The 71849-nt window shown below is 46.7% G+C and overlaps 2 protein-coding genes across 2 annotated transcripts in view; one reads left to right on the top strand and one right to left on the bottom strand.

Annotated features, from left to right (window-relative positions):
- The window catches only part of LOC121167759 (origin recognition complex subunit 6-like), a 14250-nt gene extending 7502 nt beyond the window's left edge, over positions 1 to 6748 (top strand). Inside the window, exon 7 of the mRNA XM_040997340.1 lies at positions 6523 to 6748. Within this exon, the coding sequence (XP_040853274.1) occupies positions 6523 to 6650 (128 nt within the window). The 3' untranslated portion in view covers positions 6651 to 6748. The remainder of the gene's footprint in view (positions 1 to 6522) is intronic.
- A 14923-nt stretch (positions 6749 to 21671) lies between these two features.
- LOC121167758 (myosin light chain kinase 3-like) lies at positions 21672 to 55769 on the bottom strand. The gene is made up of 13 exons (XM_040997339.1): positions 55293 to 55769; positions 48547 to 48637; positions 46885 to 47314; positions 42601 to 43058; positions 40820 to 40925; positions 40197 to 40290; positions 39625 to 39734; positions 38118 to 38259; positions 30267 to 30337; positions 26921 to 27049; positions 25273 to 25425; positions 23338 to 23470; positions 21672 to 22077 (listed from the first exon to the last, which is right to left on the bottom strand). Exons 1-13 carry the CDS (start codon positions 55767 to 55769, stop codon positions 22018 to 22020), a joined length of 2454 nt encoding a protein of 817 aa, XP_040853273.1. The 3' UTR covers positions 21672 to 22017.
- Between the last annotated feature and the right edge of the window lie 16080 nt (positions 55770 to 71849).

Genomic DNA, 71849 nt, shown 5'->3' with positions numbered 1-71849 from the left:
TGAGGCAATAGTTAGCACACAATAAGGTGTCCAAAAATGACATGGGCTTAATTGTGCTCCTGTGTGTAAATTGTCAAAGGCCCACTCACCAAGACATTATCAGTGACATTAACTCTCAAGCTCACATCAGTTGCAAAAACTATCTCACAGGGGCAAACAACAATGCCTCAATAGATTACAGAATTCTTAGTGGGGTGCTTGAGTGTCCATGCAAACAGGGGGTGAAACAGCGTCAGGGTGGTCAGAGAGAAATACGCCGGGCCCTGCCAAACAGCTGGAAGCTCCCTTGGGCCCTGCCAAGCAGGGGAGCTGTTCTCTTCACACCTTCGTGCCATCCACACCTACCGCACGGACCCCAGCAGGGGCTGGCACATTGACTCAACTAACTAATCCTCCATCTCCAAGCACCAGTATCCCGTACGGGTGCCAGTTCACATCCCAGCTACTGTACTTCCCACCCTGTCTCGCTTATGGCCTGGGAAAGCGGGAGAGGATGGCCCAAGTCCTTGAGCCCCAGCACCCACGGGAAGACCCAGAAGGATCTCCTAGCTGCTGGTTTTGGATTAGTTCAGCACTACCCGTTGGCCATTTGGGGCCACATTTACATTTACGTTTCTCTGTAAAACTGCCTTTCAAATAAAAACAAATGATTTTTTTCTATTTTACAATTTTGCAGGTATTGGCTTCCTCTGCCCTTACCCTTACTCTTTCTCCCCTCCCCGTTGTCCGCCATGTTTTATAGTAGATGTCCTTCAGCTGGAGTCTGGACTCCAGCATTCTGCTCTTTATGTGGGTAATGGCACTCTTGGTATAAGCAGTAGCAGAGGGGCTAGTGTTTTGTTGTCTAGATACATTTAGAAGTTTCATCGGGTCCTACTTTTATTCGGAAGTAAGGAAGAATTCTGTCGATCTTTGATACTTAGTACTCTAGTCTCCATTACATCCTTCATTTGTGAGATTACAAGTGTATGTTCATTTACCTTTATATCTTTTTTGTTTTGTATCTTGGATGGAAGTTGTCTTATATCGCTAAACATAATAGTCTCCAATTGGGACCATTTGGTTGCAATTGGTAAGATTTCATAATATTCCATAGAGTAGATACACCAGTTTCTTTATCCAATCCTCCTTCAGTGGGCATCTAGGTTGTTTCCATGTTTTTGCAATTACTGGTTGTGCTGCAGTGAATACAGTGATCCAGGTTGCTTTCTCATTGTGGATGTTTCAGTTCTTTTGGACAGATTCCCAGTAGTGGGATTGCTGGGTCAAATCCTAAGTGGATTTTCAGTTGCCTGAGTATTCTCCATACTGACTTCCATAGTGACTGCACAAGTCTACAGTCCCTCAAGCAATGGATTAGGGTACCTTTTTCCCCACATCCTCACCAGCAGGTATTGTTGGTAGTTCTCTGCCTGGGGTCATTCTCGCTGGGGTTAAATGGACCCATTGTGTTATCCATTTGAATTTGTTCCTTTGAAAAATGTGCTCATGTGCTTTGCTCATTTCTTAACAGGGTGTTTTGGTTTTGTTATTGTGTTTTTGGAGTTCTTTATATATCCCAAATATTAGCCCGCATCTGTTGTATAATGTACAAAGGTTTTCTCCCATTCTGTTGGTTGCTTTTTCACTTTTTTTATTGTTTTCTTTGCTGTGCAGAAGCTGCTTAGTTTGATGTGGTCCCATTTATTTATTTTGCTCCTGACTGCCTGTGCTTCTGATGACGTTTCTTTTTTTTTAATTTTAATAATCTTAGTTGATTAGGGTACAAAGGGTCAAGGGCTACAGGGTGAAAGTGGGTAATACCATTGTTTCCACACTAATATTATCATTTTTCCCTGTATCTGGGGTTAGGGGAGTAACAAAGGGAAAAGCCCCACCCAACCTCCCACCCATCCCAGATCCCCAAAGGGAGGTGCACTCCGAGGGTCCTGCTCAAACAGTTTTGATAGTTCATCAGTTCTGAATTGCTGCCAATCTCACCGTCCCAACCGCAATGAAACCTATTCAGAGTCCACTGGCTGACAGTCTCTTGATGGTTGGGGTTCTAAGATCAGCAGTTCAGTTGGAGGGATCTCCAAAGAAACTTCATCTGAGATGATCCCAGATCTGATTCTTGAGTGAGTTTGCTAGTACAGACTCCAACACTGTCCATCACACCAATCAGCTTATGCACATGCTGGTCATTGCTATTGCTGGGTCAGTTCTGTTTCCAGCCCTGTCTTCCTTGTGAACCAACGGGTGTTGTAGTCCAGCTCGATCCTACCCACTTCATACTTGGTCCTCACACAAACCAGTTAGAGCTGCAGCCTAGTTGGGGTGACTCCCCATAACCCCCACCAGTTCTGCCCCCTACCCTGGTTCCCATGCTTGCCAGTATGTACCGCAGGCTTGTCCAGTCTGTCCCACATCCCATTCAGCTCTCATACATGTCAATGGGCATTGAAGCCTAGTTCAACCCAACCAGCCCTACTATCCAGCCCACACACATACTGGTGGATGCTATTCTGTCTAGCCACCCCTGTCCCTGTCCTGGTTTTCATGCTGTCCAGTGAGAGGGTAACCCTGAGGGAGGTGCCCACTATTTCCCTTCTAGTTCACACCTACTCCCAGATTATGCACTCTCCTGCAGTGGTGGTGGTTCTGGCATTTGACTTGACAGAATTAGCTCCCAGTGCCAGCCTCTGCCAGCTAATGCTGTGGCTAAGCCCAACCAACCCTCACCCACTCTAATTTTTGCTTGCACCAGTCGGAACAGTCAGCCCACCGTGACCCTTCCCTTATCTAGCTCACATGAGGCCCACAGGTGTTATAGCCCTGCCTAGTCTGAACTGCCCCCATCCCAACTCACGCTTTCCAATGGAAGTAGTTGTCCAGCAGGGGAGCCCACATTCCCCTGCTAGCTTTGCCTCCTACCCCGATTTTCACATGTGCTGTTTGGGCAACCACATCTGGTACGGCTCATCTCACCTTGGCATTCCTTAATGTGTACTGGTATGTGTTGCAACTGAACCTGGCCCGACACACACTCTGTTCTGGTGCTCGGATTCTCCAGCGGGTGATGTGAACGGGTTCAGCCTGGTCTGCCCCCAACCCATGCCATGTGTATGCCAGTGGGATAATTTCCATTGTCTGTTCTGGACTGTTTCCTATTGTGCTTCTTGCGCTTACCTGCAGCGACTGTGTCCTGCCAGAGTTGTCCAGGCTGCTCCATCAGAAACTCTCCCAATGCCAGTTTTTGCGCATACCAGTGGGTCCATGAGCCAGCCCTACTCAGTTCACCTCCTGTCCTAGCAGGAACAGTGGCTTTTCCTGACCAGCCTTTAACCAGCCTTCACTGTTGGATGTTTCAACCCAGCCATGGCTCTTCCATACCCACATACAGCTCACACATGGTTCAGTAAGGGCTGAGACCTAGCCTAGTCTGTCACACATCTACCCTGGTCCTCCAGAGCACCAGATGGTGTTGGAGTCTGGCCTGGCTTGGTGCTTCCAGTCCCAGTCCACACTTGTGCCAAGTGAGATTACAACCATATCCTGATCAGAACACAGCCCCAATTCCAGCCCATGCGCTCCTTGGTGGGAAACTCAACCCAGCTAGGGTGTCCCCTTAGCTCCCCAACCGGGCCTATTCCCAGCCTTAGATCACATGCAGGCCGGTGGTTGTTCTGCCTCAGCTTGGCAGAGCCCCTCACTTGTCCTGGCCCTTTGGATGCTGTGGCTTAGCATCCCTAGCTCACGCAGATCAGTAGGTGCAAGGGCCTACTTGGCATGACCTGTGCTCCAACCTGATTTCTGTTGTTTCTTGTGAAAGTTAAGGTTTGTTCAGCCCTGCCCATTCTGCCCCCTTCAGGTGGCAACCCGGCCCACCCCACATCCTGTTTAAGGATGCACATTCAGGTGCTGCTGCCTTGACCTACCCTGACTGTTGTGGGTTCCTTTACCCGTGAGAGATGGCAGGTGGCATGGTCACACCTAGCTTAGAAAATTGCAACCCCAGCTTGCGAGCTAACCAGGGGAACTTGCATTTCTGCCTGGTTGGGCCCACACAACCCCACAGAGTCTACCCCCAGACCAAGTTCTCTTGCGTGCTGGATAGTGTCTTGATCCTGCCAAATGTGACCATTCCACAACTCCACCACCCAGTTGGGTAATGGTACCTAAAACTGCCAAAGAGGCCCCCATCCGTAGCTTTAGTGTGGGCTAGTGTGTGGTGATCAGTAGTGTTCTATGCTAATAGCCCATCTCTGTATTCCTAGTTGGACTGTTGAATATGTCTAACCCAAATTATCTTCTGGATACTTCCCTCCAAATCACCAGGTCTTGGTCACCACGTATGCCTGAATCTTTCATGACCCTGTCACTGAGAATCACCCAAAATTCACTTCTCACCTACACTCAAACTGGCCTTAGTCATGGGTGTCCCCAGGCAGCAACTACATATCTTAAAAACCCCAGAGTTCGCCGCCGGGTGGCCAGCAGGCAAAGCCTGGCACCACTTGGTGCACTGGCTGCCCTGGGGGAGGCCAAGGACTCGTTCACTGCCTTCCAGCAGTGTCTTTGGCATGAGTCCCCAGCATTGGGTCTGACCCAGCAGGGGCACCCCCCACAGTCGCCACACTGCAGGGAGCGGCAAATGCCCCCAACCCCAAGGCCCGAACCCCTCCCAAACTCACCCAGCCTCAAGATCTTCTGATGTCGTTTCTAAGGAGTCTTTACACACTCCTATGTCTTACAGAGTGTTTCCTGTGTTTTCTTCTAATAGCCTGATGGTTTCTGGGTGTAGGTTTACCTCTGTATCCATTTAGATTTGATCTTTTTTATGGTGAAAGCTGAGGGTCTTGTTTCTTACTTCTGCAGGCTGTTGTCCAATTGTCCCAACATCATCTGTTGAAGAGACCCAACTTTTTTCCTTGGGATGTTTTTTGTTCTCTGTTGAAGATTAGTTGTATGTGTGGGGCGGGGGGGCTCTCTGGTATTTCTATTCTGCTCCGTTGATCTTCTCTGCTTTGGTTCAGTACCAGGCTGTTTTGATTACTGCCGCCCTATAATATGTCCTAAGGTCTGGAATTGTGATCCCTCCAGCTAGATTCTTATTCTTCAAGATAGTTTTGGCTATTCATGGTCTCTTGTGTTTCCAGATGAATTTTTGTATCATTTTTTCTAGCTCTGTGAAGAATGTTCTTGGGATATTAATTGGTATCACATTGAATCTGTCTACTACTTTTTGCAATATGGACATTTTGATGATGTTGATTCTGCTGGTCCAGGAGCATGGTATATTTCTCCACTTTTTAAAGTCTATTTCTTTTTCAATGTTTTGTAATTTTCCTAATAGAGATCTTCCACATCTTTAATTAGGTTTGTTCTAAACTATTTCAATATCTACTTTGTTATTTTGAGAGATACCATGCTGATTAGTTCTTTTTCGGCCCAGGAATTGTTTGTATATACTAGTGCCATTGATTTGCATTTCTTTATTTTATACCTTGCTACCTTACCAAACCTTTAGAGTTCTAGCAGTTTCTTTATTGAGTCTTTTAGTTCTCCTGTGTATAGAATCGTGTCATCTGCAAACAGAGACAGTTTGACTTCCTCTTTTCCAGTTTGAATTCCTTTAATTTCTTTTTTCTTCCTGATAGCTCTAGCAAGGATATAGCAATGGCAATAGCAGACATCCTTCATCTAGTTCCAGATCTTAGTGGGAAAGCTACCAGTTTTTCCACATTCAGTATGATGCTGGCATTGGGTTTTTTGGTAAATTGCTTCGGTTGTGTTGTAAAATGTTCCTTCTGTGCCTGTCTTGCTCAGGGTTTTTAGAATGAAGTGGTGTTGGGTTTTATCAATGCTTCCTCTGTGTCTAGTGAGTATGGTCTTTGTTGTTCAGTTTATTGATGTGATGTATATCACATTTATAGATCTGTAATTCTTTGTTTGTTTTGTTTTTAATGGTACAGTTCCATAGGCTCTGGGATTTCCCCTTCTCATTCCCTTAATCCTCTCCCCACCAATGATTTCCCCTATATTATTATAATAGAACAGTCCTTCACAAACAGTCATATGTCCATCATTCTGCTATTTAAGTGTATCCTGACACTGTAGATACGGACAATGGCAGAGATTTCAGCATGCTAAGATATGCATCTGTTAAACCATCCCTGCATTCCAGGGATAAATCCCACCTGTTCTGGGTGAATGACCTGTCTTATGTATTATTTCATTGTATTATTTCATTGTGTTGGCTAGTATTTTATTGAAGACTTTTGCATCTATGTTCATCAAGGATACTGGTGATCTCTTACTAGCTGTAAAACTGCCTTTCAAATAAAAAATAATTAAATCTTATTTTAGGAAAATGAAGCACTGTTTAAAGTGTTTATTTCCATGCCTATCAAGCTCAAAATAGGTGCTTGATAAATGTTAGCTGCTATCAATCAGATGCCTTGGAATTCTTATTCCCAGTTATGTTAATTAGCTAAAGCAAACACTTCAGACTAGTTTACTTTTTTGATGATTTTTCCTCAGCAACAGAGAAGATGGTAGAGGCCTCACACAGACCACAGCCATGTGACGATCTGACACAGGATTATGAAGAATGGAGAAGGAAGATTTTGGAAAATGCTGCCATTGCTCAAAAGGCTGTGACAGAGTGAGTTGTGTCCAGACTGACCTGTGCTGCCTCCAGGAAGATGTAAGGACTTGGGAGTTTGTTTGACCCTAAGATGATTGCCTTGAAGCAGAGAAGCAAACCCGAGGGCTTAGTTCCGCGCGGTGGGTGGACTGTTAGCGTGATGAGGACCAGATAAGGCGTGAGTCCTTGCATGGCCCTTTCTCCCCCAGCTCTGTGAAAAAATTGGAGCCATTTTGCTTTGTTCTTTTGGATTTTATTTTGTTTTGTTTTCAAAGCAAAAGGCAGTGTCCTGTCCTGTCTGCGGCAAAAAATGCATTCAGTTAGGTCTACACTAGGCTTTCCGATTTCACTAAATTGATGTGTGTACAGACTAAGTTAATAAATATTACTTTTATATACAAGTTGTACTTGTTATCAGTTTGGAGCAGTCCTTACCAGGCCAGAGTTTGTTTCTACTCTGGTAGGGAATATTTTTTTTTCCCTACATTGTTGTGCACTGACCACAAATTGTGTCATTTGTGGACTTAAAACCCTGCTCCAGCATTTAGACCAGTGGAACCTTGAGCAGATGAGTTAACCTTATTCCTCCCCTGTAAAAATAAATAGTAACAAAAGTAACACTACCCTACATAATTTGGAAAAGTACCTGAGTGCAAAGTGTTTAGCACAGTAACTGCTATGACTGTTCTGTAGTATTACAATAGAGAGGTTCACACGTGGACACAGAATGCTTACCCAGTGTAACTTTGCATTCCAATAGTATTTCTTTTGATATCTAAATATTGAAAAATATGATGTTAGTAAGTAGTAGTTATTTTTCAATGGAAATAGCATTAAATTGTAAAGGCCATCATGCCAGATATGATTTTTTTTTTTTTAGATTTATTTATTGGAAAGTCAGGGATCGGGGACGTGACCCCCGGCAGTATGGCTGCTGCAGGGGTCCCCAGGTTCAACCAAGTTCGTCTCCTGGGAAGCAACCAGCAGCCTTCACGCCCACTCAGAAGGCTGCTTCGGGGAGGCTGGACCCCCACGTGTGGCCCTTTTCGGGCCTAGCGTGGTCGAGCAGGTACAGCCAATCCAAACCCTGGGCTGGAGATGCTAGGGGGTGTGGCTAGACCCAAGTCAGGGCCGGGAAGAGGGGCAGGGCTGACGCTTGGGGATGTGACCCCTGGCAGTTGGCTGCAGGGGTCCCCAGGCGCAACCAAGTTCGTCTCCTGGGAAGCAACCAGCAGTCTTCACGCCCACTCAGAAGGCTGCTTTGGGAAGGCTGGACCCCCACGTGTGGCCCTTTTCGGGCCTAGCGTGGTCGAGCAGGTACAGCTAATCCGACACCTGGGCTGGTGGTGCTAGGGGTGTGGCTAGACCCAAGCCCGGGCCGGGAAGAGGGGCGGGGCCGGCGCAAGGGGACGTGACCCCTGGCAGAATGGCTGCCGGGGTCCCCAAGCTCAACCAAGTTCGTCTCCTGGGAAGCAACCAGCAGTCTTCACGCCCACTCGGAAGGCTGCTTCGGGGAGGCTGGACCCCCACGTGTGGCCCTTTTCGGGCCTAGCGTGGTCGAGCAGGTACAGCCAATCCGACCCCTGGGCTGGTGACGCTAGGGGCGTGGCTAGACCCAAGCCCGGGCCAGGAAGAGGGGCAGGGCTGACGCTTGGGGACGTGACCCCCGGCATTCTGGCTGCCTGGGTCCCCAAGCTCAGCCAAGCTCATGGCCTGGGAAGCAACCAGCTGTCTTCACGCCCACTCAGAAGGCTGCTTCGGGGAGGCTGGACCCCCACGTGTGGCCCTTTTCGGGCCTAGCGTGGTCCAGGTACAGCAACCTGACCCCCGGGCTGGTGGCGCTAGGGGCGTGGCCAGACCCAAGCCCGGGCCGGGAAGAGGGGCGGGGCTGATGCTCGGGGACATGACCCCCGGCAGTATGGCTGCAGGGGTCCCCAGGCGCAACCAAGTTCGTCTCCTGGGAAGCAACCAGCAGCCTTCACGCCCACTTGGAAGGCTGCTTTGGGGAGGCTGGACCCCCACGTGTGGCCCTTTTTGGGCCTAGCGTGGTCGAGCAGGTACAGCCAATCCGACCCCCGGGCTGGGGCCGCTAGGGGCGTGGCTAGACCCAAGCCCGGGCCGGGAAGAGGGGCGGGGCTGACGCTTGGGGACGTGACCCCTGGCAGTATGGCTGCCTGGGTCCCCAGGCGCAACCAAGTTCGTCTCCTGGGAAGCAACCAGCAGCCTTCACGCCCACTTGGAAGACTGCTTCGGGGAGGCTGGACCCCCACGTGTGGCCCTTTTCGGGCCTAGCGTGGTCGAGCAGGTACGGCTGATCCGAGACCCCGGGCAGGTGGCGCTAGGGGCGTGGCTAGACCCAAGCCTGGGCCGGGAGGAGGGGCGGGGCTGATGCTTGGGGACGTGACCCCCGGCAGTATGGCTGCCTGGGTCCCCAGGCGCAACCAAGTTTATCTCCTGGGAAGCAACCAGCAGTCTTCACGCCCACTCGGAAGACTGCTTCGGGGTGGCCAGTGCGCCAGTTGTTGCCAGGCTTCGCCTGCAGGCCGCCCAGCCCGAGAGTTCTGAGAAATTGGTTCTCTGTATGGTGCTCAAGACGGCTTCATGCTGAAGCTGCGGCGTTTTGGGGACACCAAGCAACCCTAAAGATTTCCAACGGCTGTAAATCTCCCTCAGACGAATCTGCTGCTATCATTGTTTCACTCCATAAGTTCCGAATGATTGTAACTCCCAATATAATGCCAATTCCTTACGATACACAGTAACTGGGTGGGAACACAGAGAAATCTCTCTTTTCCCTTGAAAAAGCTAGGAATCCACGTCCTGTAACCTGCAGGAACTGCATTAGTATATTAAAGTTGATAGATCCAGATCAGCAGTAGACAATAGCAAAAGCTATAATGACACACAGGGGTAATTAGGAACGACCCAAACAGTCTATTAACAGGTGGTCATATGCACAGAATAGGGGAGAACCCCAGAGTGGACCAGAGGGACTGGAGGAGGCTTATCCGCCACCCATAAAGACTCCCGGACTCCCACCAAGGTCTATCAGAACGGGCACAAGAACGTCAACACAACAGCCAAAGAGAACACGGGGATCTGGAATGCCTCCGAATGCTGTGAACCCAGAGGACAGACACCCCCTCTCTTTGGACAAACTACACGAGATGGAAGAAGCCTGAGTCCTTCCACATAGGAACTAACGACATCAGAACAACAACTAGGAACCACGATCGGTCATCAGAACCAGAAGATCAATAAACTTCCGGCGGGACAATGGGGGAGGAATCCTCTCCAGTCCTTACCTAGTTCCAGCTCTGGGCCTCCACCCCCTATAATGACCAACAAGGTTCCTCCTAACCCCCCTGCCCCCCTTCACACACACACACACACACACACACACACACACACACACACTGATATACACACACTAATAGGATGAGATAACCAAAGAACAATAAAGATAGGTCATCAAGGACTCACTCATGTACTATTAGATGGAACATAAAGAACAAGTACTCATTAGCAAGGTATGAGAGATTTCTCTGCAACACCCCCCAAAATCGTTACACACCTCAATTGAGGAGGTGACATTGAAATAGTTGTAGAAGGTAATCAAGAACTTACATGTAATTTTAACATATTGTCTACTCAATACTATGTCAGACATCTAATGTTTGCCTTGATTTAACCTGTAATTTATGCTTGGTTGATTGTTACTTTTTGAACCTGTCATTGATACTGTCTAAACCCAGAGGTTTTGAAGAATTGAACTTTTTTTTTTTAACATATTGTTCACTCAATACTATACCAATTAATCCCATAACATTGTATATTGACGCTGATGTTTTGTTGGGGGTTTTAACTGACTGGAACTTTACTCTGTTAGCTCTACCTTCAGACCAGAGAAGGTCTCCCCAAGAGGCCACTGAACTTATCTGGACAATAAGACGTTGGACTTTATGCTAGGTATATGCTTACAATGAAGGAATTTCAACTGAACTTGAAACGCGGTTATGCAGCAAGATGGAGCAATCCACTATGGGAGGAGGGGTGTGGGAGGGGTGGGGGGACTCCCCAGTGCTTATAAAACTGTATCACATAATACAATGTTAATAAAAAAAAAAATTAAAGTCAAAAAAAAAAAAAAAAAAAGAACTGGTCCAAGTACTTGGGCCTTTTCCACTCACATTGAAACCCTCATAGGATAGTTCCTGATTCCTGCTTTGGCCTAATGTAGACCTGAATGTTGCAGCCATTTGAGGAGTGAATCACCAGATGAAAAATTTCCTCTTTTCCTTTTCTCTTTTGTTCTCTGTTCTCTCTCTCTCTCTCTCTGTCTCCCACCTTCTCTCATGCTGCATTAAAAATAAACAGATTTTAAAAAATAAAAAAAATTTAAAAAAATTTTAAAAAAAGAAAGTCAGATACACAGAGAGGAGGAGAGACAGAGAAGAAGATCTACCGTCCGATGATTCACTCCCCAAGTGAGCACAGCGGCTGATGCTAGGCTGATGCTAGGCTCAGCCGAAGCCAGGATCCAGGAACTTCTTCCGGGTATCTCACATGGGTGCAGGGTCCCAAGGCTTTGGGCCGTCCTCGATTGCTTTCCTAGGCCACAGGCAGGGAGCTGGATGGGAAGTGGAGCTGCCGGGATTAGAACCGGCACCCATATGGGATCCCGGCACGTTCAAGGCGAAGACTTTAGCCACTAGGCCACGCCACCGGGTCCACCAGATATGATTTTAACTAAAATTAAGAACATAAGGGCCTGTCTGCCAGCTGGTGGCAGCAACAGCAGCAGGAGTGGCTCCAGGCTGGGCCTGCTTGATGTCATGTTGAACTACCTGCTCCTCAGGAGCCACAGGTGACTCCAGAGGCCTGCCGGAGCCTTTTTGCCCCTGCCCAGCTGGAGGCAGCATCAGCAGGGTTGCCTCCAAGGGTGTAACTCTCGGGCCACCCAGCGGTGCACTCCAGGAACTTGGGGCTGAGGATTTGCAGGGAGATTGAGGGAACTGCACAGGGAGGGAGAGCAATGACCTGCGGATTCACGCCCAGGGTGAGGATTTACTGCTGAGAGACATCCCTGGAAAAAGCCACCATAAATGTAGGTGTGGAATGACTCCAGAATGAGCCCCGATGATAAGTTTGCTATACGTGCAGTTTTGAGAGGGCTGAGACCTGGTGGTTTGAAGGGGAGAGACTGGAAGACCTTTATGGGTCAGACTGATGCTCCAGCCCACATGGGAGTTCTGAGCTGGGCTTGTTAGCATGGAACATTGCTGACTACCACAATCCAGGCCTCATGAAGACTAGGGCTGAGGACCCATCTGGCAGGGCTAGATCCTAGTACCTGGCTGTGAATGTTGGAACAAGAAATGGGTCACATTATCCTGGCCCATGACACTAACCAGCACACAAGAGAACCAAGTCCAGGAGTAGATTCTGTAGGGAATATGTGGGCCTAACCCTGTGGAAATACAAGTCCTATTGGTTAGCTTAAGAGTTGGGATGGTGAGGGGCTGAACTAGGCGTGACCATGGAATCTGCCAATACTCAGGGGCACTGGGGTGGGGAACAGGCTGGGCAGGTCTAGGTTGCAGCACCCACATGCACACCCTAAAATGGTATAGGGCAGGCCAGGTTGCATCAATTACCAGCTCATACAAAGGCTGGGATGGAAGAAGGCAGGTTATACTGGGTAGGGGTCTGGTAGCTGCTGGCATGTGTGAGATCTGGATATAGGAGTGAGCCAAATGTGGGAACCTGGGCAATTCCCCCATTGGGTAATAGCTTGCACTGGCAAACACATGGTCCAGGCCTGGGTGTCAAGCAATCTGTCAGCAAGTGTGTGGGCTCATTTTGGAAGGGGACAGATCAGGCAGGGCTGAGCAGACTTTAGCCCACTGGCAAGTGCAGAAACTAGACTGGAGTGCAGGTCATTCCTGCCTTTTTACATGAGTCAGGGATGGGAGCAGACTGAGTAGGGCCAGGTTGCAGCACCTGCCAATGAGAATTGAGATTGGGAGCTAGCTGGATCAGGCCAGGCTGTAGCATCCAATGGCAAAGGCCAAGACACATGAGGGGCTATGCCAAACTGGGTCAGAGCAACAATTGGCATGTGCAAGATCCATGGCTGGGAACAGGCCCTGTTGGGGAACTAGGGGTATCCCCTGGGTTGGTTGTGGTTCCCATGAAGGTCAGAGGGCTACAATATGGTATGGACATGGTTCCCTCACCTAGACATGGGTGTGTAATGGGTCTGGGGTGTGTTAGACTGGGCTAGACTCCCAGTGTCCACTGAGGCTCGTGAGAACCAGGGTTGGTATAGGATGAGCTGGGCTAGGTCTCTGTCCCTGCTGAGCCATGTATGAGCTGTGTCTGGGTGTGGACCGGCTTGACAGAGCTGTAGTACCCAACAGTAAGAACCGGAAAGGGTAAGGGCCAGTCAGGAAACACCACTGTTGCAGCTAGGACAGGAGGTAGACTAAAGAAGGCTGGTCTATTGACCCACCAGTACGCACAAGATCTGGCATCGGGAGAGGTTATGATGGAGGGACTTGGCAACTCCTCTATTGTGACAGTCCTGTGGGTGAGTGCAAGAACCAAGACAGGAGCAGCTCGGACCAGGCCAGGTAACAGTACCAACCAGCATACATTTGGTGCAGATTGGGGGTGACCCAGGCTAAGCCAGTTCATATCACCTGCTGTCAAATCCCAGCACCAGAATGGTGTGTTGGTTGGGCTGTGTTAAGCCAAAATACCAGTCAGTTTACATTAGGGCCAGGACTGGGGGTTGTCTGGGCTGAGCTGGGCTGGGCTGCACTAGGCTATAGCCCCCACCGATGTGAGCTAGAACTGGGAGTAACACGAGCCTGGCCAGGCTACAGTCCCCCTGGCAAATGCTGAGGTGAGGCAGGCCATGCCAAACTGAGCTGCAGTGCCCAGCTAACACACATGAGACTCAGGACAGGGAGTGGGCAAACCCAATAGGGGGTGCTGCATGGGGCTCCCCTACTGGGCCACTACTTCACTGGAGAGCATAAGAGTTGGGATGGGGCAGACTAGACTGGACAGGGCTATACCACCTGTTGGCCTCATGTGAGCTGTTTAAGGGAGAGTCAGGCTGGGTTGACTGCTCCTACTGGTGCAAGCATAAACCAGAGTGGGTGTGGTTGACACCTGAGTGTGACACCTGCCGGCAGATTTGTGGGCTGGATAGTGGGGGCAGGTTGGGTTGAACTAGGTTTCAATGCTCATTGACATGTATGAGAGCTGAATGGGATATGGGGCAGACTGGACCAGTCTGCTGTACGTGCTTGTAAGCATGGGAACCAGGGCGGGGGTGGGCATGGTAGGGGTTATTGCAGGTCACTGTAAGCTGCAGCTCCCACTGGTTTACCTGAGGGTCAACTGTGTGATAGGCAGGATCAGGCTGGGCTGCAAAAACTATTGGTTTGTATAAAAAAACAGGGCTGCAGACAGAACTGACTTAGCAATTGCAGTCACCAACACATGCAAAAGCTGACTGGGGGGACGGAATGTACCAGACCCTGTATTGACAAGCACACACAAGAATCATGTCTGGGATCACCTCAAACAAAGTTTCTTTGGAGATCCCTTCAACTGAACCACTGGACTCAGAACTCCAACCATGGAGGAAATTGCAGGTTCCATGATCTGACTGTGGAGTGCATGTGTCAAAGCTGAGCCTCCTTAGTGGCTCAGACAGAGCAGTGGACAGCATATCCAGGTGCACATGGAGAATATGGCAGTACATTGGAGTCCGTAGAGGACAACTGGTATTGTAACAGAGGACAGAGGACAGAACAAATTGATCAGTTACCCCAGCCAAATGTTGGCAGTGATTATCTGGGCAAATAGAGAGTCTAAGATGAACTATGTCAGCCAGTGGAATTTGGAGAGATTTCATTGTGCTTAGAGTGGTGAGATCAATTGTAATTCAGAACTATTGCACTACCAAAACCTCTTGAGCAGGACCCCCAGAGCAGGCTCCACATCGGGGACCATGTGGTGGTGTTGGGTGACTGTCCTCCATCCCAGGGTTCAGAGGCGTTTGGCGGGGCTGGGTGTGGCTTTTCCCCTTATCTCCCCTCTTCTCCCAGATACAGGAAGAAAAAAAGAGAGAGAATGTGGAAATAATGGTCTCACCCACCTTCCTGTAGCCCTTGACCCTTATCACCCTAATTAACTATGTAAAAATCATCAAAATAAATAAATAAATCTTAAAAAAAAAAAAAAGAACATAAGGGTCTGGCACAATGGTTCAATTGGTTAATCCTCCAGCTTCAAGTGCTGACATCCCATAAGGAACACCGGTTCACATCCCAGCACTGCCCTACTTCCCATCCAGTTTCCTGCTTGTAGCCTGAGAAAGCAATAGAATATGACTCAGAGCCTTGAGACCCTGCACCCACGTGGGAGACCCGGAGGAAGCTCCTCATGTCAGATAGGCTCAGCTCTAGCTACTGTGACCTCTCCTCTGTAAATCTGCCTTTCCAATAAATATATATATTATTATAAATATGTTTATATTTATACATAATATAATAATTTAATATATATTATGTATATTAAATATATAATATATTTGTATAAATATATAAAACGATATATATTATTTATATATTTTTATATATTTGTATTTATATAAATATAAATTATATATTTATATATATAAAGATACAATCTAATAATTCCGTGATAAGATGAATGTATCCAGATTTTTTTCATGTATCTGAAAACAGTAATATTAGTGGCAGCCTTCTATCTTCTGCAAGTAAGGCATAATACAATACCTGCTGCTTGGCCCTGGTGTGGCTGAAAGTGATTCTCCCCTGCCCTTCCATTCTAGAAACACTAACGTGGGGCTGGTGTGGTGGTGCTTCACACTAATCCTCCACCTGCAGTGCCAGCATCCCATCTCTTAAGACACCAGTTTATGTCCCAGCAGCTCCAGTTCCCTGCTTATGGCCTGGGAAAGCAGCAGAGACGGCCCCAAGCCCTTGGGACTCTGCACGCACGTGGAAAACCTGGAAGAAGCTCCTGGCTCCCAGCTTCAGTCAGAGCTGGACTGAGCTATAACTAGGTACCGAGAAATCAATCCGGGAGTCACATAGAGGGCAGGGACCCAACTACTTGAACCATCCCCTGCTGCCTCCCAGGGTGCTCCTGCATCAACTAGGAAGCAGAGCCGGGCCTCAAAGCCAGGCACTTACATGAGGTGTGCATGTCCCAAGTGCCATCCTAAGCCCCTCCACTTTTTGTTCTAGTTTTAATAAAATACATATAAAGTCTATCCTCTTAGTTTTTGTGGGTTTTTTTTATTTTGTTTTGTACTTTAATTTTTTGAAAGGAAGACAGCTTCCACCTGCTGGCTTAATCCCCAAATGTCTATAATAACGGGCTGAGCCCTGCTGAAGCCAGGAGCCCAGAACTCAATCTGCATCTCCCATATGGGTGGCAGAGACCTAAGTACCTAAAATATCATCTGCTGCCTGCCAAGTACACATAACAGGAAGTCAAACTGTAAATAGAACCCAAACTTGAACTCCAAATCAGGCCTCTATGCCAAAGCTCTTTCCCCCTTAAGATTTTTAAGTGTGCAGCTCATTATTGCTTTGCAGCCAATCTCTAAAATGCTTCTGTCCTCCAAGGCTAACTACCCATTAAAAAAATTCCACATTCCTCTCTCCTCGACACTGGCAAACAGCATTTTTTTTTTATCTCTTTTCTTGCTAGCTATTCCATGTAATGGGATTATAAAGTGTTTGCTTGAAACTGGCGTACTTACTGTCTTTAACGTTCTCCCATGCTGTACCTCTTTTCATGACTAATACTTGGTTATACACGTAGTCCCACATTCTGCTTCTCCATCCAGCAGCTGATTCCTCAATTTGAGTGTTGCTGCTATGAACATGGATGTGCAAATTTCTCTTGTGTCACCGCCTTCAATTTGGGGAGTAGGTGTTTACCCAGAATTGGAATGATAGCTCACCCAGTTTTGTTTATTTGTTTATTTGAAAGGCAGATTTACAGAAAGAAGGAGAGAAAGATCTTCCATCTACTGGCTCACTCCTCAAATGGCTGCAATGGCCAGAGCTGAACCAATCTGAAGTCAGGAGCCTCTTCTGAGTCTCCCATGTGGGTGCAAGATCCCAAGGAGTTGGGCCAACCTCCACCGGCTTTCCCAGGCCATAAGCAGGGAACTGGAACTGAAGTAAGAGCAGCTGGGGCATGATCCAGTACCCATATGGGATGCTGGCACTTGCAGGCAGGATTAGCCAATTAAGCCATCTCGCTGGTCCCTTGGGATCAGTTTTTTAATAGCTCCTTATGAATTAGTTAACTGACTTAGAAAATTGTTTCATGAAAGTTATCAAATACACTGGTACTTGAAAAGTTTATGGGAAAACAATGAAAAATTTGATTTGGGGGTCAAAAAAAAGTTTTGAATTACATGCATAGTTTTTTTCACAATCTGTATTTTACATGAGCTTTTTGAAGGCTGTGCTCTTGGATGGATTTCAAAAATGTATTGCAACACAATAGACTTATCTGTTAATCCCATTTTCCATGAATCTTTCCAAGCATGCCTGTAAACAAAACCATAACAACAAAGGCCTAACAGTTCAACAAGGTACATTTCATGGAACTGCCATGTCACACCTCATAAAATTATTAGTAATTCAGTCTATCATCAAATGTGAAATTGATCATTAAAATCCCCCAAATGTCTCCAGAATGTTTGGAATACCGTTCGCCCCCCTGCTGAACAGGTTGGAGTTGTTTCGATTCTTTGTGTTGGGGGTGAGGTTTCCAGGGTCTTGAGGCTCTTTAGGAGATGTAGAGTGAGGGTCCAGCACAGCCTTTCCGTCAGCTGCAGACACCCCCAACACAGAGCACAGTGGACTCGCCACACAAGTCGTACCCAATCTCAGCCCCACAGGCATTTGGATGGAATTTCCTTTCCAGGAAATTCCCAGAGATAAGGCAGCCTCTCTTCCAGCTGCCCAGAGCTGTTAACACAGAACCTTATCTAACCCTTGCCCTGTGCCAGATCCACCTACTGGGCTGACTTGTGAGAAGATGGTTCAGATGCCAGCGGGCAGAAGAGCAATGACACAGAAAGGAGATTGCTCTTAATGAACATTCTCAGAATGAAAAGACACTGGTGTTAACATTGAGGTCAGTGTGGATCAACAAATAAGCCATTCAAGTAGAGCCACAGTTACAGCCTGAAGTGGGGTCCTTCTGAGAGTGGTGGAGCAGTTACAACAGAGTCAGTTCAGGCAGAAGCTTTATCGTATATTTGATGACCTATAACATGAGTCTGTGATGTCTTTCTCTTCCTGCCTTGATAGCCACAGTTCATTTGGAATCTACTTTCAGTGTACCTGGATGACTTCTAGTATATTTTAAGTTATTTTTGATTTAACTCAGTGAGGCAGCAGTGTTTAAAATCGCCATACGCCGTAGGAAACTGAAGTCAATGAGATGAAACCCTACCCCGTGAACTGAGGTACAAAGCAATGCCAAGAATGTAAATGAATGTAAGGAAAACATTAGATATTCTAGCTAGAGCATAATATTTAGGGCAGATGATTAGATTTTCTAGTCCTCAAATGTTTGAACTCCATACATTCTAGTGTGCTGTTTCAATTTTCAGTAGCAAATATGTATCTAGAGGAATTTATTAAAACATCTGTTTGAGTTGCTTTTTAAAAGAAGGTGGTACGATGCGTGAGGCCGCCACCTGCCATGCTAACGTCCCACAGAGGACAGATTTAAGTCCTGGTTGCTGTACTTCCAATAAACTGCTGATGCACCTCGGGAGCAACTGAAGCCGGTCCAAGTGCCTCAGCCCATGCACCCACCAAACAGATCCTGATGGACTTCCTGGCTCCTGGTCCAGTCCTGGCTCTTGTGGCCATTTGGAGAATTACAGCAGACTCTTATCTCCCATCCCCCCACTGCACTGAGTGTGTGTGTGTGTGTGTGTGTGTGTGTGTGTGTGTGTGTGTGCGCGTGCCTGCCTGCCTGTCTGTCTCCTAACTCTGGAAAAGAAAATCTACAAAAAGTAGAGAAAGAATGGAAAGTTAAAAGCGTTTAGAGGTGTAACCTATGGGAGGCTTAAGGTGAGACAAGGTTGTCAAGGTACAGTCCCACGGCTGAGTGCTGGAACAGACATCAGAGGATGGCACGTGAGCGTGTGAAATGTAGCCAGCTGCCTCGGGACTCCAGAGAGGCACCGCCGGCTGCAGCCCCTCAACCTCGGACCAGAACCAACAGCCAATGTAAACCTCTTTACGATTCACTCAGTCTGTGGTGCTCATGTCTTTCATGGTGTGCTCACACCAGGATCAAAACAAGTCCGCAGTTGACACTAAGTTGCTAATTTACATGCCTATTTCAAAAAGAAACAAAATGTTCAAATGGTTCAGAAAGTTATGAAATGAAAAAGCGTTTTCTCTCTTTCCCAGCTGTTTTCTTGCATATCCTAGAATTTTTTTTTTATTATACATGGTAAGCATATGTGTCTTCACAAATGGGATGATACTATATATATGTTCTGTAATTTTTATAATGAAAAAAAAAATCACACTACTTCGCATAAATCTGCATATACTTGTACAAGTACTAAGTGATACATTTCCAGAGTTGGAATTGCTGGGCATGAATTTTATTTGCTCCATGCTCATTAAACATGGGAGAATGCCATTTTCCCGCACACGCTTCCCAGCTTTCACTAATGTGCTAAATCAAAAAGTGGGCTTTGGCTGTCTTTTGAAGTATCTCTTCCCTACAGTTCCCCAAGGCACGTTTCTTCATGGAAATAGAACTGCTCCACTAGAAAGAGTCGATACCAGCAGTTTTAATCTAAAACCTTCTGAGCAAAGTAAAGACCTAAAAATATCCCTCGAGTGGAAAATCAAGGAGACTACAATCCACATTTCTTTTTCGTTAGGATGTATATAAATACATTCTTTAGACTTTGGGGGCACTGTTTTGGTACGGCAGGTAAAACTGCAGCCTGTGGTGCCAGCATCATATTGGTGTCGGGTTTGAGTCCCATTCAGCTCCTTGCCAATGTGCCTGGAAAAGCAGCAGAGGATGGCCCAAGTGCTTGGACTCCTGCAGCCCTGGTGGGGACTCACATGAGGCCCCTGACTTCCACCTTCAGCCTGACCCAGGCCTCACAGCCCTCTAGCACACGTGTCATGTCAGCAGATGAACACTCCCTTCTCTCTCCTACCATATTCTTTCAAATAAATAAATAAATCTCAAAAAACAGCCCACCAGACTTTGGAGAGGAAATGTTCCTCCAGGTAAAATATAGGAAGTAAAGGGAAATAAAGTAAAATTCAATAGCTACAGGATCCTCTCTAGATCTGCCCTATCCATATAGAAGCCGCTGTCCCCATCAAACTCTTACGCACTTAACAATACAAGAGAACTACTATTTCTAATGTAATTTTTGCCCACACCACCTGGGAATGAGCGAGGGCACAGCCAGGAGGTCGGAACTCTGATAGGGGTCATGGATGTTGCAAATGGCAGCTGAACCTGATGCATCTCAATGCCTATCCTTCCATAGTAAATGTTGTGATATATTTAAAAAAAAAAAGATTAAATATGTCAGATGAAACCTACCATCTAAACTGAGATGTGTTTTAAGTCTAAAATACATGCAAGATTTTGCATGAAAATATATAAAATGTCTCAATAGTTTATATAGATGTTTAGTAAAGTATTTTTGGCATTTTGGGTTAAATTATATATATGGCTTACTTTTCGGTCAGCCAACTGTTTCAGACCAAGGTAACTAGCCACAAGGACATTTTCCTGGGAGCAGATCTGTGGCATTCCCTAAAACCTTATGTCCCAAAGACAGTATGAAGTACTGTACTACTTGTCTCTTCTAGTTTGCTCTGAGGCCGCCCTCAAAAAACCTTTCTCATAAATATAGGTTACACTTATAAAACAGTTTACTGCATCCGTATTACTATCTCACTAAGGGTGGTTTCTAGTAGTCACCTCCGGTGATATTCATTAGCTGGACAACATGTACAAGTTGACTTCCTGGTACTGATAATACTAGCTTCCCTAGAGAGCCAGGAGCCCAGAGCTCCATCCTGGTCTCCCACATGGGTGACAGGGGCCCAATTTTCCACTGCCCTGCCAGGAGCATGAACAGGGAGCTGGATGGAAGTGGAGCAACCAGGAGTCAAAACACATTCACATGGGTGTTGCCATCACAGGCAGTGGCCTCACCACTGTGTCACAATGCCAGCCTGGAAGTAAGATATTTTTTTAAAATGCTTTGCTTTTGAATAATTTGGTCATTTTATGAGTGAGTAAAATATTTAAATGGACATATGTAAAGGAAGTTTGTAAAATTATGAGTTAATTGCTGTGTTGAAAACTGTTACTTCACTGCATGGGTGGCCTGATTACTCTGTAATGTTTGTGGCATTTAAATAAAACATTACGTACAAAATGTGTATCTAAAGTGTACATTTTCAAAATTACATTGAGAGTGCTATATCCTATAAAGTAGTAGGAGAGCAATCTTCTTTTATTTCCTCAGGATTTACGACTTCTGAGTTTCTCTCTGAAAGCGGCACAGCACAGCGTTGTTCCCTGTCTGTCATACACTGCATATCCATTTCCAGACTTGCAAGATCAGAAGCTCCTACTCAGGAAGGTGGGGGTTCAGAACAGTCAGAGGCATGGAGGCGTGTACAGGTTTTAAAAAAAGAAACACTTAAAATGATCACTGCTCAGATTTCACAGTTGATATATTTTTGAAATTTCAAACAATATTAAAGCTACACAGTGATGTTGCTTTCCAAAAGGGGACCTAAGTTAAGTTAGAGGATCATCGTCCCAAAGCCATGGCACTTGATAATCCAGCAGGGTACCACAGTGAATGCCAGTTTGCACCGAGCTAACTGAAACCTTAGGACTTCTTGTTACTGGAAGAAGAGAATACTGAATAGCACGCTCCTGCAGAAAATTCTACTGAGTTCTTCAATCACAGTTAAATTTAGAATTGAAGTTTGAGCTATGCAGAGTAGGCTTTCCTGTCTATCTGAAGCATGCCTACACTTATCACCAAAAGCAGGTGTATTTGCAAAGTAAACACAGCATTTCAAACGCAGGGATCTCACGAGGCAAAACCAAAACTCTCCGCACAAATTTGTTACAACCACTTCTATCTGCAAGGAGGGCCATAAATACAATTTGCTTTACAAAGACAAGTGGAATCGCTATTTAGGCCTCATTATTCAAAAATTTGAGTTATCTCTTCACTTTGCCACCTGCCTCCATGGTTTCCAGACCTGTTGGAGCAGCCGAGTTGAAGATTAGGGACAAGTTGGAAATTTTCTTAACCTGTTGGCAGCAGTCACCACGTAGAAATGTTTCTTGAGATGCAAGAGAAAAAACAAAAAGGCATGTTTTTAGACCACTTGCTGTAGAAAGGAACAATGATGGAATTAAAGGGGGTCTAAGCACTTGGTTTCATTTAAAAATTATCACTGCAAGAGGAAAAGTGATTTCTAGAGTTCTGGTGGAGCAGGCACATGACTTGCAGGGGCATGTGGGAGGTAAACACGGAGTGAGATGATGCAATCATGCCCCCTGTCCATGAAAAGCACAGCACCTTACAAGGATATTTCTCAAACTGGGATTCACAACCCACCAGCTGATCTTGAACCCAAATTTGTGGGCTGTGAACAGTACCTTATTTAACGAAACTAATGCCACAACTTAGAAAATGCCAGAGTGTTTCACGGACTGTTGGGTGACACATGTTTGCTCAGCTGTATGAACTGCTCCCCAGGTAGAACATTTCAGTTTTTAGTGAGGGTCTGAGCCATTACGAAAATGTTGGACCTCAGCTATAGGTTGGCAACAAAATACCGGGCAAATAGAGACACTATGATGGACAATGTCAATTAATGGATTTTTCAACAACCTCATCGTGTTTGGAGAGGCGAGATTGGCAGCAATTTCAAAACTGGTGATGAAACCACTTCAACGAGTATCTCGGAGCATGCCCCACATGCGGGACTTGGGGTGGGTGGGAAATCAGGTGGGGCTTCTCCCTCAATATCCCCTTCTACCTCAGATATATGAAGGAAACAATATGAAAATAATAGTCTTACCCACTTTACCCACTTTCCTGTAGCCCTTGACCCTTTTTGCCCAAATTAACAATGTAAAGATTGTCAAAATTTAAAAAATTATTTTTTTTAAAAGACAAAAAAAAAAAGAAAAGAAAATGTTGGAAAGCCATTTCCCCAGATGGCAACTGCTTTTTAGCTAGGTTTTTTTTTGTAGAGCTTAGTAAGGCTTTCAGTCCATCACTTCCGGAACGTGTGGTGGGACAGACAACTGCAAGAACTTCACTACCACAGCCCTTGGGAACATGCTCAGCTCCGCCCTACCGCATGAAGTGACGCATGCAAGGGACTCTGAACTAAATATCATTTTAAGCCAGTTATTTTTGGTTTTGTGGCATCTTAAAGTCAAGCCAGTTTTTTGACATGGGAGGGATTTGTTACCCCCCCCCCCCAATAATCTTCCTATTTAAAATCCAAATGTAAGTAAACACTTAGTTACAATTCTGTCAAAAGCAGTTTAAGATGACTGTCGCCTTGACACAAAGCGAAGCCCATTACCTTCCATTTCCTCTGGGCTGTGTACTTCTGCAGCAGCACTTGGGACTTGAGGCGGACTTTGGATTTAGAAGCTTTGGCGGGCAGGTGATTGAGCCACTCGTGTTTCAGGCACTGTGTGGCACTCATTCTGCAGCTGTGAAGTCAAACAGCAGTGGAGACTTTTAGCGGGGGTTGCCTTTTCTAGTTGTCCCAAAATCTGTTCAGTTGGGTAAGAAATCTGAGTCATTGGAAAGTATGAATCATTGAAGCAGACTCATGCTGTGCCCCAGGAAGGGAACTCCTTGTATGAAAAGTTCCCCTCCTTAAAACTGCCAGAACACCATCAGCAAAGTGTCCCTGACCTCCGCAAGGAATATCTCCCGGCGAGGACACTGGCCTTCGGCAGGCCGGCCTGGAACTGCTCAGCACAACAAAGACTCGGGGTGGATGTTTGGTCCCACAGTTAGGACACCACTTAGGGGCAGTGTCTGGGTTGGAGTCCCCGCTCTGTTCTCAGTCCCAGCTTCCTGCGGTGTGTACGCTGGGAGACAGTGGGTGTGATGGCTCAAGTACTTGGGTTCCTGCCATCCACATGGGAAACAGAGCTGAGAGCTCTGGCTTCAGCATGGTTCAGCCCTGGCTGTTAGGGGAATCTGAGATGTGATCTAGAAAATGGGAGTTTTCTCTGTCTGCCTTTCAAATAAATAAAAATAAACAAAATGTTTTTAAGGATTAAGCTGCTTCCTATGTTGCCATTGTCTCTTATGAGCACTGGTTAAGTCCCAGCTCTCCATTTCCAATCAGTTCCCCGTTAATGTACCTAGGAAACCAACAGATGACAGGAGATCAAGAAGGAATTCCAGGCTCCTGACTTTGGACTGGCCTAGCCCTGGTCTTGTAGCCATTTGGGTGTTGAACCAACAGATGGAAAATTCTTCTCTCTCTTTGCCACTATGCCTTTCAAATAAATAAGTCTTTAACAAATTTAAAAAAAAAAAACTAAAAAGTAGACTTGAAAGAAGCTCATTTATTTTTGACTGCAATGTCAACTAGTATGCCTAACTTCTCACAAATCAGAATGATAACAAAGCTGTGAATGTCAGGGATGTGTGGGTGGTGTTGGAGCTCAGATTCTGGAGTCTTAATCTTTGGTTAGTAAATTCCTTTGGTTATATTCCATTCTTACTTTATTGCCTGAGTATCAAAAATCTCAATGGCTCTACTATGACTTGGATGCAACTGCTTCTATTTTATTTTTTATTTTACTTACATAAGTATTTTCTTTATACTTGAAAGGCAGAATTACAGAGAGGAGAGACAGAGAAAGATATTCCATCCACTAGTTTACTCCCCAAATGGCCTAAATAGACAGAATTGAGCTGATCTAATCCTGGAACCAAGACCTTCTTCCAAGACTCAATGTGAGTGTGGAGCCCCCAAGGACTTGAGCCATCCTCTGCTCTTTTCCCAGGCCAAAAGCAGGAAACTGGATTGGAAAGGAGTAGCTGGGACACAAACTGTCGCCCATATGGAATACCAGCACCGCAGGCAGAGGCTTAGCCTATTGTACCATAGTGCTGATCCTAAATGTAACAATTGAAGTCTTATACAGCTTTCCTCATAGAGATGAGGTGTTTAGACCTTTGTTATGAAGAATAATGTCTTTGTGTCTAAACTTCTCTTCAAGATTAGCCTATTATAAATGACAATTTAGAAATGAGATTCATTTGTAAATGTGTTCCTTTTAAAATTCTACCGAGATTTTATAATCCCAGTGGTTTCTTGAAACTGACTTCCTTTGTCCGTTTGTTTATTCCTTTTATTGTTTCCAAATGAAGAACTCCAGAACAAAATTTGCCCCTTGGAGGAAAGGCCCTTTGACCTCAGCAGTCCTGCTTCACACCCAGCCCAGGGTCACCATCAGAACAGAGCATGCGTGACACGCTGTCAAGAGACCTCTTCTCTTTGACCAGCAGCCGGGAAACAAAGTCCTTGGCCTCCTCCGACAGTCCTTCAAAGGTGTCAGCGTCGAAATCCCAGCTACAGTTCACTATGAAGTTCATGGTTTCTGCATCTGTTTCCCCTAGAAACGGGGACAAGCCACTGAGTCTGCAGAAGAGAGAAAGGACCATCACCATCCAGAAGCCATGTTTGCCAGCAGGCATCAAAAGAAGTGAGAGGAAGCTTCTAAGGCCCAAGCTGATCTAATCCAGGATGCTTGGGAAAAAAAAAAAACAGCCTCCTCCTTCTGCACGAAATACAGTCCAGTGTGCTCCTCAATGAAAGAAGTGGAAGGAGTGAAACTCGGAAGGCAGGAAGCATGTTCAGAGCAAACTTCCATTCAGGCTCACGACCGAAATGAGGGCCCAACTCAGTGTCTAGTTATCAAGTACATCTTGATTTGATTTAAAAATTGCTTTTCATGTGTCCGAGACAGCCAAGTTCATTTAGATACTACCCAGGCCTCCAGCCGTGAAAACTGGCTTGATTAGCCTTCTGCTACAGTGAGGAACTGGAGGCAAGAGAAGCTCAGCATCTGGCTTTGAGGCTCTAAACTTTTCCAACTGGCATAACACACGTGCATGCACGCAAGCACACACACACACACACAATGTAGCAGTGATAAATAATGATAAGCCTAGAGGCAAAGTGTGACTCTATTGGGCCTTGAGCAAGAAGGAAACAGCATGCAGGGCGGGAAGCGGCAAGGGTAGACAGTAGGGCAAGCAACATCCAGCTCACCCAGTGTCGCCGACCTACAAGCAACACTAGTGACGAGGCATACACACAAAAATCTGGAAAACAGGAACCGGAACCGGAACCGGAACCTTTATTGCAAAAAGCGGGCTGCTTATATACAGCTCTCCACCAATCACTTCTTGTGTGTCCACTCAGGGCTACCTGATAGGCCAGTAGCAATGGCATAATCGCAGCGAGGGCATCAGCCTATCCCTGTGACTTCCTGTTTGCCTACTGGCGGGACCAACCCCGCCTCCTGGCCCTGGGCCAGCCACCATCTTGCAACGGCTTTTAATACATGTGGGGGCAGCTCCAGTGTACTGCTCCCCACAACCCAATCTCCCCCTCACATCTGCAGTACACCCCAGCCCCACCTGAACTTCACTTGTCTACCAACCCAGAAACAAGAGGAAATGAATGAGAACTGATGGTCAATTCCCCAAGTCATTCCTCCACAAATGGAATAACCCTGAGTAGACGTCTCCTGATGGATCCCACAGTTCTCCAGCAGAAATGGCACCAGTTGCCCCCAGATGGGTCTTATTGCTGAGTCACGAACACCTTCAGCTATTTCAGTTACGACTGAGAGCCGATGATGAAGACGCTCAGCCAAGGTCTGGATCTATTGATACTAAGAAATGAGACACGTAGACCTCTGTTCTGAGGGGTAACATGCACGTCTCACTTACTTCTACACTGACTCACAGCTGAAAATTTGAGGGATTAGGATCAACTGTAAATACGGTACTTGGCTTACATGCCTGTAGTTGGCTGCTTTTCCTTTCCCATCCCACTACCCTGTGCGCTTACTGGTGTTTCCTTGGAACAAGGTAAAACGGAGGACCCCAGGACCCTCCACACTCACAGCATGTAAGTGATGACGCCCACACTCCACATGTCAGTGGGGAAGGAGACAAACTCATAGTTGACAACTTCTGGAGCCAGGAACTCAGGTGTGCCAAAGTTGACCTTCAACTTTTCCCGCGGCTTGTACCTAGAGAAGGGAGTTACAAAGATGCAGGGTAGTGAGACTGGGACTAATTCCTGGTGGGAGGAGACATTCCCTGGCTCTTCCTGTCACTCAGGCTGCCTGGACCTCCTGCCCACATCACGCAGGTCACATGACAGGCCCCAAATACCTCAGAATCAGAAAGTGCCCTCATTCTCCAGGATTTCCCAATCTGAAAAGAAGAGATCAAGATGCCTTACTCAGCATCCCCACAGGGATGGATATTAAACAAAAAAAAATTAAAAAGAAAATAGCAAGTAATGACTGGGATGTGGAAATATCAGAAATCTTGTGCACCTTCGGTGGGAAAGTAAAATAGGGCAACTATTGTGGTTACTTACTGAAAACAGTATGGTGGTTTCATTAAAAAAAATAAATAAAATCTAGAGCTATCGTATGATTGAGCATTTCCAACTTGGAGTGTGTCATTCTCAACAGAATTGAAAGCAGTTTCACCAAAACATGTTTGTACAGCCTTATGCAGAGCATTACACACACAGCTAAAAGGACGAAGTTACTCAAGTGTTCACTGACAGACGGGGAAATAAACAAAATACAGTATAAACATGAAATGGAATGTTATTCAGCCTCAGAAAGAAGGAAAGACATTATGAGATTAATGAATTAAGCCAGGCACAAAAAAAAATGTTGCATAATCCTGCTGCTACAAGCCTCCCAAGAAGTCACATTTACAGAGTCAAAAAGTAAAAAGGTGCTTGCCTGGGTCTGGGGAACAGACAAAAAATGAGAAGGTATTAATTAATAGTTGCAGAATCACATCTTTACCAAAGAAAAAGTTCTGAAGATTGGTTGCTCAACAATGTGAAAATCCTGAACACATAAAAATTAAGATGGTACATTTTTCTTCCTAAACTAATTAACTCATTTATTTCTTTTGACTTAAAAAAAGGAATTATGATGTTTAACACATTGTTTGGATATATGTATGACATCATATGTTTATTACTTTGTGGTAAGAACATTTAAAATTTATTCTCTGAGCAAGCTTCAAGTATACTACATTGCTGTTAAATGTAGTAACCCCACTGTCCAATGTATCTCTTGAACTCATTTCTCTTGTCTAACTGAAAACATTCTTCTGTCCTTTAACCAGGGCTTCCCCAGCGCCACACTGGCCTGCGTCCTACCAACACCATCAACTTTCTGTCTCTTCGAGTTCATCTTTTTAGGCTCTGTGTAAGTGAGATCATACGGTGTTATTTTTTAAAAAGACTTCTTTTTTTTTTTAATTACGAAGTCAGATATACAGAGAGGAGGAGAGACAGAGAGGAAGCTCTTTCATCTGATGATTCACTCCCCAAGTGACCACAACAGCCAGTGCTGTGCCAATCTGAAACCAGGAGCCAGGAACTTCCTCCAGATCTCTCACACAGGTGCAGGATCTCAAGGCTTTGGGCCGTCCTTGACTGCTTCCCCAGGCCTCAAGCAGGGAGCTGGGTGGGAAGTGGAGCTGCTGAGATTAGAACCAGTGCCCATATGGGATCCCGGCGCACTCATGGCAAGGACTTTAGCCAAGCCCAGTGTTCTCTGCCTGACTTCTTCTTGACACAATATCATCCATGTTGTTGCCTATGACAGGGTTTCCTTCTTTTTAAAGCTGAACACTATTCAATTGTATTCTATGCATTCAGCTTTGCCATTCTTCCATTGGTGATAACCTGTATATTTGTTATTAGAATCAAGATAAAAGAATTAGACAAGTTCTGGTCATGAAGTTTCACAAGAGGCTGCCACTGTGGTTCTAGACCCTGCCTGGGAAGCAGGTGTGAGACACCAGCAGAGGCTGAGCAAGGAGAATTGCTCTGCCTCCGTGGGAATGAGGCTTTCCCTCTCTGCTTATGAATACAGTGAGGGAACCCATAAACTCTTAATTTTTTAAAAGATTTATTTCTTTTTATTGAAAAGGCAGATTTACAGAACAAAGGAGAGACAGAAAGATCTTCCATCCACTGGTTTACCCCCCAAGTGGCTGGAGCTGAGCTGATCTGAAACCAGGAACTAGGAACTTCTGGGTCTCCCATGTGGGTGCAGGGGCTGTCCTCTACTGCTTTCCCAGGCCGTGAGCAGGGAGATGGATGGAAAGTGGAGCAGCTAGGACATGAACCAGCACCCATATGGGGTCCTGGTGTGTGCAAGGTGAGGATTTAGCCACTGAGCCACTGTGCCAGGCCCAAATCTCATAATTTATTTGAAGGAAAGTTATGAAGTAAGAAAAAACAAACAACAACAACAACAACAAAACCTTCAGCAAGAGGAGCTGCAAAGTCAGCCACAATGTTATGAAGACCTACCCAAAAATATGTGATTCCCACAGAAATATCATTCTTGGAGGAAACAGAATTCTCAAGGAAACCTGGAAGCTGGCATACAACCTTGCCATGTGTACGACTTGTGAATGCTTGGTAGCCATGCAGCAGCCCTGACAAGGCCAGGACCCTGTTACTAACCCCTTCTAAGAACCCACACTGCTGTGGGTAAGAGCTCTACATAGGCGCTGTACTCACCTTCCGTGACTGGGTAGGATGGACAGTAAAACCACACTTATCTCACCAGGCATCTTAAGGGAACTGAAGCTCTCTTAAATTATATACATTTTGGGAAGTAAAACTTGAGAACCAAACCACCCTCAGAGCATGATCTTGCACTGTTCATGCATTATCCCATTCAGCTCTTACAACTGCCTCTCTGATGTGTCGCCATTTTAGCCATACTCAACCCAGTCCTCGTGGCTCCAAAGCCACTGACCCATAAAAATACCCAACACTATCATTAAGGTGCTTTCATATTTAACCCAGTCATCTCCCCCCAGGGCAGGGCTGGTGATCCTGGATACACTGCACAGGCCAACACAGCCTGGTCCCAGGGAGCCTGGGAAATCAACGGAATTGCAGCCCTGCATCAAGCAACTCTCTTAAACTGCCACTTCCCTCTCTTCTCTAGCAGGTGGATTGGAGCTCTGCTAACGCACAGCATTCTAGACAGAAGTGGAGCCCTCATCATGAAGCCATCCCCTGCAACAAGGCCCATCTTCAGGGCCAAGGCTAGTAGCCTCTACATGCAAGAGCTTTCCTGTACTCTCTCAGAACTGAAGGACTGGCAGGTCAGTCTCTAACCAGGGTCGGGATACCTACAAGGAGTCCCCATCGAATTCTGTCCAAGTGTCAGAATAAACTTCTCTTACCTTCTGGCCAGACCAAAGTCAATGATCTTAATCTGATGTCCTGTCTGATTGACACACAGAATGTTCTCTGGCTGGGAAAGAAAGAGAATTCTGCTTAGTCCAATGAACAACTATGGAGATCCATAGCTACTACACTTATTTGTCTTACAACCCACAGTTTCCCAGCCTCTGGAGATCAATGACTCAGGGAAGCCCTGCAGGGACCAGAGGGAGTCAGGACTGCTGAGATGTGAAGGAGTGGAGTGAACTGGGGAGCCAGAGGAATCTTGCCTTGCACCAAAGGGCAGCCCCCACTCGATTCCAGCCACCAGTCACCATGCAGGAGCACAGGCACAATTGCCAGTCTCTCACAAGCTGCCATAAATTCAGCATTTCATCTGAAAATACCATGCTTCTAAATGTTTATGGCTCCATAAAAAGTCAAACACACATTCATTAAGCAGGACACCCAAACAGAACACCACTGTGATGCTGATTTGCCCAACAACTGTTAGCTGGGGCGAGTGCTCCCAGCCCTGGCTGCACATGGGAATATCAGGGAAACTCTGTAGAAGTCTGAGTGCCCAGGCCCCAACCCTGACCAATGACATCAGCATCTCAGAGGTGAGCATCACTGGCCTGATCAGGAGAGGGCTGCTAAATGTCCACCTGACTTTTTGCTGTGATAGCTGAGAGCCATGGAATGTGCAATGGTGGCCTTGACACATCTCCTTTATGTATTTCAGGTAACCACTTTCCCTTCCAGGCTTATAAGCAGCCTGGCAAATGGGAAGGGCTCTCTCTTTCTCTCTCTGTTCCCATGGACACAAGACAGAAGGCTTCAACTACATTGGAATCAAACCAGAACATGTCGGCATTATAGCCAGTCAGCATGGTTCTGGTAAATCTATATTCCGCCCCACCGGTGTGCATCAAAGATTAGCCCAGTATGTTGCAGTGCCTCTGTTCTGCAGGGCTTGGACTGGCTCCCTGCTTGTGGCCTGAGGGGAAGCAACAGAGGATGGTCCTGATTCAGGAACTCCAACCACCCACCTGGGAGACCTGACTGGAGCTCCTGGCTCCTGGCTCTGGGCTGGTCCATCCCTGGCTGTTGCCATCACTATGGGGTAGGCTAGAGGAATGGAAGGTCTCTTTCTTCCCCTCTCTCTCTCTAACTCTTTCAAACAAATAAAAGTGATTTTTTAAAAAAATTTCTCATTTCAAATTATGTAATTCAGCAATTTTTTAGTCTTTTCTTAGATTTGTATACTAGCATTATCCTTTCAGAAGATTTTCGTTCCTTCACACACACACACACACACACACACACACACACACACACACACACACACACAGAAAACCACATCCATCATCAGTCATTCTTTATTCCTCCTGCAACCCAGAGCTCCAAGAACTGTTATTATATTTTCTTCTCCTATGTATCTGCCTATTCTAGTTACTTTATATAAATGTGATCATACAATATGTATATGATTTTGTGACTGGCTATAATTTTTTCAAGGTTCATCCATGTTATAATAAATACTCATTTTCACTCCTAAACAATATTTGATGCCATTTTTTTCATCTATTCACTAGTTAATTAACATCCAGGTAGTTTCCACTTTTGGCTACTGTGTGTAAAACTGCAAAGAACATCTGTAGACAAGGTTTTGTGTCCATCTGTTTCATTGCTTTAAATATATACTCAGAGCAGAAAATACTGGGTCATATGAGAATTCTATATTTACTGTTTTAGGAAATCCCTGTTTGTCTTTCTTTTTTTTTTTTTTTTAAAGATTTATTTTTTATTATTTTTATTGGAAAGGCAGATATACAGAGAGGAGAGACAGAGAGGAAGATCTTCCGTCCCGCAACGGGCCGATACTATGCCGATCCGAAGCCAGGAGCCTCTTCCGGGTCTCCCACGGGTGCAGGTTCCCAAAGCTTTGGGCCGTCCTCGACTGCTTTCCCAGGCCACAGGCAGGGAGCTGGAAGGGAAGCGGGGCTGCCGGGATTAGAACCGGCGCCCATATGGGGCAAGGCGAGGACTTAACCACCTGTTTGTCTTTCTTATAAATATACAACATTTTATCTTTTAATTGTGAGAAAGAAGGCGAGACAGAGAGAGAGAGAGAAAAATTTTCCACCCGAGGTTCAGTCTCGAAATCGCCACAGCCAGGCAGGTGTGGGCCAGGCTGAAGCCAGGACTGAGACGCTCCATTTTGGTCTCCCATGTGGGGACAAGAGCCCCCCGGAACTTGGTCCATCTGCCATGACCTTCTCAGATACACTAGCACTAAGATCAATCCAGAGCACGGTACTGAGGACTCAACTCTGACATGGGATACCAACAACTTAGGCAGCAGTTTATCCTACTGCATGGTAACACTGGTTCCCAAACTGTTTTTGACATTGGATGTGATAGTGTGTGATGGCCTTGTCCTCCACCTTTCTCTCCCCTGGTCAGCCTTCAGCCTCTGTCCCTGCTAGCCCAAGCACCGTGTCTACAATTAATTTGCAGAATTTCAATGGAGAGGTATTTGAGGTTGAGATGGAAATTGCAAAACAATCTGTGACTATCAGGACCATAACGGGAGATTTTGGAATGAATGATGAAGATGATGACCCAGTTCCTCTATAAACGCTCCTGCAGAGGTATTAGAAATGGCATTCAGCCACCACTCCTGAAGGCGAAGAAAACTGAGCGGATGTTATCCCAGACCAAGAATTCCTCAAAATTGACCAAGGACAACACTTCTTAGTTTTTCTGGCTGCAAACTACATACAGCAAAAGTCTTCTTGGTCTGCCTGTCTGATCTAGGGGGAAATTCCTGGGGAAATTCCCAAGACCTTCCAAACAAGTGGACTGTACTGAAGAAGAGGAAGAGCAGACAGAACCAGTGGGGTGAAGGGAAGCGAGATGCTGTGCTGGACACAGTGCCACTTGCAGCATTGTTCTAAATGCTGGTTGCACTGTTCTGTCCATTTTGGGCAGACTAGACAAAGGCAGCAAACCGCCACTTTCAGCAGAATCTTGTCCTCACTGCCCGCACGCTCTGCGTAGACATTCAGATGTAGACTGACTGACTTCCAGTATGAGCCAAAGTTCCTATTTTCCTTGCTCTGCAGGGAACTGAACTGTGTGTTCTTTATAGAAAGCAGCATTTCGGCCTTTCCCTCTTTTTGTAAAACAAATTGCTTCTTGGTTTATTGTCCAGTTAACTTGAGTGGTTGTTTTTTTTTTTTTAAGTTGGAACTGTAAATAAAATAACTTTCAAAAAGTTTTCCAAGATAGAATTAAGAAAATGTTCTCTGTAGTCACGAATTGGAGCTGGAAAGAGGATATTAGGAAGTATGACTGGTATTGCTTAGCTTATACGTAGCAGCACTCCGTTAAGGGGGTCTGAGGACTTGATTTTATGTTTTAATCCTCTCAGTTTTGAACATATTGCCTAGAAGAATCAGTTAGTACTTGGTGTGCGTGTGTGTCTTTAGGGGAAGTAGATAAATATAAATATGCAATCAGTGGATAGCCAAGACTTTCTATTCTATGCATTTTTATTTCTCATTTAGCCGGTCTAGTGAATTTGAAATGGTATTCTGAGTTACATTTTCCTAACGATGTTCAGAATCTTTACATGTGCTTACTGGCATTGTGTATCTCCGTTGATAAATGTGTATTAAAATCCTTTCACTGTTTTTTAAGTTATCTATGATTGAGTTGTAAGTGTTCTCTATATCCTAGAAACAGATTGTGTATCATAGAGACGATTTGAAAATCTTTTCTCCAATCCTGTGAACTGTCATTTCACTTTCTTGATCATGTTCTTTGAAGCACAACGGTTTTAATTTTGATAAAGTATAATTTATCTATTTTTACTTTCTTATGTTTTAGGTGCTATATCTAGGAATCCATTGCCAAATCTAAGATTACAAAGGTTTATTCCTCTGTGTTTTAAGAATTGTAGAGTTTTAGTTTTTATATTTAGGTCAGTGATCCATCCTGAACATCTTTTTATGTGGTGTGAGGTGTGTGGCTTTATTCTTCAGATATCTAGCGCGATGTCCCCACAACATTTAGTTAAAAATACCTTTTTCTCCATAGAATAGTTATCATAGCAGTATCAGAATCGATCAGTCACACACGTAAGGGTTTCTGTTTGGACTCTCCACTGTCCTCTGTGTTTCTGTCCTTGCACTAGGACTCCTGTGACTTTAGCAGCTTCCAAGAAAGTTTTGGAATGGGAGACCACCAACTGTCCTTGCTCAAGTCTGTTTTTGCAACTCTGGGTCCTTGCATTCCTACCTGAAGTTTGAAATCAGTTTGTTAAATGCTCTACTAAACGAAAAAGGTGGAGCAGTGGACACAACATGTAAAAGGAGAATAAGGTAGCACATTTGGTGCTGTAGCAGAAACATAGAACTAACTGGACAACTACAAATGATGACAGCAAAAAATTTCAGTGAATGGAGTCAATGGACATTGGGAGGGTGACATCATCCTCAGATGGGTGAAATTGGCAACATTTCAGAACTATCCAAACCACTTGGACAGAACCCTCAGAATATGTACACTGAGACCCTGGGTTGATATGAGGTGGCAGTTCCTCATCCCTGGGTACTGGGACGTGTGGAAAGTTGTGAGTGGTTTTCCCCTTTGTCTCTCCCCTTCCCCCAGAAACAACAAGAAGAAATAGCAAATTTGGAAGCAATGAATTCACCCAATTTTCCCTAAACCTTGATCCTTCCCACCCTGATCAACCATGTAATCATTATTTTTAAAAATAATAAATTACTATCAGTTCATTAAAATCTGAAAAAAATCCAATCAGGATTATGATAAAAAATAATGTTAAATTTGTAGATCAATTGGGGGAATATCGTCACTTCGGTGGTATTACCTCTTCCAACCCATAACAACCGGAATTCTTATGCATTAAGTCATTTTATTTTTTTTCCAAAATTGCTTTGTAGTTATCAGAGTTTGTCTTGCACTTACTTTGCTAAATTTATTCCTAAGTATTTTATTCTTTTTTAAAAAGATCTATCTTACTTTAACTTGAAAAAGTTACAGAGGGAGGGAAAGACAGGGAGAGCTATTCTGTCTGCTGGTTCATTGGCCTCAATGGCCAGAGTTGGGCTGGTATGAAGCTGGGAGCCCAGAGCTTCTTTCTGGCCTCTCACATGGGTGCAGGGCCCCAAGGCCTTGAGCCATCCCCCACTGGCCATTATTAGGGAGCTTGGTTGGAAACGGAGAAGCTGAACAAGTCAGTTCCTATGTGGGATGTCAGTGTCACAGGAAGAGGATTAACTTGCTATGCGACCACTCCAGCTCCAGTATTTTATCCTTTTGATACTATTGCAAGTGGAATTGTTTTTCTATTTTGATTTATGGATTGCATACTGCTAGTGTATAGAAATATAACAAACAGGCCTGGCACAGTAGCTTAGTGGCTAACTTCCTTGCCTTGCACACGTCAGGATCCCATATAGGCCTCACTTCCCACCCAGCTCCCTGCCTGTAGCCTGGAAAAGCTGTTGAGAATGACTCAAAGCCTTGGGACCCTGCACCCATATAGAAGACCTGGAAGAAGCTCCTGGCTCCTGGCTTTGGATTGGCGCAACTTCAGTCATTGCAGCTGCTTGGGCAGTGAACCAGTGGATGGAAGATCTTCCTCTCTGTCTCTTCTCTCTGTATATCTGACTTTGCAATAAAAAATAAAATAAATCTTTAAAAAAAAGAAATATAACACACTTTTTTTTTACAGTTGTTCTACAACTTTGCCTAATTTATTAATTCTAACATTTCCTCTCCTGAGGATTTTCTCTGTACAAGATCCTATCGTCTGTACCTTTTACTTCTTCCTTTCCAATATGGATGTCTTCTAATAGAATGTTTAGCGGAAATGGCCAAAACAGACATCAACTGTCTCATTGCCGATCTTACAGGGAAAGCTCTAAGTCTCCTACTGATAAAAGCTTAGTATTAGCAAGGCCAGCATTGTGGCACAGTGGGTAAAGCTATAACCTGTGATGCTGACATCCTATAAAGTGCTTGTTTGAAACCTGACTGCCTCACTTAATAATATATTTTATTTTAACTCTATATATATATATGAAATTTTATCATTCCAACGATTATCAATATTTTAAAAATCAATGAGAGATTGTCCATCATTTTTCATACTAAATCTTTGAAATGCAGTTTGTATCTTCTATGTGAAGTGTATATCAATTCACATCCTAAGTTTTCATCAGAAATATTTGATCTGTATTTAAATTCCATGAAATCTACAGTTGGAAAATACACTAACATATCTGTTGTTCCAAACATACCAAACTTTTCAAATAACCAAAGCAAGTGTCAATTTTAAATGAATTAAAATGAATAAAATTTAAAGTTCATTTCCTCAGCCTAACAAACCACATTTCAAGTGCTCTACAGCCACATAGGGCTGATGGCTATTATATCAGACAGTCCAACACTGAAGCCCTTTCTTCATAGTCTAAAGTCTATTTACTTATTTCCATTTACTTGAAAGGCAGAATGACAGGAAGAGTTCTTCCACCCTCTGGTTCACTCCTCATATCCCTGTAATAGCCAGAGCTGGGCCAGGCCAAAGCCAGGAGACTCTTACATGTGTGGCCAGGACTCAAGTATTTGGGCCATTTTGCTCTCTCCTTAGCAAGAAGCTGGATCAGAAGTTTACAGAGACAGGATTCCATCATAGGGATTCTGATATGGGAAAAAGGTGACCCAAGTATGACTTAACCAACCCTCACAACTCTCTTAGCAGATAGGTACTGTGAAGTTACTTAACCAGGACTCACAACCAGACAAGGGCAGAACCAACATAAGGTCTGCTCTTGGCTCTGAAATGGGCTTCAACTCTCTACCTGAGCTGTTTACTGCGTAGTCACAGGAATTTCTCAAAAGTTGGTCCTTGACCCAGAATCATAAAGTGGATCACTGAGCTCTCCCCAACTGTCCATTCCACAAGCAAAGCTGGTCTTGAATTTGCTCTAGTGAGCAGCAAAAATCTGAGGCCCACCATCTACACCATGTTTCTAAGTATCCCAATGTCACAGTCTGATGTTAATCAAGAAAGGAGGTTCAAAGCGCAAGGAGCAAGGAGCATCCCACAAGTGCGGCCAACTCAGTTCCTATCTTTTGCAGGGAACCACTGAAATTCTTCCCTGTCCTCAAACGGCTGGTAGGGAAATACCTATTGGCACAATGGAATGGAAAAAACACAGGAATAGTCACTAGGAATCACATGTTTGCCACCATCCAGGAGCTGTGCCCAGGACTCCTGGGAGTCAAAGGAGAGTGGGTAAGAGGATAATCAATGAAATATCACATAGCGCTTAGAATGAGAAAAGATGTCCAGTGTGTTGTTAGCTGGAAAAGCAAGCTTCAAAGTCACATGGATCCTATGTGCTCCTATCCTTGGAGCATTTGTATGTCATGGGCATTGCACATAGTACACCCCTCAACATGAAGACTTCACTGGGCAGAACCCTCACCATCTATTCTTACACCACTATGATGGCTCTATATACTTATAAGCATGTTGCATCTTCTACTTTTAAAAAAATTACCTTAAGAATACTTTTGAAGAAAAAAAAAGGTCACTCTAACATCTGAAGTTCAAATTAGACATAAAGAGGTTCAATTACCCCCAAGTTGCAGGTGAGAGAACTGAGGCTCACAGAAGCAGCACCAGGGGCCCTGCCCAAGGCTCCAGAACTCATACATGGCAGAGAACCAAGCAGTGGCAGCCAGGACTGTTGACAGCTCTGATGACAAGAACACAACAGAGACTCAGGAACTGGGAGGCCCAGCTGCCACAAGCCTGGGGAGCCTACCTTGAGGTCCAGGTGCAGGATGTAGTGCTGGTGGAGGTAGTGCACGCCTTCACAGATCTGCTTGGTGAACAAGACCACATCCAGTTCAGTCAGATGGTACTTCTCATCCGTGATCCGGTCGAAGAGTTCACCCCCATCCACACTGCCAGCACAGAAGGAGAGGTGGGCATCTGCTGAGCAAGGTTCTCAGAGTACTATCCAATGGCTATTGTCACTAGTTGAAGGAAGCTGACCCAGACAAGTCTAAGGTTATATCCTGTGGATCACAGGGCCACTGCCACTTGGTGTTGTATGGGATCTTTCCTGTGGCCCATTCACAGCAAAAACTGAGAGTGTAGGTCGCAAAAAGGAAATAAGAGGGGTCAGTGTTGTGACACTGCAGTTTAAGCTGTTGTCTGCTACATTGGCATCCCATTTTGGAACACTACTCCACTTCTCATCCAACTCCCTACTAATGCACCTGAGGAGGCAGTAGGAGATGGCCCAATCGATCGGGCCCCAGTCACAGACATGGGATATCGGAATGAAGTTCCTGGCTCCTGACTTCAGGCTTGGCCTAGGAGAAATGCATGGAACATCTCTCTCTCCCTTCCTCCCTCCTTCTCTCCCGGTGTGTGTGTGTGTGTGTGTGTGTGTGTGTGTGTGTGTGTGTGTGTGTGAGAGAGAGAGAGAGAGAGAGAGACTCCTAAACAAGGGGAAGTAACTGATCAGGGAGAAGACAGAATGGTCTTCGATGTTGCTAACCAAGGGTAACTTTGAATACTCCACACCAGACTTGCAAACACATCTGCCTACAAGGAGCCACCAGTACCCACAGGGCAAGCAAATCAACTATGCAAATCAGACCATAAATGAGATACACAATTTCTGAAAACAGTCATTAGTCAACCTTGCCTTTCCATTTTTGATAGAGATGTGATGTGACAAATATTTTACTTTCCTCGGTCCTTGCAGCAGAAAAACTGCAACACAAACACATACATCAGAGGACTTTGAGCCTTTTGTCTCAGTGCTGGGGTGGCTGGCAGGTGGGAGATGGGCAGCCCTGCCCACCGGGCACAGCCATTGTGAACTCCAGCAGTTTCCAGTACAGTTTCTAACTGCACTGTTCGATCTTTTGCACTTTCTGGAGAAGTCTGGTTCTAGATTTTACATGACATCTTCTCCTTTCCAATTGTTTCTTCTTCAAAATAATGGAATCCTTCATGAATTTGCTGGGACCTTTGTGCGGAGGTGGTACTCATCTCTGTGTGGTTCTGATCCAATACATGTGTGCTAAAGTAAGAACTCAAACTGTTAACAGCTAAAACTCACAATTACCCCCAAGCAGCTGCACCCCACTGGCTTATGAGAAGATGAGTCCATGGTGAAGGTCAAGCAGGCAAGCCAGGAAAGAGGGGGTGCCGAGGCGCTGGAAGTCTCAGCAAGAGGAATGCAAGGGGTGGCGTGGCTCCAGCCCCACATCCGGGCCCAAGAAGCAGGTGCTACCCCAACCCTAGACACTCACTACTCCAGGACGAGCGTGCAGCTGTGCTTGCCCTCGAAGGCATCGTAGAGCTGGATCAGGTTCACATGACTGAGCTGGTTCATGATGTTGATCTCATTCTTCACATCCTCCTGGTAGAACCCGGGAGAGAGAAGTGTCCACACGTGTGGACCAGCTGTGCCTCCCAAGACACACACATACACACGCACACACTCATGCTCTCACACCAAATCTCCTTGATCCATCAACTAGGCCTTAGAACAGATGAGACCTTTATCCAGAGAAAAGTTTTATTGATCTATTTCATAGATCACAACTCTGAGGCCCAAGAAGGAGATGAATTTGTGGTATAGGGTCTCACAGGCAGCTTGGCAGTACCATGCCTTGATGCCCACCATAAGTCTAAGGAGTGCAGGGTGACTGCTGATGGAAGTTAAGAGAGTCATGGGAAAGAGGTGGGAAGGGCCGTGGGCACTGCCCATTGTGCACAGGGGTGTAGGGCACTAGGCTGGGTGAGGATGAAGATCTAAAGGAAGGGAATGAGTCCTGAGCTTGGCCAGAGGCACCTGGCTGGCCCAGGACAGATGCCTCACCCGGTCCTTGGCGCTCTTCACTTTGATGATCTTGGCTGCCAACAGAAGCCCCGTGGACTTCTCTGTGCACCTGTGGACCTGGCCAAATCGGCCCCTGTAGAGATACAGGAGTGAATCAGAGGTTGAAGGTCCAAGGGGGTTCACCTGCATACCCAGCTGGCAACTGGTTCCTTAGGCTTCCTGCTCCTAATTGCTTCTCCACACCCACCCTGAAAACCACCCTACACCCCAAAGCATATACTTGCTGTCACCCCTACAGCAGGGGCTCTCATGACACCTAGAAAAGATCTCTTCATGCTATTTCCTGGGTCTCTTCTGTACCCTAAGGGGAAGCCACTTCACCCCACACCCATGGGCTATTCTGTCCCACAGAAACTGTCCTACACTCATGTCAGCTTTCCTGTATCCACGCCCTGCACCTCCCCTTGCCCAGGCTGCAGGGGCTCTCCTTGCCCTCTGGGGCTATGCTGTCTTTCTCACACTGTGCAGGCTATCCATCTCCTACTCCAGGCTTGATTAGACAGTTCCTAGAATCACCCAGCAGTGGGTTCGGCCCCTAGCTCAAAGTGGACTCTGCCCCCGCTGCACCTGCTTCCACTCTTGACGGGCAGACAGCCACCTACCCTCCCAAGACTTCATTCTGGCGTACTGTGTAACCTGCAGAGATTGAGGTCTCCTTGACGCTCACCACTCGGTGTTCAAAAGGTGCAGGCGGGGCGGGGCTGTCATCTGTTGGGGAGACCACACAGAGGCTGTGAGCCAGGTCAGCCACCTGGCACACCAAGTGGCAAGCCCATAGCCCTTTGTTCAGCCCTAGTATAGGAATCGTTAGAGTCCAGGCTAGAGCCCCCCGGAAGTTAGGGTGCAAGCTAGTCAACCCCCAGAAAATGACAAAGAGTCTCGCTGGTAACGCAAAAAGCAAAGAGTTTATTGTGCCAGCATGCTGGGGTCAGACCATATTAGGAGCACGCAGGCCAGCCAAGCGGAGATCGGACTCCCCTAAAATAAGGCTAGAGATTATATAAGGCCCTTTTGGCTATAACACATCAACGTCAACTTAAAATGAACAACTTTAGACTTTTATGGCTCCCAAGTGCAAGCAGTCTACTCCGGTCCCACGGCTCATCCCATCCTGGCACCCTTATCTTTATGGCTCCTCCAGTCCCTGGGACCAGGGAATTGCGCCCCTGCCTTCCTGCACCAGGTTAGTTGATAGATACGGTTACAGAGGACTAAAGGACAGATTTGTTGCTAAAGTGGAGTTTTCCTACAGTTCAGGTGCCTCCTGACCTAGTGAAGTAACGGCTCCTTGCCACAAAGGGCCCAATATCGCCTAATGCTAATATTCTAACATTATACCAACAGTCTAACAGAATCATCTCAGTGAAGGCAGCTGTTGTGGCACAGCAAGTTAGGCCCCTGCCTGGAACACCTGCATCCCCTATGGGAATGCCTGGGATGCAGTCCTGTCTCTGTCTTTGTTCTAGCTCCCTCCTGATGCATGCTCTTGGAGGTCAGTTCAAATACCAACAGCCAAATCTAGGACAAGTCAAAGCCAAGAGCTCAGAATTCAGTCTGGCTCTCCCACGTGGGTTACAGGGACCATGTACTTGAGCTACCACCTGTTATCTACCAAGGGCGTACACTGGCAGGAAGGTGGGATCAGAAGCCGAGCCAGAACTTGAATCAGACACTCAATAGGGGTTCTATCACAGGCTTTCTAGTCCTCTAGTGTGGTTAGGACCAGCTACCTTTTCCTTTAAAGAAAAATTATTTATTTTTTTATTGGAAAGGCAGATCAGATTTGCAGTAAGGAGAGACAAAGAAAGATATTTCATCTGCTGATTCACTTTCCAAATGGCTGCACTAGCTAGAGCTGAGCTGATCTGAAGCTTCTTCTGGGTCTCCCATGTGGGTGCAAGATCCCAAGGCTTTGGGCCATCCTACACTGCTTTCCTGGACTATAAGCAAGGAGCTGGAAGGGAAGTGGAGCATCCGGAACATGAACCTGAGTCCATATGGATTCCTGGTGGGTACAAGGTGAGGATTTAGCCATTGAGCCATCATGCTGGGCCCAGGACCAGCTATCTTAATCACAGCATCTTAACCACTGTGCCAAACACCCACCCTATGCCTTCCTGGTCTCCACCCAAAGCAATACCATTGGCAGAACTATAGGGCAGGTAGGTGGATTGGGGAACTCTATCTACCTGCCCCAATTCCAGCCTTTGGCAGTTCTGCATCTCTGCACATGGGTCTCCAGCCATGGGATGGACTTGGAGGCTATTTGTACTTCACATCTGCATTATTCATCCCTAGAGGCTGAGCATACCCCTAGCAGGAGCAGGGCTGCAAATCCACTGAACTCAGAGCCCGGGGGGAACCAGAGGACCGCCTTACTTACCCAGAATCATGCCACCAGTCTTGGCATCAGGAGGCGTCTTCCCTCCTGCTTCAGCTCTCGTGGAGCCCCCGGCTGCACAGTCCTTCCTGGGCTCAGGATGTCCTGCTTCCAGGCCTCTGTCTTGCTGCAGGTCCAGGGTCCTGGCAGCATCATCTGCTTCATTGCTTCTGGCCAAGTGTGGTGTCACAACTGCCTCATCCCCAGGCCTTTGCTCTCCTGCCTTTGCAACTTTTTTGCTGCTCCTCTCCTGCAGTGCAGGAAGTTCTGTGGTCCCTCCAGGGGGTTCATCTCCTGACTGAGTCCCAGGACTTTCAGGGCAGTATCCAGAACCAAGTGGGTCTTGCTCACCTGCAGGGGCAGCTACTGCAGCCTCTGCAGGGACTGTGGGTCTCAGGCTGTCCCCTCGTGTCACAAGCAGCTGCCCTGGAGTATCCATCTCCTGCACTCGGATGGAGATCCTGGGGCAGACAGAAATATGGCCTGGGGTTAGTTAAACACAAAGACCCTGGAGTCAGAATAGATAGGCACTCAAGGCCTATTGCTATCACTCACTGCCAGGGACCTCTTGACCTCTTCTCTGTGAAATGGGGGAGTCAGTGCAGTTATATCAGTAGACCCATACTTGTGGCTGAAATCAGCAGGTTCCCAACCTTGCTTCTGGCATCTCTGAGCACATCTACCCAGACAGGGCACTGTGGCATGGTGCCCGCTAGCTTGAGAAAACCCAACAAAGACAGCAAGATGTCCCATGAGGTTCTTGAAAACCGACTTCCATCCCAGGAGGATTGTGGACTGCAGGTGGGAGATCGGGTCCCTCTCACCTTCTTCTAGGCCTCAGTCTTCCCTCCCAGCTAAGCTAAGGTGAAAACCCATGTCAAACATCGCACTAGAAGCCATCAATCAGATGCAGGTAATTAAAATAAGGCAGTTAGGCACCACTGGAGCAGGCTAAGCTTTCCTCTGCAATGTTTGCACCCAGGTGCTAGTCCCAAATCTTTCTTGGGCCACTGGGAAAGCCCATGTACTGGGACCATCATCACCCACATGGGAGACTTCATGGAGTTCCTGCCTCTTGAATCCTGACTTGGGCCTGGCTCAGCCTTGGTCATTGCAGCCATTTCAGGAGTGAAATCTGTCAAATAAGTAAACCAAATTAAAAAAAAAAAAAACCCAGGCCATGGCTCCCAAGACTGGACTTTGTTTCTCTGGAGTAAACAGAGCCATGGCCTTCATGGCTGCACTCCCAGGCCCACTTCATTCATCTTCATTATAGCAATCTGAAACAGTAAGTGGGGATCAGGAAGACCCTCTGAGCCCTGCCACCCTGAGGGAGGGACCTGGACCCTGAGCCACCTCATCTCTGCTCGCCCTCAGTGGGATCACAGTACTTCCCCATCCTGGGCTCTATGTGGCTTAGCAAGGAGCCGGAAGGGACGGTATCTAATGTGGACTAGTCTTAAGGAGGAAGTCAGGTGGCCTCGTCTCCACTCTGCCTGTGGGTTGCCAGGCAGCTTTAGACAAGTCTAGCTGCAGTTCCATCAAAAGTCAAACAGGAGTGGTTACACGTTTCAGGCACACTCAGAGTTAAATGAGAGCGGAAGCATACACATAAGATGCAAAAAGCGAGGCCTTCCAGCAGGTGTTGGGACACAGAAAGTTAATCACCCAGTTGTAACTCTGGCATTCCAAATGATAAGAGTTCAAGTCCCAGCTGCTCTTTTCTTGATCCAGGAAGCAACAGAAGATGACTTGAGTACTTGCACCCCTCCCACCCAGATAGAACACACAGCTGCAGCTCCTGGCTCTTGCCCTTGGCTTGGCCCACCCCTAGCTGTTGTGGTCTTTTAGGAAGTCAAACCAACAGATGGAAGCTCTCCCCTTCTTTCTCCCTCTTTCTCTGTAACTCTGACTTTCAAATAGATAAATAAATCTTTTGGGAAAAAAGTAGGGCTTAAAATAGTGCCGTTACTATGGAAAACCACAGAGAGTCTTCAAAAATTAACAGTAAAAAAGAAAATTGCAAATAGAATTATCATATATTCTAGCAATTGCACTTCTGGGTGAAAATCAGAAGAATCAAAAGCAAGGTCTCCAAAGATACTTGTACACTCTGTTCATAATGGCATTATTCAAGATACAACGCTGCCCAAATATCCACAGATGGACGGGTGGATAAACAAAATACGGCACATATATACAGCAGATCTTCATCCTTAAAAGGAAATTCTGACACCTGCTATCACACAGATGGACCTTGTAACATCACATTAAGTAAACATTGAAGGATAAATTCTTGTATGACCCCATTCCATGCACTAGTAGCAGCAAGATTACAGGGCTGGGAGCTGGGGAGAATTGGGAGTTGTTTACTGGATGCAGGGTCTGCCAGATGTGAAAGTTCTAGAGATCTAAAGCTTGCAACACTGTGAACACACTTGCCGCTGAGCCACACAGTGGCTAAGGTGGGAGCATGTATGTTATGTGCTTGTCATCGCAATATAAAGCAGAGAACTAGAGGCTTTTCTTTAGCCTCTGAACCCCAGGGCCGCCTCTGAATGGCTGGAATTTGGAAGGCAGTGTGTGCCCCTGCTATGTCCGAAAGACCTTGCAAACCATCCACAGCCACACACAGGGCATGTGGCACTGGCAGGAGGCAGACAACCTTTCCACACTGTGCCCCTCAGGGTCAAGGATGGGTCAGGGATGACAATGCAGAATAGGATATGTTGCATCCAGCCAAATCAACCCAAACCTAGCTGCGGTCGCATCCCCAAGCCAGGGACATAGGAGACTGTGGCAAGACAGTCACTGAAGGAATAACTATGCAGTCAGCTTGGGCCAGTGGTCACTGTCTGCACCTTTGGTCTTCACTTTCAGGACGACACAGGATGCCCCCTTAATAGTGTCAAATCCAATGCCATGCAGTTCCATGCCATGCTCAACATCCAAGCTCTCCTACATACTGCATGCCCACAGCAGGCATCTCATCATTTACTGCACCTGTGTCACCAAATCCAGAGAACAGCCTCAGGATCCTCTACCCACGTAAACTGCCAACCAGAGCAGCTAGGAGATGCTGGACTTTAAATACCCATGCATGAGGTGAGAAGAAACAGGCAGTGATCTTGCTCAGCCCCCACTACAGGCCCCAGGGACCTGAGCATCAGCTCCAGCCTGAAGTTGAGTTGGAGATCTTGCCTTCCCACTCAGAATCTTCCTGGGACCCCTAACAGGTTCACAGAAAGTTCATCCCCAGCTCCAGATTCCACATTTAGAGCCTTGGCCTCACCCCAGTGGTGCCTGCCAGGAATTCCTCTCCCCAGCCTGTCACATCTCCAGAGGCTCCTGTTTCCTTCCAGAACAAAGGCTGACAGGAGATCTAGGCTTTTCTGCCAATCACCACAGCAAACACAGACATCAGATCCCCTCCCTGAGCCAGGCCATGGGGTCTTGGGTATAGGTCAGGGCAGCCCAGGGCAGATACAGGCCCCTCCGAGAGAAACCCTGAAGCACAGTGCCCTTCAGCAGGTCACCAAGTGACCTCATTGCCCCCAAGGATGCGCTGCCCCCCACCTCCAGGGCTTGGGGCCAGCAGGCTCTTCAGTCTCCTGCTCTGTGTCTGCTTCGCACCATTCTGAGGCTGTACCTGAGGGTCAGGGCAGCGGGAGCAGCTCCACCTCCAGATCTTCCAACATCATCTCCCCCCAAATCCCTGGATCGATTGGCTGGCACCCATCTCCCACCTCTGAGCATTGCATCTTCCTCTCCCAGCTGTGTCACTGATGGTTTAATCAAAGCAGGAAGGCTGGTGCAGTAGTAAAGGGATAGATTCCGGATCCAGTAACAGCCCGGATCCCAGCTCCGGGTCCCCCGCTGTGTGGTAGCTGCAGGAATTTTGAGCCTGTGCCTTGTCATCAGTAGAATAAGCATGAACATCGTGCTCACCCACGAACTGCTCAGCCAATGCCAGGCATATGGGAAGCGCTCTGAGAGTGCAATTTTCCAGCAGTTGTTGCTGCTGCTCAGAGCGCTCCCCACTGGAATCACCAGCTAACACCTCAGATTCACCCCAGAGCAACTGAATCAGAACTACTCATCATCAAGTTCTGATAATCCCTCAAGTAATCCCATTGGACAGCAGAGGGTCCAGGCAGGGTCCAGACCTCCTCTCTTCTGTTGAGGCCAGCTAGCACTGCACACTCAACACCAACAGCTGGCTCATTGGTCATGTATATTGGCAGAAGCTAGCTCCTGAATTTACCCAGTATGGAAAAGAAGCCTTACCTTGGAGACGTTTCTCCACCACTGTGAGTTGCCTTGGCCATGGCTGGCAATGCTGAAGGGCCTGGGGGTTGTGGGCTGGCAGTCAGCTTCCTGCTGTCCTCTGTGGGTTGTGGCTCAGGTTTGCTGGATAATGCACTTTGCCCAGCACTTGGGGCAGCTTCCTGGCTGGTGAGGCCTTCACTGATCCTGTTGGGTGCCACAGCCAATTCCAGCTCAGTTCTGGGGTCCTCACTGGATGTCTCAGGATCTTGGGCTTCCAAAGCTGTGGGCAGCTGCAGGTGATCCAGGGACTCATGCCCTGGGTCAGGAGCTCCATCTCCCTGTCCTAGTGAGGCCCCTGCCCGGGTAAGGAAGTCAGCTCCTGTCCCTGAAGCATTGATGGGAGTCAGCCTCTCCACTGCCCCCTCTGGCAGGTCAGCCTTCTGGCTCTCTATAGGAAAATAAGCAGGATAAAAAGGCACTCCAATTTGGAGTTGACCACAAAGACCCTACAAAGCATATGCACAAGGTCATTCAGTGTACCATGTTCACAACAACCAAAGACTGAGGAAACCCCACAGGACCTCCCAGCCCTGGCTCCACCCCGAGGGAATGTGCAGGTTAGAGCAAGGCGCATCTACACAGTGGAGTGTTGCACAGCCACTGGGAATTGTGAAAGGGAGAAATTAGTATCTCGATACATAGCTATGGAGTGACATTAAGGTGAACTGTGCACGGTACTACTCTGGTTTGGACGTGGCTTGTTTCATGAGGGTCCATGTGTTGGAAGCACAGTCCCAGTGTGATGGCATTGGGAATCAGCATGAACCTTTAAGAAAATGGGGTCACTGGGAGCTCCTTGGGTCAGGTCCTCTTGAAGGGATTAAGGCATTTCTTTGAAACCTCTTGGAAATTCTCACCAGAGGGTTGTTACAAAATCCTGAGCCTGTCCCCACACAGTCTGTCTCTCGTCTTGTATTTCCCATGTGCTCTCACCATTGTCACCCACCATGTGTTGCAGCCAAGAGGGCCACACCATAGCTGTTCAGTGCAGGCGCTGAAGTCCCCAAAACTGAGAGCAAAATTCAACTCTTTTCCAGGTAAAGTTAACCTGTTTCAGGTAGTAACCAGATACAAACTAGCACAATATGATGCTTATCTAAGAAGGGAGAAAGGGTAGGAACTCAAGCTTGTGATCTCAATAGACTAGACATCAAAAAGAGGTGGGGGGAAAGACAAAAACATCCTAAATGGTTACATGGGGGCAGGGGGAATTGGGGCTAGGGACAAGGACAGAAGCTAGACTTCACGTAATGTACATCTTATTTCTAAAATTTGACTTTGGAATCTGCGTAAAATTAAGCGAAAGAATAAAAAAATTTAACCACAAGACAGCAATCTATAAAATTATAAAGCAAAATGAACTAAATCAGCCTGCACATCAAGTTGATGACATAGCCCACAGAGAAAGGAGCTATTCCAAGCAATTTCAAACATAGCACCTGACTTCACATCTCTGCAGGGATATATATAAAAGGCAAACAACGCCCCCCCCCCCCCCCAAATAAAAGGGTAAAGAAGAGAAAGCAGCTTCCATAGTTTTCCAGGGATTAGACTGGAAATGGTACGGCTGGTGTGTTTTGTTGTGTGCAAATCAGAGATGGTGAACGGGGCCTCACTCACCTTCCCAGGGCCCCCTGATGTCAGCCTGCACGCCTCTGGTGCTCAGCACATGCTTGGGTTTTGCTCCCTTCTCTTCCGCTCGCTCTTTGCTCTAAAATAACAACCATGAAACTGTCATTAACACCATCTCCAGGACCCCGTTAAGCCGTACTTAGGATCTGGCGTGGTCTAGTGGTAAATACCAAAAAGTGGATCCTGCCACTATCATTGTAGAGATAAGGACACAAAAGCCTTCCCAAGGTCACAAACTTATTTCTAAAGATTTATTTATGTATTTATTTGAAAAGAACAATGGCAGAGACAGAGAAAGGAAGGGGGAGGGGGAGAAAGAGAGAGAGACTGATTTAACCACTGATTTGCTTCCAAAAGTGGTAAGTAGCCAGAGTTGAGCCAAGCCAAAGTTAGGAGCCAGGAACTACTCTTACAGCCTAAGTACTCGGACGTCTTCTGTTGCTTTCCCAGGTGTGTGAGCAGGGAGCTGGATTGGAAACAGAGCAGCCAGGACTTGAACCAGTAGTCTAATAGGGGATGGCAGCATCCCAAGAGGCAGTTTAACCAGCTGCACAATGATAGCCAAGGTGGTAAAACTTAACAGGGGCGAGACAGACCTTGCTCCTGACCGGGGATTCTAAACCAACTGAACTCAGAGGAGTTAAACCAAACTTAATGCAAAATGTCAGTGCAGATCAGTTGGTCATGATTACTGGAGTGTGCAGGGTTCAGAAGAGAGATTCAGCCATAAATGGGGCAGTTGACATAATCGATTAGTAATGTCTGCCCAGGGCTGCATGAGTGGCTCTCACAACAGTTAAAATTGTGGACTCTCGGGCCAGCCTTGCTGACCCTTACCATCTCTGCATCACCTTTGCCCCATCTGTAAAATGTGGCAATGATTTATTATGTGCCTTGCAGTTAGTGGGAGGTCAGGGGGAGTTTATCTGTGGGATGCCCAGAACACAGCAGGTGCTCAACAATTGTAACAATCTTGTCTCATCTGAGATGGGGATCAAACCAGCCCATTGCCCACACTGGTGCTTGGGCCTGGCCCACAGGAGCTCAGCAGCTGATCTTTACAACTGAATGGGTTTGCTCCTGCTCCGTGCCAGCTTGCACATGCTTTTACTCTTGCAACAGCACGCCTCGCATGCCCAGCACTGCCCAGCTGTGAGCCTTCAAGCAACTATTTCTACATGGCCTGACTTCTTACTGGGTCCCTAGATGCTTTTGGGGGCTTTGAGTGTAAGATAGCCTCTTGGCCTGTGTCACTTTTGGCCAGAGCTTGGGCTGACCGCCAGGCGTGAGGCATTCACCCATTAAGGGCCTCTGTGTCTCCTGCCTTGGCCACAGAGCCCTTAGTTTAGAGTCAAGAGGCTAAAGACAACTTAGGGAACATTTTATTCAGTTTGCACAGCCTTTTAAAATGTTTAGTTGGCTTTCAACATATAAAGCATAGTGGATTTTTACATCACAATCCAAGATCCCTGTATGGTGACACAATTGTTCTCTATTTTTATTGTACTGCCCACTTAAAATGTGCTTGGTGTGTATATGTATGCAGTTAATTGTATATAAATTATGCATCAAAAAAGAATGGTTATTATACTTAAATAAAATTTACAAAAAATATGCAGATTCCCAGCTTCTTTTGGAACATTATAAAAGCAAGGGATGAGGCAGTAGGGAGATGGGGGGAAACTAAAGCCCTGGCAACTCTAGGCCCAAGGGTCAGAAGCCATTCTCTCCATCGGGGGCTTCACCTCTCCAGAACATTCCCTGACCCCACAATAGAGGGCTGACCTCACTGCTTCTCCTCCTCTTTGCCCACTTAGCTCAAGCCCATTACCTGCTCACCCCTTTGGGATTCCAGGGTATCAAACTCTGCCTTCTTCTTTTTTGTTTTAAAGATTTATTTATTTTATTTGTAAGGAAGATTAGATTTATGGAGAGAAGGAGAGACAGAAAGACCTAGCTTCCATCTGCTGACTCACTCCCCAGATGGCCAGAATGGCCAGAGCTGAGCCGATCCAAAGGCAGGAGCCAGGAATGTCTTCCGGGTCTCCCAAGAAGGTGCAGGGTCCCAAGGCTTTGGGCATCCTCTACTACTTTCCCGGGCCACAAACAGAGAGATGTATGTGAAGTGAAGCATCTATGACAGGAACCAGTGTCCATATGGGATCCCGGCACTTACAAGGTGAGGATTTAACCACTGAGCCATCGCACCAGGCCCCAAACTTTGCCATCTTAATGGTAGCATAGCACTCGAGAAGATACACCCCAATGCCTGGCTGTAGCAGGCACTTAATTAAAAATGCCAGCTGCTCTGATGGGTTCACGAGTGCCGTCAGTGTGGCTCGAATCCTTGCTCAGCAGATGGCTGTCCCTTATCCTCCCTGCAGCTCCGTCCTCATAGCTGGGGCACTGGAGGCATTATCACAGCCCTCCTCCTGTTTCACCCCACCGGTAGAAAGGGACTTGGACACGCTGTCCTTTGGCAGACCTTGCTGGGCTCAAGCTGTTCTTGCTTCCCATTTATTTATTTATTTTTAAATAGGGAGGCACGCAGGCATGCATCATCCCCTGCCCCCACCCCCCCACATCCCACCCAGTCCCGCACAGCCAGGTTGTAGCTTCAGGGTTGAATCTTCAGGGATCTGTCTTGTCAAAGTACGCAGAAAAGTAACAGAGACGCCAAGACCCATTCTAGAAGATTGACACATCCCAACAGTTTGAATGTGATTCACGCCTCAGCTAAGCCGGAATGTACCTTTCATGGCAGAACGCCTGGCTCCTCCGAGTACTCTGATTCACAGGTTACCACCGAAGGAGGTGCCACGGAGCACTTGAGAAAACCCAAATGGGACCCCCACCCCGTGAAAGTCTGACACAATCTGCAGCTGAAACAGCCAGTGCTAGGATTTCATGCAATCCCCCAGCGGGACTGCTATGCCCTTTAGCCTCTCCGGAGACACAAGCCATTCAGCACTGACAGCGTGTTAAAGAGCCGTAGCTGCATCCCTTCTCTGAGCACCTCCTGTGGGACTTGCCCTGGCCAACAGGCCGCAGACACATTGATGCAGACATTGATATGCACATTAACCACAAGGGCCAAACAGATCCATCAAGGGCCAGTGAAGCACACGGGCAAGAATTATTGCAAGAACTCAGAAAAGCCAAAGTTCATGACCTGACCTGGCCATCCAGAAATGCCTTAAATAAATATCTGAAACACGTGACAGCTTATTTCATTAACATATGAGCAATCCTCACTCATCAACATGAACACAAAGTAAAATAAACAGAAGGAAAACCAGCTATGAGCAGACAGACAATACAGAAGGTTTAATCCTTTGAGCAATATTTGATCTTCTAGTAAAAAGAAACAGGAATTAAAATCACAGGATGCATCATTCTATTGTCTATTGTGTTTAAAATTGTTCATGAGAAAGTTAAAAAAATATTGTAAAAATTCCAAAGGCAAGTTAGCTTTACGAGACATGGAACCAATTGCTTCATTTGGCTCTGACTCAAATAAACAAATTGTAAACCGTTGAAAAAGTATGAGATAATCCAGAAAATTTGAACACTGATTTAGGTAGACAAAGAATGAATTGTTCCCTTCTTAGATATACTGATTTCATGATTATGTTTTCCAAAAAAAAAAAAGGTCCTTTTTATGTTTTAGCTATGAATACTGAACATTTTTGAAAGAAATGAGCCAATGCCTCGGGCTAGCAGGAGGGAGGAGATGAGATGATTTCGGCCTTGAGTTGATGGGTAAAGCTGGGAAGCAGGCTCATGGGTCCCTTACACACTCGCCCCTCCTGATTCAGGGGTTCGGTATCCAAGGACTCAAGCAACTGCACATGGAAAACATTCAGAAGAAAATTGCATCTGGACTGAACATGCACAGGATTTCTTTTTTTGGTAATGGTATAACAACTCCCTGCATAGCATTTACTTTGTAGTAGGAATTATAAATAATCTAGGGATGACTTAAGGTACCCGGGAAGATGTGCAGACATGTAAGGGACTTGAATGTCTGCAGAACCAAGGGACAACTGTATTCACCACTATTTATAACTTATAATTAATAAATATGTTTTAATAATTAGATTTTATAAATGGTCAACATTTTCATACTAAAGTTTTTCATTCATCAGACAGAAGAATCAAAACACTGAGTAGCATGACTTGTTAATGGAGCCATCAAGAATCCCATTCAGGACTGGAAGGACACTAAGCCAAAATGACTTCACTGAGAGTGGTTTCACTTTATCTGCACAGACTTATCCCTTGACTTGGTGTTTTTATGGCTAGAAGTGTGTCGTAGAGATGGACTCACTTGGGGTCAGTGTTGTGGCACAGTAGTTTAAACTGCCACCTGCAATGCTGGCATCCCATGAGCACCGGTTCGGGTACCAGCTGCTCCACTTCTGATGCAGCTCCCTGCTAATGCATCTGGGAAAGTACCAGAAGTGATGGTCCTGAGGCTGGCATTGTGATGTGGAGGTAATGCCACTGCCTGTAACACCAGCATCCCACACTTGCAACTGCTGCAGTTTCAGCTGCTCTACTTCTAATCCAATTCCCTTGGATTAATGGCCTGAGAAAAGCAAAGATGGCCCAAGGGCTTGGTCCTTCAGGAGGACCTGGATGAAGCTCTGGGCTTCTGGGTTCAGCCTGGCCCAGCCCCAGCCATTGCAGCCAACTAGGGAGTGTGAACCAGTGGATGGAAGATCTCTATCTTTCTCCCTCCGCCGCCCCAACCAACTCTACTTTTCAAATACATGGATAAACTTTTAAAAAGAAAAACCTCGCATATTCTCAAAGACAAATAAGGGTTTAGTCCATGGAGAGTATGTGCTTTGAAAAACTATGCTTGGATTTGAAAGTTTTTTTGCACCAAAGTAAATATTTTTTAGTTCTGTTTTTCCACGAAGTTTCTGAAGTTCTTGTAGGTATCAGTGGATATTCACTGCATCGCTATTTATAGTAGTTTAAAGAAATGAGAGACATCGTAAGCAGGGATGCAGACTTGTTAACAAATTAAAATATATCCCCTGCCCTAAAATGGAGTACTCCACAATTTTAAGAAACAGGGACAAGGAGGGTACACATTTAAAAACAAATTTAGAAACATCAAGGTGAGAACAATGTGAGGACAGGAATGGAAGCCGAACAGAACCAACAGGGTGGAGTGCAATCCCCTATGCTTATAGATGCTCCATTTTCACCCAAAAGGAGTTAGAGCAAACAGGTGCCTCTGACTGCTTGGACAGGGACAGTGTTTCAGAGCCCAGGGTAGGATAGGAGGGAGCTACCTGCCCTTTATATTAGGTGATTTTTTTAAAAGATTTATTTATTTTTATTACAAAGTCAGATATACAGAAACGAGGAGAGACAGAGAGGAAGATCTTTCATCTGATGATTCACTCCCCAAGTGACCACAACAGCCAGTGCTGTGCCAATCTGAAACCAGGAGCCAGGAACTTCTTCCAGGTTTCCCACACGGGCACAGGATCCCAAAGCACTGAGCCGTTCTCGACTGCTTTCCCAGGCCACAAGCAGGGAGCTGGGTGGGAAGTGGAGCTGCCGGGATTAGAACCAGTGCCCATATGGGATCCTGGTGTGTTCAAGGCAAGGACTTTAGCCGCTAGGCCACAGTGCCGGACCCTAGGTAATTTTTTTTTTAACCAAGTGCATACTACAGTTTTCTCTTTAAAGCTGTTAATCAGACTAAATTGATTGGATTGCTTTGGCTGATCATACTGATGGCCTTTTTAAAGCTGAGGTTGTTTTCCAGAGACAAGAGTGCAAGCGGTCACATCTTGGCTGCAGGCCAAGGTGCCAAGCGGATAGCAGAGGCTGTGATGGGGCTTAGGGCAGAGAGGGGGAGGGGAGAGCAGGGCAGAGACTAGAAGATGGGAAGGAAGGGGCGCTGTCAGCCACTGACTGACAGAGTCAAGCTCAGACTCCTTTAGAGTCCAACTCACCCCCTGCCCAAGCTGGCGCGTAACTGCCAGGCTCTGAAACAGTGGCTCCAGGTCGTCTGAGTGTTGCTAAGTGGCTGGTCCTTGGCTGTTCCCAAACAGGATGTTCCTTCTATCTCCCAGCCACTCCACCCCCATCCCCATCCAACCCCCAGAGCCCAAGCTTCCATTAGCCAGCTGATTCGATTATGCAACCTGAGGGAACAGCCGATCCCTGAAATGCCAGCCTCCACCCCCAGGTTTGGCTCCTGCCTTTGTCCCCTGTGTTTCGCTGTCAACACATCTCCCTAAGGGAGAGCTGTACAGACCATCTACTCTGGGGAAAAGCACAAGGTTGGGGATAAGAAAGGGGCTAGGTTTCTAAGTAATAGCTCCACCGAGGCAAACACCCCAACTTCCATCCTAGGTAGCAAGGATCCCACAGCAGCTCCCAGAGGAAGAGAAATCCCAGGATGTCAAAGAACCTCAACAGCCCCTTCCCTAACCACACCTGCCTGGAGCAGCTCCAGACTGCCTCAGTTTTAGGGTACCACCTCTCCCTTTCCCTGGGAGGATGGGCAGTCTGGAACACACACACACACACACACACACACACACACACCACCCCACACATCTGTAAGTTCCCATCTCCCCGCATCAACAGGTCACACAAGAGACACAACAGGCAACTACGCCTCTCCTGCTCTAAGTCCCTCCGCCTGGCAGGCACTCCCCCTTGGCCTCCCTTCCAGCCAGGGCAGGGAAGCAGGAACCAACCTCCTCAGAGCCATCAGCCAGACTGCTTCTCCTCCATGGCGCCCTGCCTTGTGTGATGAAATCCACCACCTTTGAGTTCTGGAACGTGGCTTCCACCAAAGCAATGGCCCTGTCCACAGCCACTACCATCCTGAAGAGGGCTTCGAGCCTGGCGCCATGCTGGGTGGCCTCCTGCCGCACGGCCCTCACCAGCTCCAGGACCTCATGCCACCCAGCCTGAGTGTCCGCTGGAGGGGCACTGTCAGCACCCACCGGGGCCAGCACCTGGGAGGCCTCCAGCCGGTGCAGGCCTTGTTCCAGGTAGCCCATGCCTTGGCACACGCACTGCAGCTTCTCTGTGACGTCTTCTTGGAAATGCAAGAGTTTGTCCACCTTCTCATTCAGCATGCTAAGCTTTTTGTCCATGGTGGTTAAACAGGTCTTGCCCAACACTGGCAGTCCCCGGGGCCCCGGGCCCTCTTGGGAGGCTCCTGACATCCTGATGCAGGCTGGACCAGGGTAAACAGGAGGAAATGAAGGAGCCACCAGCCTCTGGCTTTCACAAAGGCAGTAGTGACTGGAAGTTCATTGTCCTGGGCAGCTGACAGCCTGTCCCCACAACACCAACCTTCATGGACCTCAGGGCTTGTTTGGGGAGCCCGTGGGACTGGGTCCTCCCTGTGCCTTCGCTTATCTCCCACTCCTCCACGGCCATGAGTGACAGCCCAAGTTTGGTGCAGTCCCTCCCCATTTGGGGCCCCTTTGACATCATGGCAGCATTTGACATTCCTCTCTGAGAGGCTGCTGATGGGCAAATATTTTAAGAATCTGCCCAGGGCAGGCAGTAGCTCATGGAGCTGGGACAAAGGTCATTTAGGTAACAAGAACTTGTATATGTGCTGTCAAAAAGAGACGACAATGAGAACTTGTTAACTGAACTTTACCAGGGGTACTTAGAGACCCCAGGGCAACAGTAATGCCTTTGGAGCTCTAAAGCCCTGAGCAGATGCCCCATACACATTTTTTAAAAGTTTTTTTTGTAAAGATTTATTTATTTTTATTGCAAAGTCAGATATACAGAGAGGAGAGACAGAGAGGAAGATCTTCTGTGCAATGATTCACTCCCCAAGGGGCCGCAACGGCCAGTGCTGTGCCAATCCAGAGCCAGGAATCAGGAACTTCCTGGAGCGGCTGCAGGGTCCCCAAGACTTTGGGCCGTCCTCGACTGCTTTCCCAGGCCAAAAGCAGGGAGCTGGATGAGAAGTGGGGCCGCCGGGATTAGAACCAGTGGCCATATGAGATCCCGGAGCGTTCCAGGCAAGAACTTTAGCCACTAGTCCTCTGCGCCGGGCCCCCCATACACATTTGATCCACAATAAAAAAAACAAGATTGAAACCAAAATAAAGGAGAGAGCATTCAACAGAGTTCTGATGAAAATGTTGATGCTTCTGTAAATTATAAACATCTGTTTGTGCCCCTGCTGGGCTGATGCCCAAAACGAAATACTTGTGGGTGAGACCAACCCTTAGTCACCAGTCTAGGTAACTACTACTAGACTAGGTACCAGCCAAGCATCACCCACATGCAATGTTTCTTGCAGAGCCCCCTGGGAGACATTGCCCAGAGACCCCTTGCCACCCTGAGAATGACCACACAGGTACCCAGCACCTGATGTCTATACTGAAACAGACTCAGTAGGGCCCTAGAGAGCCACAGAGCCCAGATTTGGTGTGCTTTCCAAACATTTTAACCTCAGAAATTCTTGACTTGAAGGCAACTATTCTCAGACTCATCAATAAATGAAGCAAACACAAGAGATGTTCAGGCTGTCACTGAAGCGGGTACCAGAGAGTAGCACAGAATCCCTAAAATTCCACGGGACAGTGCGACTGAAAACATTCTTATCCAGGGCTTGTTTTCATCTTGATGTCTAAGGTCAAACAGACACACTGTCTCCGAAGACGGGTCAGTCCGTCACGACCAGTCAGGCACCATGGATACCAAACTCTGGTGTCCTGCCTTTGATTCTGAATCAAAGTATTTATAACCATGGACCTAGAAATGTGACTTCTCCGAGCACCTTGAGATGGGTTTGCTATTAACAGCATCAGTGCAGCGTGCTTAATCTGAGAGCAAACTTGAACACAAACTCCCTCCTGACCTCTCTCACAGAATAACTGCACTTGGGGACTTGAAGGTGGCTCTGAGGCAGTACCTTGGTCATGTTTCCACACCATGAACTGCCTTGCTAACTTGTTGCTTATGGGAGTTATGAAGCATTTGCAGAGAGCCAGATTGGAAGCAAGAGTAGCCAGGCTGACCTCTTCATCCTGCATCCCAAAGCTCTTGGATGGAACAGTCCCAGGGCTCAATGGGTGACAGGAATGGCAACAGCTACACTTAAAATACATCAAGACTCTTCTGACTCTAGCTGAAACACTGGCCTCCATATTTATGTCCTTCCCCTTCAGAGACTTGATTACACAAGCCCTTACCTACTGAGCATGGAAGAGGAGCTACTGCTGAGCGAGGGCTAACGGTGGGTTCTGAAAGTTGTGCAGGGGAAGGAGTTGGAAAAGCAAGGCAGAAAAAACCTCAGCCTCACTGGGAATACAGGCAAAGGTAAACGAGAGGAAAGGCTGTTGTTTTCCTCTGGGACTCAGAGAAGCAGCCTGTGAGACCCCCAGGAGAATAAACAGGGGCAGGACAAGACCCAAAAAGTGGCTCTCCTCCTTTCCCACATCTCTGCACAGATGGCTCTGACCACCAGGGAGCAGAGCCTGCTTCTGGGGAAACACAGTGGTCCACAACATGATACTTCCATGGACCAGCAGTTCTAGAGGTGGTTTAGGGGGTGCTAAGCAACTGACAAGCCTCACACAGTTGCCATTTTTAATGCCTTGTAAAATACATGCACAGGAGAAACAGAATGTCTGGGTATTCAAAAAAAAATCTCCTCAAAGTGAAAACAAAGACATAATCCTGGAGGAGACAGGGAAAATGCTACAGAAGAAAGACTCCCAAAGGCTATCATTTGAACCTGGCATTATGGTATAGTGCTTAAAATCTGTGCCAGTATCTCATATGGATGCCAGTTCAAGTTCTAGCTGCTCCACTTCTGATCCAGCTCCCTGCTCATGTGTCTGGGAAAGCATCTGTGTATAGCCCAAGTGTTTGGGCCCCTGTACCCATGTGGGAGACACAAAAGGAAGCTTGTGGCTCCTGGTTTCAGACCAGCCCAGCTCCAGCTGTTGCTGCCATTTGGGGTGAACCAGTAATGGAAGACCCCCCTCTCTCTCTCACTCTCTCTGAAACTCTGCCTTTCAAATGAAATCTTTTTTTTTTAATGTTATCATGTTTAGCCACAGAAAAGTGTGAGAAGCTATTCTGATTTCAAAGGAGAGACACAGGGGTGTGAGTAATGAGCCACAGTGATGTAAACCACTGCTTAAGATGCTCACATCCCCTATCAGAGTGCAGTTCCAGGCCTGACTGTGCTCCGCTTCTGGTCCAGCTTCCTGCTAATGCTCATGGGAGATAGACCATACGGCCAAAAGCACTGGGGTTCCTGCACCCCAGAGGGAGACTCAACTGCAGTTCCTAGCTTCTGGCTTTGGCCTTACTCAGTCACAGCTCTTGAGTGATTTGGAGAGTGAATCAGCAAATAAAATCAATATCTCTCTTTTCCTCTTCCTATTGGCATTCCATCTTTCAGGTAAACAAATAACTTAAAAAATAAAATAGGGGCTTGTACCATGGTGTAGTAGGCTAAGCCATCACTTTTGATGCTCACATGCCATATGGGCATCAGGTGAGTCCCAGCAGCTCCATTTCTGTTCCAGCTCCCTGCTTCTGGCCTGGGAAAGCAGTGGAGGATGGTTTCCGTCCTTGGGCCTTTGCACCCATGTGGGAGACCCAAAGGAAGCTCCTGGTTCCTGGCCTTGAATCTACTCAGCTTTACATTGCAGCCATTTGGGAAGTGAACCAACAGATGGAAAACTCTATCTCATGTACTCTCTGTCTCTCCTTTTCTCTGCAACTCTGCTTTTCAAATAAAAATAAAATAAGTCTTCAGTAAAATAAGGCGGGTTGGGTTTTGGTTTAGTGATTAACAAGCCACTCGAGATGCCCACATGCCATTTCAGACTGCCTGGATTTTAGTCCCAACTCCATTTCTGCTCCTGACTTCAGCTTGCTATTGATTCACATTCTGGAATCAGCAGGTGATGGCTCAACTGCTTGGGTCCCTGCCACCCATGTGGGATGTCTGGATTGAATCCCTAGTTCCCAGTTCTCTGACCCACAGACACAGCTCCAGCTGGATCTCATTTGGAGGGTGAACCAGTGAACAAAAGCTCCATTTCTCTTACTCTCTCAATTTCTCTAGCCACTCTTTCAAATAAACAAACTTTAATAAAATTTTTTATTCAATAGCATGTTAGTTAAAATGTACATTTTAAAAACTTTATTCCTGTTGTTGATTTTGTTTTATGGCTTTTAGTATAAGGGAACATATAGTATCTGTGTAATAGAGACTATCATATGCAAATATGAAGATACAATGCAGTATGCATCTCTACTTCCAAATCAAAGATGGATTCCCAATGAAATTGTTGAATATATCTTGACAATAGGATGCTGGAATGTCTGCCATTGTCTGTACCCGCAATGTCAGGATACACTTAAATAGCAGAGTGATGGATTTATGATTGTTTATGACGGACTATGTTATTATAATTGGGGGAAATCAGTGAGAGGAGGGAAGTTGGAGAAAGGGGTAAGGGAAATCCCAGAGCCTATGGAATTGTATCATAAAATTAAAAATAAAATAAAAGAAGAAAAATTCAACAGGAAGACATGTATGTAAATGTAGGAGACATACACATGAATTCAACAGGAAGACATGTATGTAAGTTTAGGAGACATAAACATAAGGTAGGAAAGAAAAGATGTTAGATAATGGATCTAGCTGACCTATCTAATGGAGTTTCAAGAAGACAAAGTGAAAGAAATAAAGGAATTTATAAAAAATATCGCAGTCATTATACAAACTTAGCACATTAGGACAAAAAGGTTAGAAAGATTCTCTTGAAATTAAAAAGAAAAGATCACATGTAAAACAATTGAAATTTCACATCCTAAAAACAATTGGATTTTAGAAGGCTCACTGGGTGTAAAAGTCTAGATTGGAAAGCATTTTCTGTTAGAATTCTGAAGACATTGCACAACTGTCGGAGGACAGAATGAAGATTATCAGGCCCAGTGAGGTAGCCTAGTGGCTAAAGCCTAACCTTGCAACCACCGGGATGCCATATGGGCACCAGTTTGTTTCCTGGCTCCCTACTTCCCATCCAGTTCTCTGTGGTCTGAGAAAGTAGTCGAGGATGGGCCAAAGCCTGGGACCCTGCACCTGATCCGGAAGAGGCTCCTGGCTCATGGCTCCAATCAGCTCAGCTTCAGCTGTTTCTGCTGCTTGAGGAGTGAACCAGCAGATGGAAGATCTTTCTCTCTGTCTCCCCTTCTCTTTGTAAATCAGCCTTTCAAATATATGAAAAAAAAATCTTTTAAAAAGAATATCATTGTAAACATGTGAAATATTTTATGCAACCTTTTAAAATTTTATTGATTTTTGAAAAGATTTATTTATTTGAAAGGCAAAGTGGCAGAAAGGGAGAGACAGAGAGAGAGGTCTCCCATGCACTAGGCCACTTCTCAAGGGATCACATAGCCAGATCTGGGTCAGGTGGATGCCAGCAGCCTAGTATGTGATCTGAATCTCTGATATGGTAGTAAAGCCAAAGTACTGCGGTCATTTCCCACTGCTTTCCCAGGATTATTAGCAGGAAGTTGGATAGAGAAGCAGAGGTGATATGACTCAAACCTGTAATCTGATGTCATAAGAAGGGTTTAACCTCATGCACCATATAACCTACTCCGAAGCACCCTTTTTCTATATATTTTAGTTACTTATTATTAATTTTTATTTTTCATTTTTATGATGTTTACATAGTTGATTAGGGTGAGACAGATTGAGGATTAGGGAAAAGTGAGTGATACTTTCCAAATTTTCTTTTTCCTGAATCTGGGGGGGGAGGAGGGAGATTAGGGGAGAAGAAACAACTCAACCTCCCAAACGCTTCAGTACACAGGGATGGGGAACCACCACCCGATGTCATTGCAGAGTACCCAATGTGAAGCATGCTCCAAGGGTTCTGCTCAAGTGGTTTCAATAGTTCTGAAATGCTGTCAATCTTGCTGATCTAAGGATGAGGAAATCCTTCCAAGGTCCATTGGCTGACATAGTCCACCTTAGTCTCCATTGGTCCAGATATTTGCTGTCAACACTTGGCTGGGGTAGTTGACCAATTTGTTCTGTCCTCCTTCTTCTGCTATGGTACCAGATGTCCTCTGCAGGCTCCAATGGACTGCCACATCCTCCATGTGCATCTGGGTATGTCATCTAACTGCTCATCTAAGCCACTGCTCCGTCTAAGCCACAATTCTAACACATGCACTCCACAGTCAGACCACAGCTCCTGTGGTTGTCCCCATGGTTGGAGTTTTGAGTCCAGAGGTATTCCCAAAGAAACCCCATCTGAAATGATCCAACTCTGTCTGCCATCCATATCACCCTGCACATACACCAGTAGTTGTGATTGCTGGATCAGTTGTCTCTAGTAGTCCCATCTCTTATGTAAACAGTAGATGCTGCTGCCTAGTCCAATCCTGCTTACCACACACTCATGTACTAGTAGGAGCTGCAGCCTAGTTGGAGTCATCCCTGATAACTGGCTCTAGGCCCACCCCCAGCCACAGCTCCTGTGCTTGCCAATATGTACAGCAGGCTGGTCCAGTCTATCCCACATCCCATTCAGCTTTCCTAAATGTCAGTGGGCATACAGGGTGCCACCACCTGCCTAGCCCAGTCCACCCCCAACCCTGGTTCTCATGCTCATCAGTGGGAGTTGCAATCCATCAGAGAGGTGCCCACAGTTTCCCTGCTGGGCCTGCTCCCAGTCCTGGATCTCGCATTCTCCAGATGGTTCTGCAGTCTAGCTTGGCAGGATTTGCCTCCAGTCCTAGCACTTGCCAGCTGATGCTGCAGCAAATCCAACCAGCCTGTACTTGCTATGGCTCAGGCATGCAGCAGTGAGGAACAGTCAGCCCAGCCTGGCTCTCTCCCTAACCCAGTTCACATGCTGGCCAACAGATGTTATGGTTCTGCCTGGTCTAGTCTGCCCCTGATTCCGGTTCTAATGCTCACCAATGGGAGCAGTAGCCTAATAGGGGAGCCCCTGCAGTTCCCTTGTCAGGGTCACACTCCCTGTTCTGGGTCTTATATGGATGGTTGGGTGCTGTGGTCCAGTCTGGCATGGCCCGCCTCACTTTGGCATTTGTCAGCAGGTGCTGTAGCCTGGCCTGGCCTGGTCTGCTGCCAGTTCTAGCTCATGCCAGAAAGCTAAGCACCCTTTCTAAGGAAGCTTCTTAGAGTTAATATTCTAGTAAAGTGAGAGATAAACAAATCAAAAGGAAACAAAGAACTCTAGGAAACAAATGTTTCAACATAGGCCCAACATTCAAGCAGGAGGATAGAGAATAAACTTTGGAGATGTGGCTATAGCTTGGCAAATACACCTGGCAGTTCCTGGCAGACTGCACAGAACACAGAGCAGCAACCGGAGGAGAGGAGAGTGTGGTCCTTCTTCGCACACCACATTTTAGGAGGAAAACAAACATCTCTCTCTCTTTAGAAGAGCTGTGGTGAGAGCTCCCACGTGATGGTTCACAGCTCTAAAATCCTAGGACTGCCGAGATGAGACTAGGATGAAACCAGGAGCTGGGAAACACACATGAGTTGTAGAAACTCAACTACCTGAAGCATTACCATTGTTTCCTATGGCGTGCAATGGCAGAAAGCTAGAATCAAAAGCAGCGCTGGGACATACACTGGGTACTCCATAAGGAACTTAGGCATCCCATGTAGGATTTTAAGTGCCACCCCAAGTATTTGTCTCTAAAATGAACTCATGTAGATTCACAATGCAAATTCAGATGTTCTCAGAGTCCATTGCAGGCAATGGTAGGCCTGCTAACATGGACACAGACCATTAATCACATACCTCATGAGTGGTGGGGTGAGGAATTCTGAATTAAGTACTGGAGAAATTAAAAGAAAGAAGATAATCTGAGTTCTCATGAGAAAGATTGGAGCAGACATGGTGGCCCAGCCAGTTAAGCTGCCACTTGGGTGGCCCACATCCCATATCAGAATACCAGTTTGGCTCAAGTGCTTGGTTCCCTGTCACCTGTGTGAAACCAGGATGGAGTTCGTGGCTTCATTCTGGTCTAATCTGGGAATGAACAAACAGATGAAATATCTTTTTCTTAATCGGTCTCTCCCTCTGTGCCACTCTAATCAATATTTTAAAAAGAGAAAAAAATGAGTTGATTTCATAAAGAACAAGCACTTTATCAGGTAAAAACAGTATGGAATCTATTGTTTAGAGGACAGGGAGGAAAAACAGTAGGAGAGTTAAGTCTTCCTTTATCCTAATAGGAAGCCACAGGAACTGCACAAAACTGATGATGAAGAAACACAGAGGCAAATGTCTATGTCTAAGACGTCAATGCATTTGGCTTTGGGGCCGGGGCCGGGAGCAGGTGATGCAGAAGTCAAAAGAACAACAGGGCACTCTTCATTGATTTGTGTATTTGTAACAACACATGTGGCAGCTGAACATCCCTCTAACAAAATCGAAGACAATGAGAACTTTCCACAGAAGAGCCGGCTGTTGAAAACAGCAGCGTCCCATTTTCCTTAATGCCAAGTGCCACGCAAGGCCAGTTGTGTCTCTGCAACTCCATTCACCTCCCAGAGCACAGCCTCAGCTGCCTATACGGGAGGCTCTTAACAAAGCCATAGACCTGAGCATTTGCATCAGAAAATCCCTCAGTCAGCACAGTGCCTTCAGACTGGCCTCACCTTGTCCCCTCCTGCCTACACGGTCAGCCCAGCAAGGCAGCGGTGGTAGGCTCTGCCATGTCAGGTAAAACAGGGGCCAATTCCAGGACCCTCCATCAGCCACTTCTCCCCAGGCACGTGGCCTGGCCATGCCCACCTGCATACATCTGTTGCTGGTCTGGATCCTGGGTGGTGCAAACACACCTCCTTCAACCTCAGCGTACTTCACAGAGGACTGGGAAACGTACTTGAGCAAGCACCACGCAGACCTAATGCGCACGGTTTCAGGGTCAGCTGCCATGCACCACACCCCACCATCCATCCCCACACTGCACCTATCAGCCAAAACTTTCTGCCCTTGTGAGTCCGGGTGCAAGAGGACCCCACTTTGGGAAACTACTGTGTATGGGTTCCCTTGGTCCCAAGACTCGTCCCTTCCCCCGCCCCCTACTCTTCCTCAGGCTGTCAAAGCATCTAGCCCTGGGGCTGCTCTCACCGCGAGTGTTTGTGGGTAACCCGACGCCCGCTGCTGGCCTCTGGTGCTGGAACGGTGCAGTGCGGGAGCAGGGCACAGAGTCCCCATCCTGCTTCGGCGGGGCTGTGCCAACTCCGTGTTTATCCGACTGAGAGATGGATGCTGCCCAACTGCCTGGAGCACTGGGAATGAGGTGGGCCAGCGCTGAGATGGTTTCTCTGGGAGAACTCAGGCAGGGGCGATAAGTCTGGCATTTCCGCTTATCTCGACACTGTCCCAGGCCCCAACAGGCAGCCAGAGGCTCCCTTGGTTATCTGCTCTGCTGGGCTCTATCTGCCTCCCTGGGGCCCACTTCCTGCATCACTTAGTAGAGTGTCCACTTGTGCTAGCAGCACTGTGTTCCACAGAGGGAGGGGCGAGGGCTGGAGGGCTGAGAGTAGAGTACAGTGGATTGGAGTTCAAGACCCCAAATGCTGCTGCAGGGGTCCAGGAGAGACTCCTTGCCTGGAGGCAAGCCCTGCAGCAGTGGAAGGGGTTGGTGGTCCTGCATTGCTTCCAAGGCTAGACACCTCCAGACTAGAAGATCTACCTATTGCCTCTCCAAATGACACTACTCATGGAGAACTCAAGTGCCGGGTCCTCCCAGGGCTCTGTGGGAGAGACCAAGTATACACACACACACACACACCACACACGCACACACACACCACCTGGTTTATTCAAGATAGCTGACAACATCATGGGCTTTGGATACCAGCTCACAGCACTTCAGCTTCTATCCCTGTATTTCAAATCCACCCAATCCTATGAGGTAGACTTCCCTTTTGACAGAGCACTAACCAGCTACTTCATGGTTCCACACATGGTAGAACTGGTACAATCAATTGACCACGAACTCCTGACCTGCTCTGTGGGTTAAATGTGCATGTGTGTAGAAGGTGACACTGGCCTATGGTCCCCCAGAGATGAGGAGAGCCAGGAGGCAGGGAGGCCCAGATGCCACTATTGGCTGCTGTGCATTCATAGAAAAGTATCTACAACCTGTTTCATCCTGGCCCCCAGAAGAGTAATACAACTGCCAGAGTCCTGCCAGGGTGAATCCAGGAATCGTGCTTGGGAATAAGACCAAAATCCTGTTGGCCTCTGAAGCTGCACAGAGGAAATGACATTGCATGGAAACCTTGCTGGGTCCCCGGGGAGTCCCCTGCCATCTCTCAGGTGACTGGGGGTTTGCTCCAATCTCTATATCTTCCTTATTCAGCATTCCTGCTCCCTGCTTGAAGTCTTTCAGTTCATGTCTGCCTTCTCCATGTGCCTGGTCAAATCATTCCCCGTATATACCAGCCTACAGACAGAAAGGGAGATAAAGACACCCTCTAAAGTCAATGTCAAAACCTAAAATGTAGACAGCCTAACTCCAGAACATGCTGAAAATTGCAAATGGTCTACCAAAACTTGTTTCTGACTAGAACTTGACTCTTCTGGGGTGTTGCCCTTGCCAGCTGTCAGTCCAGAAAGCCCAGTTATATTTGTAAATTAGAACCAGGTCAGCCAGGTTCATATGCACACATGGCCTCTCACCTGATCTTTCAGGAAAGGTGTTTGTCACCAGGCACTCTGGCCGTGCTGCTCATCTGAGAGGTATCCAGTCATATTCCCTGGGGCTCCTGAAAACAGGCTTTCCCTGAGTGCACTCTCACTGTGCACCTGGGCTGAGGACCTGTGCTCGTGACGGACAGGAGGGTTTCTGGAAGCTGTCGCCTCCAGCCTCAGCCCACCTGCCCTGCTGACAGAGAGAAGGGATTGCAGGCTTTACCATGAGCTCACTTTTCTCAGTCCATGGACAGACCCAATGCTAAGTAATGGCATCTTGTTCACGCTCCTGGACTTGGAGCTCAGGGCTCTGCTTTTGCCTTGGGAAATCCCAAAACTATGGCTGGGAGTGAGGTTCACACAGGGAGATTAAAGCTGGGTACAAAGGACAGGGTGCAATGCGACAGAACCTTACCCTATAACAGGTGTTCCAGCCCCCTAAGAGAAACAATTTTATCTACTCATATGATCCCTCTGCCATCCCTACCCTGATGGCTGGTCCTAATATGGATAGATGTTAGAGCTAAAAAATGGGTAGCCAAGGAGGGACTTGATGGTCTCCAAGAGAGGACTCAGCTGCTCTGGATAGCAGAGCTCCAACAAGGAAAAGGGAGAGCAAAAGACACTGAGTAGAATCTGGGGTCTGAGAAGTGACAGACTGTCAGGTAGCCCCAGGATGTGAGAAGGGGTGAAGATATAAGGAGATCTGTGATCCCTGGGAACAAGTAAGAGTACTGTGGTGGCTGGGCTGGGCTCCTGTGGCCCCCAAGTCACTGCAGAAACTCAGGTCACGTGGTGCAGTGAAGTCTGTATAAAGAGGAAGGCAAAGAAATTGGTGAGGGGTACTTCTTGGAGAAAAGGGGACATGGGCTGAGACTTGAAAGACACATAAGACTTGAGGAGGCCAAGGAAGGGCAGTGCTGGTGAGGACATGAAATGAATAAAGCCCTATGAGAGCCCGAGGGTAACTGCATCAAGTCATGGGGTGTCATTGGACACCTAGTTAACTCAGACAGGAGGACTCTGGAGAGGAGGGATCAGGAAAATATAGCAGTGACATTCAGACCTGAAGGAGCCAGACAGGACAAGAATCCTGTGGAATAGTATGAGGTGAGGGGTAAGATGACAAAATGAGGGCTTGGAAAGGAGTGGCAGTAACTACCTAAGGGAAGGGGATTGACTCCTAAGGTGCGAGGAGTTAGAAGGGTTAACAGGATGCTAGGAAAGACCCATGTAGGATCCTTATTGATGGTGGAACTTGCCATCAGTTGATTAAAGACACTGCTCCCATAAAAAGACTGATGGAGAACACAATGGGTTCCATAACCATAAGGGAACCATAAGGGAAACTAGGTTCTAGCATCCTACAGAACACACCACAAAGCAGCATGTTCCCAGCTGTCACATTTATCAAGTGATTGGCAAGGTGATGGTAACTGATCAGGAACCATGACCACTACAGGAGATACAGAAGAATCTGCCGATTTAATGTTAAGTTCCCAATACCCAGATCTTGGTGGGCCCTTCCCTAGAAGGATCCCTTCTGGTAAAAAGGAGTCTGTGACTCAATAAAATCTTTGACTTGCTTTGCCCACCTCCAGCTTTATTGTCTGTGTTGCAATTCTTCATTCTCATGAGACAAATCGACTTCCAGTTCCTGTAACAAATGGGACAAAGCCACTTTTGGGATGCAGATATTCTGTATCTTGGGTGGTCATCACAAGGTTACATGCCTGCATTATACTCCAGTGCTGTACCAAGTGCATATTGCTGTCCCTGAATATGTTCTGTTAGCATGGATCAAAAAGGGGTTGGATGGGCCAGTCACCCCAGGAGCTCAAATCAGCAAGTGCAATCAATCTTCACTGTGTGCTGTTGCCAAAAGCTAGGAGCACTAAGGGGTGGAATAGCAGCCAAGACAGCCAAGTCTCTGAAAATTCTTCTGTAGGATCTGCCTCAACTTTAAAACTCTCATTGTATCACCCCACACAAGGGCTGGCAGCAGAAGCAGGCCCCCTCTCCACTGTGGGCAGGGCCCTGAGGATCTGATGGCTTTCCCAGATCTAGTAAGTGAAGATTTCTCCCTGAACACACCACAAAACAGCCAAGGACCATACATGAGAATCACACTTCTGTTTCACATATAGAAGGGTATTCATGGAAAGTGTGATTAGAAATTCAGTTTGTGCTGGTGCAAATAATTTGAAACATTGCCTTGCTTTTGTCATAATGTGCATTTTCCACAGACTTTACGAAGACCCTACATTCAGAAATGGCAGAATTGATCATTCTGTATGAGACAACTGAAGATCATCTTTTTTCCCCTACATCTCTTTTCTAACTTTAAAAATAAGAAATCTATGATTTGTGTAATTCAAAAAAAATGCTTTCTATATAGTAGTCACCGTTCACCTAGATCACAGGAATTATTCTAGAAAATACGCACCAGAAAGAGGTTTAGTTAAGCAAGAATAAAAGTGTTAGTCTCCTTTAAGACTACAGCTGACAGAAAACAATATTTAATAACTTTGTAAGGAGGTCTGAAGTCCACTGCTGTGCCTTACAACAGAAAACATTTCTAACAGGCTCAGAGGGATTTCTCAGAAACAGCTGATCCCACAGGCAAAAAGCAACTCTTTGTACTTTGTTGTGTTTTAAATAAACTCCTGGTCCAATTAGGAAACAATGTTCTAGACTCCTTGTACAACTCATAAACTACACAGTAGAATCTGGTGCTTTAAAAAGCAAAATTGACAAACATCTGTGAACAGACATTAGCCACAGTGTTCTCAAATGATTTAAGCACCTGTATGACTCACAGTGGTAGGTTTGAAAAACAATTCTTAAGTCTGTATTACACATGCAATTTCCTGAACAAAGCCCAAACAAAGCTAAATCCATGCACCTAAAACCGATAGCTGTTGCCTTTTATGTTCTTTGGCTTTGAGCACATTTTGTGTTGCAGAGTCCACATGCCCCTAATGAGAACACACAGATTGTCACCTGCACTTACATACCACCTTCCATCCATGGATCCCAAGTGGACTGTCAGGAAGATTGTTTTCAGAAGTCTCCAGTGAGATGCGTAAATATTGTTACCTCCATCTTTCACACAGATAAACTTAAACCTGGGGGCAACTAAGTGGCTTGTCAACAGTTATAATGCAAGACAAGATCTGTGCAAGCTGCCCTCTGGTCTCCCTTCCTCCGTGGACCGCCCTTTAAGCTTTTCATTGGCTCCACTATAAATCATGTATGCAGGCCATTGTTTCTTTGGAGATGGAGGTGGCATTCTATTTCCTGCTCCGAATCTGGCCCAAGGCCCTGACTATACCACATTTAGCCACAAGTGCATCAGCTGTCCATGAGTGGGGACAGCTTGGCTCCTTGGAAACCTAAGCGGAGTATGTCAGCTGGTCAGGCCCGCCAAGAGCCTTGCTGCTAACTCCTCCATCACTTGCCCAGAACATCTCACCACGAAGGTCGTGACGTCTGCTGGAGTTGGATGCACAAATGGGAACAGCTCAAAACCATTTTTTCTGGCCCCCTTCCAGTACACCCCAGGGAAAAAAAAGATCCTGGGACAACTGGGACCCAGGCCTTTAGATCAACACAGCTCTTCCCACACCCTGTTCATCTCTAAGCACAAGAGCAAAATGTACCGCTCATTAAGTGTATTCCTGATAGGCCACTCAATTTACACCTACCACTGCCAGTCACAATGTTTACTTTTGTTTATTAATGTGTCCTGGAGTGGCCAGAGTCAGTTTCAGAAAAATCAAGAAGTCCCCAGGACATTCATTCTGTAACAGGAGTTATGACATGAAGAGGGTTTCCCTGGTGGCTGTAGTCAGTCGGAAATTGGAGGTGGAGATGTTGTTGCTTCTCTGCCACGTGGTTAATGCCATGCATTGTCATTCTAAAGTGTTTCTGTCTCGTTGCTCTTCCTGAATGGTCACGTCCATCACACGAATTAGAGGCTGGGTAAGTGGAGTTGTCCTCCCACATGCCCCAAGGCATCCCATACATGTCCACGTATTAGAATCGATGAGTAATCACAGTACTTATCTCCGTTTAACACTTACCACATATCAGGTGCTTTGTCAATATTTAAAATTTGAACCGTTAAAAACTAAGGCTGAGACGGGTCCCCAAATCACTGCCTTGGTTTCCTGTAGCTGCTGCAACAAAGACAAAGTTTTGTGGCTTAAATCAACAGTTCTCCTCTCATACTGCTCAAGGTCTGAGCTCCAACATCAGCATTCCCAGGCAAAACTGCCATGCCAGCCCTTAACGACAATGTATTCCTTCCACTTTCTGGCTCCTGGCAGCTGCTGGTTTTTCTAGGTGTTTCCATGACCACACTGCTTTTTCTTCCTCCTCACCGCCCCCCACCCGCCCTGCTCTGTATAATCTCTTTTGCCTGCCTTTTGTAAAGGTACATGTGATCACATCGAACCTACCTGGATAATCCAGGATCATATCCTTCCCCTCACGGGTCTTAACCTCACTGCATCAGCAAGATTCTTTGTGTAAGTGGCATGGGTTTCAGGGGTTAGGGTTTGAGTATTTTTGGAGAGCCATAATCTACCCTACTACAGTCACCTGCTAGTAGGCAGTGCCCATGAACTGTTCTTTCCTTGTGCTCCCAAGGGTTCACTGGTGAATGTGTAACACAGAGGTTAAAAGCCCGGGCTTTGACACCCGGAAAGCTGGGTTTGAAGGCTACTATTTCCATACTGTGTGACTTTAACCTCTCTGAGCCTTGGTTTGCCCAACAAGGCCTACTGCACGGGACTGTTATGATTCAGGGACATGATGGAACTCAGGCAACAGTCTTCACTCATAATAAAATGCGTAGTGAATGACAGCGGTCCTCACTAACAGGGTGTAAGCAGGAGTCTGGCTTGGCCTCACAGAGGAAGACTGGTGATTTCCAAAATTAAGATAACAACAGGGCCCGGCACGGTGGCGCAAGTGGTTAAGTCCTCGCCTTGCACACCCAGGATCCCATATGGGCGCCAGTTCTAATCCCGGCAGCCCCGCTTCCCATCCAGCTCCCTGCCTGTGGCCTGGGAAAGCAGTCGAGGACGGCCCAAAGCTTTGGGACCCTGCACCCGCGTGGGAGACCCGGAAGAGGCTCCTGGCTTCGGATCGGCATAGTATCGGCCGTTGCGGCTCACTTGGGGAGTGAATCATCGGACGGAAGATCTTCCTCTCTGTCTCTCCTCTCTGTATATCCGCCTTTCCAATAAAAAATAATAAAAATAAATCTTAAAAAAAAAAAGATAACAACAGAGGGGGAATCACTTTACCACGTGGCCAGTGAAATTCAGCTGATCGAAGCATGGTAGAACGTGCAGAAACCTTCTCATGTGGCGCCACTTAAAGATCTGCCTGAAGTGGACACAGAAAGGTTTCCACTTTTCACAAGTAGAGACATTTACCGTTTCCATGGGCAGGTATGCATCCGATTCCCCAAAATGGGTGTTTCTGTTTGTAGTCATCCAAGGTAAAACCGATTCTGGCTTCCATACCTACAACAGG

This window comes from Ochotona curzoniae, unplaced genomic scaffold (assembly GCF_017591425.1).
Source record: "Ochotona curzoniae isolate NIBS_2020 unplaced genomic scaffold, NIBS_Ocur_1.0 patch425, whole genome shotgun sequence".
NCBI classification, from domain to species: domain Eukaryota; kingdom Metazoa; phylum Chordata; class Mammalia; order Lagomorpha; family Ochotonidae; genus Ochotona; species Ochotona curzoniae.
This window is presented reverse-complemented; position numbering and strand designations above follow the sequence as displayed.

Bases quoted from the DNA above. Each gene is read 5' to 3' on its own strand.
- LOC121167758 (XM_040997339.1), bottom strand. From the start codon at position 55,769: ATGTCAGGAGCCTCCCAAGAGGGCCCGGGGCCCCGGGGACTGCCAGTG. The intron at 43,059-46,884 runs GTAAGGCTTCTT...TGTCTGCCCCAG, and splicing joins GGTGGAGAAACGTCTCCAAG to GATCTCCATCCGAGTGCAGG. The intron at 27,050-30,266 runs GTAAGAGAAGTT...TCCCTTCTCTAG, and splicing joins GACTTTGGTCTGGCCAGAAG to GTACAAGCCGCGGGAAAAGT.